Source organism: Diadema antillarum, unplaced genomic scaffold (genome assembly GCF_040938485.1).
Source record: "Diadema antillarum isolate AM-2024a unplaced genomic scaffold, OU_Dant_1.0 scf00000126, whole genome shotgun sequence".
NCBI lineage: Eukaryota > Metazoa > Echinodermata > Echinoidea > Diadematoida > Diadematidae > Diadema > Diadema antillarum.
Genome location: NW_027271015.1, coordinates 1,507,844 through 1,579,932, shown reverse-complemented (window position 1 = coordinate 1,579,932; position 72,089 = coordinate 1,507,844). Strand labels below are relative to the sequence as shown.

The following is a 72,089-nucleotide window of genomic DNA, read 5'->3' as shown; positions in this document are numbered from 1 at the left end:
GAGCAAGGATCGTATTGCATAACAAATTGTTGTGGAAATTTGCTCTTTTTCCATGATACGCAGTGAGATTAACGCGTTTACTTCGGCTACTAGTATTATAATTATGCTGTTTTGTACTCAACCGGATGCATCTCATCGTCAGATATTACTAGAACATTCCAATTACGTAATTTGAGAAGAATCTTTCCAGATGATAAATCTTCACATGTCGATTAGGAATGCAATTCGTGTTCCCTTAATAATGACTGTTGATTTCATCTACATGCTCATAAGACACAATGATCCCAAGGCATGACTATGATATAATAAACATCTTCTAAATTACTGCGTGATGAAATCTTTGCACCCGTGTCTGTCGGGTCTCGTGAGCTCCAGTCCTTCCTCTCACCTCCCTGTTCAATCTAATCGGCGAAGGGGAAAAGTTATAAGAATAAGTCCGCAGTGTAGACAGCCTTATCGAAGCGAATCCAGAGGAAGGCGTCGTCGGTCTGGAGATAAAGCCAACCTAAATATTACCCCTATTTCATCACTAGAGATAACTACTCGCCCCTCCCAGGTGGCCAGGTGGTCGCGGTCCTTGAGTGTCAATCCATCCATATACGACCATGGAGCTATGCGGAACAATCGTAATCAGTAAAGGTACTATGTACTCCTCGGTTGCAGCTCGCCTGTAGTACCTCCGTGGTACGACCAAGTTTCTCTCGTACCTCCTTGGTACGACCAAGGAGGTACTAAGTACTATCAAGGTACAAGAACAGTCGAAGAAAGCGAGCTAGCACCTCCTTAGCCTTTTTCCAAGGCCCTCTCGCTGTATGGTGGTAAGCAAATGGGGCTAACGAAGTGAGCCCAGCTGAGTTCATCGTGAGATGCCCTCTCGCGCTGCAGCTGGGCTCGCTTCGCTCGCCCGTTATAGCCATCATACAGCCAGAGGGCCTTGACAAAAGGCTTGCACCTCCTTGGAGGTACACGTACTGTAAGTACTAGTATACCGGTACAAAATGGCCTATAGCACATTACAGGGCGTCAGATAGAGTATTTGCACGATTACGATATTGTGTTTAAACTTGGAACAGTCTGAGGGCCAATAATAGTCTGAAAAGAAGGAGACATGTTTTTCGTAGCACAACAATGAAGATTTTGATCATAATCAGATGAAAAATAAGGAAGTTATGACATTTTGAGGATTCGCTATTTTTCAGAAAAGTTTTTTTGAGCATTCAGTCAATATGAATATTCATTCATTTGTTTATTTCCTTATAAATAATACAACATTATTGCAAAGTATAGCATTAACGATTTGTACAAGGTGAACACACGAAGCAAATTCAAATATACACACAATGGTATATAACAAAAATATAATTCACAGATGCAAGCACACATGAATACACGTACATGACGTAATTTACATAATCACACTTTTTTCTTTTTTCCCCTCTTTTTTGTGTGCGAGGGGGGGGGGGGGGGGTCTCCAAGCGAGATGACACGATTCCGAATGAAAGATTTCAAACCTCATTCGGAGCGAAATCATGCGGTCATCAGTTCGACAGCAATAGGATTGTCTTGGCAGTTACCCGTGGTTATGGAAAGAGAGAGAGGGCGATTTTTCCCTTTCCTATTGTTCTTTATCATCATTATTTTTATTTCTCTTTAATTTTTTTTTCTTAGTGGTCTGTCTGCACGAGACATGGGCGATAGACAATAACGTACATGGTTTTTAGCCTCGCCTCCATGGAAAGAACAATGCTATTGCTGAGAAGCAACGAGAACCATGCCATGCAGCAGCGCGAGCGTGTCAGCCTGAATGGCAGCTTTTCCCGCCAATTCGGATGTTGCGCTAGGCAGATACAGCCGCTGGTACGGTAGTCATTAATTGAAAGTAATTCCTGCGTGGAAATAGATCAAGCTTGTCTGGAAAGAGCTCCCAAATAGGCGCAAATCTTTCAACTTACTAAATTGAAATATTCCTTTTCGCGCGCTTGCGCCAACAAAGCTAATTATTACAAGAAATGCCTGAGGAAAAAAAAAAAAACTTTGTGAGCTAAAGATGAAATAGATTGGAGATAAGACAGGTCAGAACAAACAACTCACGGAATTATTATCATTATGCATTATAACCCATCACTGTGGCCGAACATCATTCAAAACGGGAGAAACGTATAGGCCTATAAATGCCGGCGCATGCTGAGCGCGTTGTTTCAAGATGACTGTATTGATGGAATAGAGGAAGAAAAAAGAATTATCATGATTACAGTATGAATCTCGTATTGAAAATACATGCATGCACATCACAGGTCTCGGCACCGATCAAAGAGGCACCTGTACTAGAATATTGATGTCTTGCACCTGGGTTCTGACGAGAGCCGAATATAGGGCCTGCCCTATTTTTCCTACTGCGTCAAGGGAGGCGAGATTCATCTCGCCTCCCTGCTCGAACCGACTCCGGAGAACGGCAGTGGTCAGAGGATACCGGATGATGTGACATTTTTGCAGGATGACCAAACCTGGGCGATTCCTCATAGGGGAAACAGATGCAGACGATTTCATAGAAGATGCGGAAAAACCACAGCCATATACCTCTCTTTAAAAAAGAATCGAGTGAAAATATTCACTCTTGAAGGAGTGAAAACAAAAAAGAGTGAATTTAGAGTGAAATTGGAGTGAATTTTGAGTGAAAATGTCCATTTTCACTCTTTTTCGAGTGACCTCAGGGATCACTCCAAAATCTTCTAGTGATCCCTGAGGTCACTCCAAAACGAGTGAAAATTAACATTTTCACTAACATTTTCACTCAAAATTCACTCTAAATTCACTCTTTTTTGTATTCACTCCTTCAAGAGTGAATATTTTCACTCGATTTTTTTTTAGAGAGTAAGATTCGTGGGCAATCTATAAAACTGATAACCCTCCCCCATTCGGCTGTTAAAACCAATAGCCAATCCAATCAGTTTCAGCAAACATTATGCATACCAATGGAACGATGGTTGTTCCAAAGTTTGCCCGACATTATAAGCAAACTGATAGAAAGTCCAAGAGTGTTTAATTGCGTTCATCTAGGAACAGGTCTGCTCTATGAAAACCTTGCCCTTGGCGTCACGTCAACGTAACAACGACGCTCGTTCTGTATGTAATGGTATTCTCATTGTTTATACTAAAATGAACGCCTACAATCTCAGTGATACCATCTCGAAATGAAGAGCTAATTTTAGAGTTTTGGAAAGCCATTGATATACATCAATTGGGCAGCACTCGATAAAAATTACATGGGCTGATTGTGTAATATGTCAAAATTATCATACCATCCATATTTCTGTTTATTGTAAATTACTGAGTTTGACAACGGTGTGGATTGTCAACTATTACAGTGTATTTCCCGTTCCCGCATTGCCCATAGAGCGAGAGAACAGAATCTCGGCACTAATTGTACAAATTTGATTATTCGATACTAAAAATATTGTGCACACGATATGATTATTTATATGCAAATTATTTTCAGAATGTAAAACCTTTTTTTGATCATCTCATTTCCTTCCTCCTAAAGATGGGAAGTTAGGCACTCATAAAGGATTTTACTATACATTAGAAAAAAAAAATGTTTTTCAGCTTTGATTGTTGACCATTTGGGTATATCACGTTGTCACATATCGTCACATTCTGTTTACGGCTTAGTATCAACAAAAACATTAATGCAAAGTTACGGCAAATCTATTTGGACCCTTCGGTTATAACTGAAAGACGACTTGCCCACAGACCTGATCGAATCTAGACTGAAGAGAGAACAGATCAGAAAATATCCGCTTCCCGTCCAGATGAATTCCTTACTATACCGTTTGAAGAAGTGCAATTTGAAAACTTCAATCAAATCGCAGTGATCGCGTTCATCGTTTTACAGATCACTCGAACAGATCGGTATACTGCCAAGTACTATCATGATCTGGCTGGAAAAAGGAATTTGCAGGCACTGTATGATATCAGGCAATTCTTCCACAAACCTTCATTGATATACGCTTTGAAACGCAATACATTCGGATAGTTGATTGTAACCTTTGCCAATGAAGACGATGTTTTGAAGTCACATGCGTAAGCTGGTCTGCTCGTTAGAATTCTTCAATCTCCTCTATATCCCCCCTTTCTCTTCTCTTATTTCGCTTGTATAAATCAAATGTTTATAATAAAACAGACAACGCCAGTTCTTCATTGATCAGTGGTATATGCAAATAAATTTGTATAAAGTGTGGGTCTCTGCGGTCAAGCTGGAAAGCAAGGAAACGGGATGTAGCCACTTGACAATTCTGGTTCCAAACAGCCGTCATCCGCATCGACAAACTGCATTTTGAAGAGAAAAGCACCTCGATTTGATTATAACGCTCCACATTATTGAGTCTGTTAAAGCGATTTCTATCATGATTGTCTCATATGAAATATGCACGTTATGTGCAGCACCTAATTCCGTTTTAGTTTTAAAGGTAAATATTACACAGAATCCATTTCTGAATCACGTGCATTTCTATAGTAATCACTATTTTGTGGTGATGTAATCACGTTATCGCATTATGGTCTGTCCGAGAAACATTCATGAGCTAATCCACTTATAAGCAATCTCCGACTGCCATTTCAGGCTCCATCGAATCAAAAAGTTTGTATCCATTTATTTATTTATAATTATTTCTTTACTACTCAAGTTTCCTGGAAGTGCGATAATAGGAGTAACTGAAATAGCTGTGTGAATTAGTAAAACGTAATATTTATAATCCTGCATAGTATTCAATGCTATCAAAACGTGATGCCAGAAAAATGTAAGAAATGTATATACTAATGACAATAGTATTGTTAAATGAGATGATATACGCTTCCAATTCAATTCAATAATAATTGTGTTTATTTCCATCCAACAACAGGTAATATCAACCGTACAAGTATATAGGCCTGCATCGTTAGCAATTTACAAAATATAGAGTTTAATAAAAAAAATATAAACGAGCAATTTTTGCAATGATGATTCAAAGTAAATGCATTCGATGGAAAAGAGTATAATGAAAAGCGAAATATAGTTGTAAAATGTGGATCACTTAATAATTATATCGTTACACGAAACGAAACTGATATGAGAAAAGTTAATGGCAATAATAATTGCAATATATAAACATTATAAAACATAACAGAGTCAGCATCATGCCACAAACTTACACAGTACTATTTTTACTGCATGGCAATTCCGTGAATGACGAGTAATGTTTCCATGCAGGTTACACGTATTATCCAAGTCCATATACCCCTTGGGTTCTGATACGAGTGCATATTATAAAAGAACAACTTTTAAAGCTGCGAAATTTATAGGATTATAACTGCGTTTATCCCACACAAAAAAAGAATTACGATCCTAAACGCATTTGAGTCATTTCCAAACGCAACCATATTACGTTTAGAAATGTCGATTTGAAACGCCATTCAAAGGGCGTTTTGAAACGCGTTTGAGACCTTGCATGATCGCATTTCTGGGAGTAGATTATACGCAATGCCGTTTTGAAACCCATTTGTATCTCAAGGTCAAATCCCAGCTGTTTCCGGTTGTGTTCTCTGCTCATTTTGTGTGCAAATGATGAGGCATGTTTGGTGGTACACAGATATGACCTTTACTTCCCGGGTCCACCAGCGCAAACCAGTTGCGCAGTGACAACACTCGAATCGCGATTTAACGCGGCAGGCAGGCAGGCAGGCCCGAGAATAATATTGCGTTTCAAACCACGTTCGCAAACACCGTTCCAAACGCGTTCTGAAACGCGATTCTCTCTCTCTCTCTCTCTCTCTCTCAGGTTAAAGATTAATGCAGCCCATGTGACCGTCACGTGCTCCCGAAATCGCGATAATTCTCGATTTACACATACACACACATACACACAAAGGGAGAAATAAAGTGTCGACCCTGTCCTCTTTGCAAATTGTGATATAATACAAAACGCCTTTTTATACAAAAGTTCACCTCAGTATGTGATAATGCGATGTGATCACTGTAATAGTCATTTATCGTTTCGTGCCATTTTGTAGTGATAACGTTTTCGCATGTTGAATCATTGCCGAGCTTAAGATCTGCGACGCGAACGGTAAGATGACGCTATTATTATATAATAAAAAACGGTGTTCTGCACGTGCGCGGTGAGACAGCTGTTTCCACATCGTATGCATGTCCAACACGGGAGGCTGCGTCGTCTCGGCGTTCGCGTCGCTGAGCGAGCTTAGTTATTGGTTACTTCAGTAGCTTTCGCGTTGCATTATAATATATCTAGAGCTCTAGTTCAGCGAGTAATGAGCAGGAGTTAATGAATGGTTGTGACTATATAGAGCCTGTGATCGTGATCAACGAATAAGTGATCCTATACAACATTAGTGTCATATTTTACCAAATATGCCTATAATGTGTCCCTCGATAACCACCCCAACTTGAGGGCTTTTTACACTTGTGTTTCTTAACCCCGGACTTTCTCTGACCCAGGACTATCGTTAGTCCCGTACCAATTTTTTCAGCTTTTTACACTCGCCAATTAGTCCCGTACTATCTCTTGTCCGGGGCTAAGGAGAAAACTGACCTTTTTACACTCGTATTTCTTAGCCCCGGACTTTCCAAACCACATGAATATTCATGATTACGCTGTGTACTGTACACGTACACGCACGCACCGGCAGCACTTGATTACCTCGTTTCTGATTGGTCAGTGAGGGTCGGACTTCGTCTCCGTCACTTAGCCCAGGATTATTTTTATACACTCACTTGCTTGGCACCGCAATTGCGGTGCTAACCCCTGCTATTTTGCAGGGCCAGATAGTACCGTACTATCGGTGGGGCTAGCCCACATTTTGCAAAAACGAGTGTAAACAGAAAGTGGGCTAAGGATAGTCCCGTACCAACGGTGGGGCTAAGCCCCCCCCCCCCCCCCCCTAGCCCCACCGTTGGTCCGGGGCTAAGCAAAAATTTACAAGTGCAAAAAGCCCTAAAACGTTTTATGTCAGTGTAAATGTTATCTTAACAAAGCAAAGGCACAACGCTACACCACATCTCATGGTCAACATACAAAACTCCAATATGCTATGTATTGGTCAATTCTATACCACAACATCATAAACATCTTTAGGCTTGGCACATGCCAAACGCCCATCTGAACAGCATCACTCTTTCACCCATTATACGATCATTGATATTCAGCATCACATCCTTTGTCTCAACATTTTGCTGAAAATATCCTCTCATCATTATTTTCAAGACGATGAGAAAAGAAACAAGAGTCTTCATGAGTGAAGGAGGTAAATGGAAAGAAGAATAATGAAGAAAGGCTCAATGCTATATTTCCAAGAAAATTGACATATAAAAGATAAGAATATTAAAGATTATTTTTCTTGTCCCTCAAAATGTATTTTTCTTGCTTGTGTTATTATATACAATATAAGTAGAAATGATTTAAGTTTGTATGCCAATTTTTGGAATCAATAAAACATATGAATAAAAAAAAAATGCTTGGTGCAAATCCAGTCAAATTGTTTGATATCAATGCGACATGCAAATCTATTATGTATAGATTTTGTTTATAGTTTTTGTTTACTTTGTTTATTTTCATTTCCATGGGGGTTATTATTAGACCTACAACGTGAATGATGCGAACGTCGATTAAAATCTATTGAAACAACAACAAACAAGCATAGTGATACAAGAAGGCACATGGTGGGCGTGAAGGTTATATCCTTTATATTACAAGCATAAGTTAAAGGGATGATGCAGTTTTGGTTGAGATGGGGCCTCAGGTTTCCGACATTTTTTATGATAATTCTTTGAGATAATGAGAAACCACTTGAGAAATATAATAATGAGAAATATGAAAGAGCTTTCAAAGTTTATTTGATGAAAATTGGTTTTGAAATGATGGCTGAGATGTCCAAACAAGAGCGATCCTAATAAAAGGTGTGACCCACCTTTTATTAAGATCGCTTTGTTTTAATTTATAGCTATTTCAACCATTTCAAAAACCGTTTTTCATCAAATAAACTTTGCATTCCTCTCAGAATTGTATGCTCTTTGACATTCTATTAAGTGGTTTCTAAATATCTCGCAAAAAGTTAAAAGCGAAATCTTCACCTCAACCAATACTATACCATCCCTTTAACCTATCACTTCGTTTCTTGACTGAATCAGCCAGTTATAAGGTTTCAAAGTAATTTGTTTTGCAGACTTTGATAATTATATATGTTGCGATCTATATATAGGTCGGGTTTTGTGGTTTCAACAAAGTACGTCACTCGTGACGTTGCAACGTGGCACTTCAATCAACTCGCATGACCACAGGGGGACAAAATATGAATAAGACAGAAAGAGAGTGCATGCATGACTTTAAAAGAGCAAATCTGGCACAGCAGCATGTTGTCATTCGTCCCGTCATTGTTTCTGGGGGAAAAAGTTCCGTCCTTTAATTTCCTTTATGGTAAAACGAGAGTGCTGTAAGTAGTTTTTAGAAAGACAGTTCTGATTGCATTGAATAATGTAACTCCTGATTATAAAAAAAAAAAATCATCTGAACGTCCATCTGGCGTCGACTGCGTGATGGCAGTAATAACATATCCGTTTGAAAGGACAAGAAAAAAAAAGGAAAAGTCAAATCATATATGAGGATTGATAAAGATATTTCATATATAACAGACAAAAAAAAATCTGAATATAGTGTCCCCATGGCTATGAGCGATTATAATACATGTATATACAAGATGCCATATGACGTCATCACAAGTAGAAAAACCAACAGAGGAAGAAATATACAAAATTATTCATCTCAAACCTAACTGAGAGAGTGATTTAACTCTTGTGCACGGCATTTCATAGTTTTTATTGAGGGCGAATCATTATAAGACATTTTCCCATCCATAAACCAAGTTCTCACCCGTCATTATTATATACCTGCATGCAACTGGAGCACGATACGCATTACGTCTACACAGGCCTATACAATATATTGTGTTGTTTATAGATTTACACTTTCTTTATAAGATGTAGCCTATACTCCGCTCCATGATTATGAAGTTGACTTTGATAATAGATGACGTATCTAATCCAGCAGCGTGCGCAAGTATATAATAGCTGCATTCAAAATAGACATAGTTTTTACACAAAGGTTGACGAACACTGCACTTTGGACAATCAATATATTGGAGCAACTATAACCCCTTCCCTTTCCAAATCGTTGCAGCATCATAACAGAACGGCTGTCACGTCACCCATAGTTTGTCTGATCTCGAGTGAGAAAAATCTAAATTCCATTCCCTCGCAACAAAACTTGCAGTTACGTGGTACGATTATAGGTGCAAACGCTTATTTGTTTTTTTCAATTTGATGTATTACTATCATACGAACAAAAAGTGTGATCTTACGGAGCCATAGCCGCACATGACAAAATCATGTGTATAATTATGTATACAATATTCGTCGGCGATAATTGTGATTGCATAGTCTCTCTCCGCGAAAGTAGTTGTGTATATAGGCCCTACATGTATAGTGTCTTCCTGGAAACTTGAACGACGAATTAGACCAGAAAGAACAGAGTAAAAAAAGAAAATATTAAAAAAGGAAAGAGAGGGGAATGGGGCTTTTTTGAATTCTTTGATTGATTTTCACCTCATTTATAGAAGTCAACGTAAGCATAGGCTGGAGTTTCCCCCTTCAAAACCGAGCTTATATAGCAACATTCAAAATTAAGTTCTTGGTAACAATGAAATGTCATGTCATTATAATAATAATAAAACGTGTGGGGTACTAAAGTCAGAGTGCACCACAGAAAACTGCTATCAAAGACAGCGATCAATCTCGGCGAGTTCCCCCCCCCCCCTTCATTTTTTTTCTTCTGTAGTCGATAGTCCGAAGATGGTTAAACTTAAATATCGATAACACATCGCTGAATAACAAAGTAGCATATAATGTTGGTCTTTCTATGTTCAGTTTTACAAACTCAAATTGAGTGTATAAAAAGGTGTTATCATTGCGATTTTCGTAAACAAGTACCGTGTGAATACGGCTAACGGCGTGATTGATATTGAGGCTACATCACACTTTTCTGCGCCTTTGTATTATAGAGCATCTCCGGAGATGGAGTTTGAGCATGCCTTATATATGAACAATCAGCATTAACTCGAGCATACGAGTAGTTCGCTCACTCTCATGATATTGCAGATGATATAGGCTAAGTGTGCGTGTCAAAAAGTATCCATGAACAGGCCTGCGCACATTTTCTTCTAAAACCACTTAAAAATAAAAAAAAATCAGTTACGTGTAACACTCGCAGGACCCCCCCCACACACACACACACACACACACACACACACACACACACACACACACACACACACACACACACACACACACACACACACACACACACATCCACAGTTATAACGCTATAGAGGGGATGACAACAACGACAACAGCAGAGCTTACGGCTCCGGACAACAGAAAGAACCCTCCCGTTCCCGCCTGCGTCGAGCCAGTGAACGAAGAGCAGGTTTATGCTCCCTCTGCCAGACGATCGGAGTGTACAGTGGGCGACCTTTTGGACTCTTCGTCGCATACCGTGCATTCCCACACGTAAGAGCTCTTTCTTTTTCCCCGTCGGTTGTTAAGGACGCCTCACCGTGACCAGAACATCCGCCATCTTTGTTGTCAACCTCTGTCGAGACGTAGTCTTTTCACCATTCGTTGGTAGACGATAATCGCACTAATTTGATGATGCTTTTTTTTTCACCTCGTAAATGAAACTACTCGTAATCAGCTGACTGCTGTTGCAAAGCCTGCAATAAAGCATCCACGCACCAAGTTACCAACAACTTCAAATGCTAAACTTTATTTGCAAACTAAAGGTTTGATGCGGGACATTAGCTGAGTTTTATTTGTGTTAATGGAAAGGAAATGCTTTGCAGAGGAAATTACTGTGCATCCAAGCAGAAGTAGGAATAAAATCACAAAGTTAAGTGTCAAGAAGTTGCAGTGCTTTCAGTAGGTTTTGTTTTTGTTTTTTCACCGCAGAGATGTAATACTTGCGGTTACTACGGCTGAAACAGGAAATTAACCATTAGAGAGCAAGTAAAGTTGACCCAACTTTTACAGATATTACCTAACAATTTGATGTAGTTTATATGCCATTTAGTATTGCAGTCCAGTACAATTTGTGAACAGCAGGATTCACAGTTCCAGTCTCTGTCTCAACCCACTACATCATCAGTACATGCCTAACTCAGGTAATAACAAACTATTAAAGAGAAGTTGATGGCCAATTATAAAGATAATGCAATAAACGTCTGACTGAGGTTTCCATGTTCCGTCTCAGAAACTCCTAAGATTGATTGATGTTCTGTGATATGCAATTGACAGTTTTAAAGGCGATATAGGCCTACTATTCCAGTGTTGTATGTGTCCATAGTTAACAGCTGTTGAAATGCCAAGCTAACCACATATTGCAGTACATTTTTTTTTTTTTTTGTACGGAATCCAACCATACTGCAATGATAACACCCCTTTATTAGCCTCGAGCCTTTATTCTCTGCTTTGCAAGAAGTGTAGAGTTTACACTACCCTTTAACCTTCAAAGAACGTCATACGAATGTGTGGTGTGATGGGCGTTTTCTCGCTGGGGGAAAAAAGTCTGGACAAACGAGAGCGTATAAACCTTTATAAATAGCAACTTCTGCTAGGTAACACCGCGCTAGCAGTGAGTGCATGCCACCAGCGCAGCTCAGCGCATAACGCCGTCCCGCCGTCCCAATCACAACCTGAAAGAGTGAAGGAAACCAATGCAGTTCCCACACCGATTCTCTCAATCATGAAATATGCATGCACCGCGCGGCGGGAACATAAGTCTTGTGTCGTATAGTTTTCATGCACAGACCTTTAACTCTTTATGCATTCAGGAATCATGTCGAAAATGAAACCAAGCTAGGATTAATCGAAAATTTGCCAAGACCGGAAATATCAACAACAGTCCACTAGCATACTACTGTGTGTATGTGTGTGTGTGTGTGTGTGTGTGTGTGCATATTATGTGTGTGTGCTCTCTGAACTCCCTGCATCTACCAAAGAGATCATAATGTGTACATACGCGAATTCACGTGTGTTTATACGTACACCAAGACCATCATTATGTGCATTCATAATACGTATTCCTGTTCTTTACAGCTGGTGTACGCTGTTGGATAGTCACAATCCAAGCTGAGTGTATGCCCTTTAATTTTGAAGCATCCGTCCCCACCACCTTACTTCACGAGCGAGGCAGAGGAGCCCTGCGCCTCTCTAAACCCAGAATTAGGGGGCGCTTGCATGCAGTTTCTAATGTAGGATCGACGATGGAACTCGACTCTCCTCGATCGTCAAAAGGACTCTTTAGTCTGAAAGCGCGCTAAAAGTTTACCCGCGTGATTTGCAGCCACTCTATTGGGTAGCAATGAACAGGAGAGGAGGAGCACATATCCAGGATCCTGATCGCCAGCCAAAAGTCGGGACGTCACTTCGCATACACAGTTTAGTAGTTCTATGCTAGTACGTGTAACGGCACCAGAGACTGTGACAATGGGAGTTAAATACATAAAATCATGTAGGCCTATTGTATTATCATTTCCAGTTCGTTGTACGTTTTCGGACATATTAATATTCCCTGTTTTTGTTCGCAGCATTTCAGTACTTCCCTGTTTTCGTTTTTGTTTTTTAGTCTGAAATGTATGTCTTTTTATGTATTGTCCTGCGAGAACCCCGTATGATGATGATATCGACTTCGTACGATCTTAAACTATAGGTGTCCATTCACTTATTGCGCCGATGGAAGTTGCGTGATTTTTACGAATTTCTGCTTCTTGGGAAATAGATATTATGTTCTCAGAAGTGACAAAAACTACATGCACGCCAAACACCAGGATCTGGTGGCGACGTCAAAACCGGTAGCCTAAGGGAAAGTTCTCCAAACACACACAAGAGAATTAGAAAGAATAGGGAAACATTCCACTTGAAAGATGAAGGAAAATTGCGCAATTCTTTTATTATACTATGATAATACTTTGTAACATCCCCTCTATATGGAAAGACTATAAAACTGTGATGTCACGGCACTGGAACGAAGAAAGACATTACAAAAAGAATTTCATAAATCTCCATTTTTCTTTTGATAATTCCCCCAATAAAACCTCTCCTTGACACATTAAGACAATATTGTCCATGCCTTCTGATGGGGTTATATGGAGGATCGAGCCATGTCAAGTCCTCTGTCGATGTCATTTTAAATAAATTTTTGCGAAGTCATTTTCAGATTTTATTTCAAAAAGTCAATAAATGATATATATGTGTGTATATATGGTTATTTATATATGAATTAAGTTTACTGACTTTTTGGAAGAAAAATATATATTATGGTAGAGCCTAATCGAAATGATAAAGACGCTTTTTTTCAATTCTGTCTTAAACACTGAGCTTGTAATGAATATCTACTTGAAACAATTGACTTTGACACGTTGTGAAGGACGTTATGAATGTACTTGGTGAATTAATTCGAAGTCCATCAGTAATCGATGCTCCCGTGGCTTGCATAAAATTATTTTATCGCTGCTAAATACTCTTGCAACATATTCATTTAGCACCGGGGTCATTTATTCCTGCTAAGAAATAACTGATTCTAAGAAATAACAGATAACATTGATAATATAACACGGGGAATTCAAATCCGTTAATTAGTGGATACGATCGAGATTCCCCTACCCCATAAACTGTGCGCCGTCACCGGCAATAATAGTACAGGTAGGCCTACGTACTTCCAAGGAGTAGTATAGTACTAGTCCTTGATACGTCGGACTATTGAAGGAGCATGGAGTTAATACAACGAAGGTAGCTCCATAATCATGGTACGAGGCACCGCTAGAAGGCAAGGTACTCGTACCATCAATGAGGTACCTCCTTGGTACCGTGCAGCGTGTTTGAATGCAACCAGAAGACAATGACTTGTGCGACATTGATAAGTACAAGATACAGTACTCTACACAGACCGAACGGCACGCCCAGGCTGAAAGGTTTCTGTGAACTTCAAGTCGGGAAGTACAATATACGTGTACATTGGAAGTAGGATCTAGGAACCAGCACCGACTTGGCGAGCTGTCCTGTATTTGTATCAGCGTTGTTCACTGGATTGTAGTACTTCTCGTCTCTCTTATTTACACATTTGTGATAATATTCGGAACATATTTATGTTCCAAAGAAATATGTTCACAATAGGCCCTGCCGGTACATTAATTTTTTTTCCATTATATCGCAGATGCATGGACTTTTGTTTCGCCATGACATTTTCATCAACAATGCATGTTCGAAGAGGTATATTATAAAAAAGAGAGATGTACCAAAGTCTAAATGATACCCCTTCAAGCTGGTAACTAGAACGCAATGGCTTCTCAAGCACTGAGAGATATGTCATGACGATGTTCTCCATTAAACCCAATGGAGTACTAGTAGTTATCTTCATCGTGGTCAGGTATATTGTCTGTATGATGCATGTAGGCCTGCGCCCTAATTATTTCAGATTTTCAAGGTCACTTTTTTTTTTTTTTGTAGAGGCCGTACATCAAACAAAGTTTGATATCTATACTTGGCGGATAATTCTACGATAAAATATGCAGCGATGTTAGGATTTTGTGGGGGTTTTATTATATCATTTGGTGTTTTTTTTTTTGGGGGGGGGGGTAGGTAAGTGAGAGAGGGGACATCTGATCAGAGTTTCTGTGATGCGCAGTCCTGCACAGTAAATATTTGGGCGCAGCAACAGATAGCAATGTTTATCAATTAAGTCGGTGTTTAATCTAAAAGTAACGAAATTCGGGCACATTTTCATAATGGCTGATGACAGAACCGTCCTTTTTCCACGCCACTTCCCACATTATCTACCTCATGCATTATATATAGTACATATTCACCACTCATGACAGTCTGCAATCTTGAAAATCAAGCACGATGCCCTACGTCAAATGCATTTGCATCAAAGACGGAGGGTGACAAAATAAAGAAAAGGCATATTAAAGTGGAGGTTTTTTAACGTCAATAGAAGGGCATGTGTATGTAGTTTTACTAGTACAAATATCGCAGTCATGTTTCCTAGATGATCATGAGAAAATCTCGATATCATTCTCCTGCACTGATCAAGGATTTTGTTGTTTAGTCCCTTAGCAAGATTAGTGTGTGTGTGTGTGTGTGTGTGTGTGCCTGCGTTTGTTCATTTCTTTTTCTTCTTTACGCGTACGTCTTTTAGTTTCCTGACATTCTGTCGATTATTTCTTCTTTTTCTAACAAGACCTCGTGTCGTACTCCCTACAGCGTGGAGGATCGCAGGAATGAATGAAAATAATGAAAGAGATAGGAGGGGGCGGAGCTTGCATTTCACTGGCAACTACTTACCAATCAGGCAGCGACGTACGTAATGTTTATTCATGAAGGTGCCCTGCCGACGTGTAATGCTCTCTGTACATTATCGCGATACGTACGTACTGCAATGTACTGGTGGTTGTGCGCCGTGTTTTGGAACCGCGAGGAAAGGTTGACCGAGTATCTACGGATCATTCGGCCAGGGTGAGAGGCGAGTAGCGCAGGCCAAGTGACGACCCCGCAGAGAAGGAACGAGGATCACATTTGGTGATAATAAATACATTTTCGCCTTTTGTTTTGTCGTCTTGTTTTGGGTTTGGCATTGGTCTGTTGCTTTTCTACCCTTGAGCCTGGTCAAATATCGTCTATTCCTTCTTCCCTTGGCTAAGACGTGGATAACGTTGAGGATTATTATACCAACCACCTTGACAACTTGTTGCGACCAGACAAGAGATTGTCGGTGTCAGTGGAAGGGTCTCTACTGTGCTCTTTTTGATCATGGCAGATCTTTTCTGCTTTGAACAAGATGATCAGTGCCTTGGGAGACCACCTAAGTCGTATGTGGACACTGTTTTACTGAAAGACAAAGTGCTAGATAACTTACTGGCTGTCGAAGATAGCTATGTTCTTTCCGCGGACTATTTTGGAAGACAAACCAACTACTTCCAGCAGGAACTGCGACCGTCTATGAGAAAGCTGGTGGTAGACTGGATGTTTGAGGTGAGTGAAAACAATTTGAATTACGCTTTTTTCATCCGCTTTTACAAAAATCTATCCATATCATTCCCGAGATCAACTCTTTATCTTTCTGTTCATGTGCAAATTGTGACTTTATACCTTCTGAATTATTTATGCCGAATTTAACATGAAACCCGTCCCTTCAGACATGAACTCACTTTGAGCGAAGTTGCTACATGCATTTTCCCGTTGAACTGTGCTCTTGCTGTAACTCGTGTTGGGATGGGCTTGTTAAAGTGCTCATTAATATCACTTCTTGGAAGAAATAACAAATTGTGTTCATATGAAAACTTAGATTATAAATCATTCTTGGGCGTCATACTTTAAAAAGTGATGATTTCTCTTTATGGACAATTTTTTCGAATTTCCCCAAATGACTTGTTGAAATGCGACTTTTTTCGCGGAAGGCCAAACTCGCCCGCCCGCACTGTTGTACGTGTATCTCAATGGTGATCATCCCCACTTCTTCGAGTGTGTGAGCTTATGTCGTGTGACTTCTGGGTGGTAGAAAGATAGACTGCATGCATGCATGGGCTGTGTATATTTTACTTAGCCTAGATTTTCCTTTTTTATTGATATTAATCTCATTTGTGTGGGGGGAAATTCAGGGTCTATACATAAGGACATGATTAAGGTGGTCTTTATCGATTTAAATGTAGATGATCTAGTATTATTTTTAGATTAAGAATGAATTGATCGGCAATTAATCTAGGTCTACTAAACGTTTAGGTGTTATATTCTTTAAAAAAAAAGAAAGAAAATGTTAGGATGATGAATATTATTCTCTTCTCTGTCAACTTCTATAGCTAGCTCGCATACTTGCATTCAACTTGGCAAACTATTTTTGATATTCCCATGTTTCAATCAGTCACTATTTTTATTTTCATAAAAGCTCTTGAATTTACATAATCATTATTATAGGCCTAGGCCGGGCCTAACTTGTTAGAATGCTTCTAAGTACAGTCTAGAAGTAGAACCGAACCTATCTATCTAGTTTTCTAATTCTAGATGATGATTATCTTCTATTTATAGTGTCAATCACAATAACTTTTCCTGCCTTTACCCAAGGCAAGCTGAAAGCTTCAACACTAACGGAGGTCTTTCAAACCCGTAGTCTCGTAGAATTCTATAAATTCCAGATTAAATTATAAATAGACCTTGTTAATGTTATTAATATGAAGTTCCACATCGGCTTTGGCGTGGTTTCATCAAAAGAAATAGAGTCTAACGTTAGATAATGTGTACTGGCAAGAGTCAAAATGTGAGGAAGAAGTTCTTTGAACCATTCCTAATTTTGGGGGGTAAGATCTGTTAATAATAGTTATATTATAAGCCTAGCGCAGTTTCAGTCAGTAGTAGGGCTTATACCACTGACTTCCGGTCTCATTAGTAGTCGAAGAGCCCTTTCTGAATACTGTGGTAGAAAGATGTCGCTTTTTTATTTTGCAGAATTAGTCCGTAGGTACCCATTCGTGGTATTAGAATTTTCTATTTCTTGTTAAGATCAGCGTATACAACCAAATATCCAATTTTTAACTGTTGGTGATGGCCGCACTTTTGAGTCATTCTAGACCCCAACAGCAGATCTATGAGATGACCTGAGACAACGAATGCAAAGGAGAGGAGATCATGAAGACTACCTTAATCAATAGCACCATAGAAAATAATAATAAAAAATGAAGAAATAAAAATAACTGCTGAAGATTGTGCATGTAGTGCTAGTGGGCGTGGGGAAGTGTCCGTTTCCTAAATTTGATGATTTTTTTTTAGGCACTGCTAAACGACCTTAAAATATTTCCGAGGATGTAATATTTCCAAGGATGTCCCCTCAAATACGGCGGTCGGTGTATACCCTATAATTTGGTAAAACTTAAATGAACAGCGGCGCCTTGGGCTTGGCCGTGTTGGCGCGCTTGATGGCTTATGTGAAGTGGTTAACCCATTAGTTTACGTGTATGATGTGGCATGCTTTACCTCCATTCCACATACCGAATCAGCTTGGTTTGTTAGGAGTGTGAGACCACAACGTCATCAGCGTACGCGTAGACTGCTATTTCTACTTCAGACTGTTACCTGGTTACCAAACCTTAAATGCAAAACCGCATGCTTATGTACTGTTAACTTGGGCTTCAAGCAAATTCCCACGACATTCAAGTGATTTTTGCTTTTTTTTTCTCTCTTCCCATGTCCATCCAGGTATGTGAAGAACAGCAACGCGAAGAGGACGTGTTCTGGTGCGCAGTGAATTACATGGACAGGTTCCTTTCTATGATACGGATACGCAGATGTCAATTCCAACTCCTTGGTGCCACTTGCATGTTCCTGGCCTCAAAACTCTTGGAAACCGTGCCCCTCACCTCCGAAAAACTGATCATCTACACAGATCATAGCATTACACTGGAACAATTATTAGTAAGTAGAATACCCAAGACCAAAGAAAAATAAAGAATAGTTTGGATTGTTCCGGTGTGAGGGCATAGTTGGTCTATTAAAAAAAAAAAAAAATGTGTAGATCTAGTTGTATGCTTTGGTCGATTTTGAGGCGTGAAATGCATTTTTTCCCTTTCTCCGCGCATTTCAGTGCAGAGGGATTGTCCGGCAGAAGCGGGAAGTATTCAGAAAGGGTGGATCTGCAAGAAGAGCGGGAAGCTTGTGTGTGAAGCATTCATGCCATTGATTGGTTCAGTTTTTTTACAAGATTTCCCTCTCATTTGAGTTGAACGACGAGAGGAATTAGGTTTTTTCTTTGTTTTTTTTTTTTCTTATTATTTATTTCTTTAATTCGCTACTGGATTTTCGAGTCTCTTCATCAAGCGCGTGAGTACCTATTGTTATCGATCTCTTTCTTTCTCTCTTTATTTATATTTGTAGTACAAGTTGTACTTTTATTTTACTTTTTTTCGCTTGTGGTTATTATGTTCATATTTAAATGTCTATGGATTGCTTTATCTTTGTACTGCAGAATTAATGTCGGGTTCACTTGTAGAACAATGCCTGTGTTGGTAAACTTATTATGTTTAATGGAGGCGAGTTTCCGGCTCCGACTCTATTTGAACACGTTGTCGTCGAAAATTTATAGGAACACTTCAGAGTCGAGTTCGTGTGCAAACGTGCGCCAATGTGAGTTCGTATTTCGTTGAGCGAGAACAGTGAATACAAAACTTTGCGTGTGTCTGTCTGTGAGCTCTTGAGCTGTCCGTGGTGTGTGGTTGGATGGTGACAGCGCGCGATTTGTGTGAGTAGCGTGTTGCCGTGTTCCCAGGTGAGAGTACCCGAGTACACACACTGATGACTGTATCGTGTGATTACAGCGGCAGTGCCCACGGCCAGCTAGAGCACGGCAAGTGGGTAGGTGAACTGCAGCCTGCCGGAGCGGCATGCAGCAGTTCGCCTAATCTCCCGCGTGTAGGTACGACACGGAAAAGAACCGGTGAAGCGTCTGATTGCGGAGGCGTGCGTTAATGGGTTCTGCATGCAGCAAAGCAATGCAGGCGGCGGGTGTGTGTTGGAGTAGTAGTGTGTACAGTGTGGTGTGTCACCCTTGCTCGGTACATGGTGGGCATGCATGCAGTGGTATTCATACGGGCATGATTGTGTGTGTAGTCGGGCGCTTTGTTGTGACGGATGTGAAGGCATGCGCAATTACGAGCTCTTCTATTGGCTGCGCCGTTCAGTTTGCCCAGGGGCCGCCAAATGCAAATTCGTTGTTGACGGTAGCTGTTGCGTTATTTCCGAAATGTATTACTTTTTAGGTTCACTCATTAGAAAGTTCAACTGCTCCCGTTCATACACAATCAAAACAAGGTCACGCACGGATAGAGGTACCTAGCAAGATTAGAAATGTATCATTTGGTGCGCGACTTCCGTTTTTTTTTTCCTTGAGTAATGTTTGATGACTAGGGATTTGCTTTGGTATAAACTCCATCCTACGTACATGTTAATACGGGAGGCATGTTAGATTGTCAGATCTTAGTGCTCCGACTACAGGGATGATTGTACACACTGTATTGTTGAATTCTTAAGATTTTTTTTATAAAATCATTTTTGGGTCGGGTTTCTGTAGCAGTACATTGCAGTTATTCAGGGTGATAAATGTGAACTTTACTTTCTTGAATCACTGCCACTGGTAAGATATACAGCAACTAGCAAAGAAATGATTTACAGATGTAGGTTTAATTTGGCAGTGGCTAAGTTTTGGTTTAGATACTAAAAGTTCCTGATTGAGCAATTTGGGTTACAATGGTCACTAGATTATGTTACATATAGTTGAATGTAATTCATTTTTCCTATGCTAGTTGTCTTTTTCCTAAGTTGCTGTCCTTTTCAATATTCAGATCATTGTTTTTATCCCCATACAAATAAAACATTAAGCAGGGGTTCTTTTTGTTAACTAGTAAGAATAATTCAGGATAACTCGCAAATTCATTAAGAAGCTACTCGGGTCTAGAATTAATTCTACACAATTGCTCAAGAGAGCTGTGATTTGTACCTGGATTATTCATCTTATACAAAAGTGCTGCTCTCCGGAATTTCCATACTAATCATTTTCAAGTGTGGACTGATACATCAAGGAGAAAGGAGTTCCTCCTTACAGGTTGGTTTGAATAGCAGAACTAAAGCTCTTTCTAAAGTTTGCCTGGCTGACGAAAGAAAGGAAATGGCTTTTGAAAAGAGCATATGACTGCATCTTACTCATGAGAATTGTTTATCTTTGTGTCTTGGATAAATGCTGATCATTGGTGTCCAGTGACTAGAATGCAGGAATGGTAGATCAATGATTACTCTGTGTGCTTGTGGTTGCTTTAAATTGCTGCAACTTGTAGGTGTCAATGATACTGTTATTTCTTTGAGATTGTTTTGTTTCCGGTTCGTATGTGTGTGTGAAGTGTGAGTGATATGAACCCTACCTGTGTTTCCCATTTCATCATAGATTTAGAGAACATTCCCCCCCCCCCCAAAAAAAAAAAAATAGAATAAAATAAATAAAAATAAAATAAAATAGAATAGAATAAATAAATAAATAAATGAAATGAATAAATTAATTAATTGATTAATGAAAATAATGAATAAAAATAAATGAATAAATAAAAATAGTTATAATAATAAAAATAATTATAATAATAAACATAAATGAATAAATAAGAATAATTATAATGATAAAAATAAATGAATAAAAATAGAAATCTTGTATTGTGGTAACAATTACTGCAAAAACTTGTATTGTGGTAAAAGTTTCTGCATAAAGCCCCAAACAAGTTAAAAGTTTTTGAAGACTTGTTTCACCAGTTTTCATACCTGCTCTGTGAATATTTTGCCAACATTGTGCAAAGCTCTTAAATTATTCATAACAGGAGGTTTGGGTTTGTTTGTGTGTTGTTGTTTTTTTCAGTCTCAGCAAAGAGTGTTGCATATCACTGGAGATACTTAACCAATATATTCTTTTTATTAGGATAAATATTTTGATTTTATTTTGATTTTGATAAATATTTACTGGTATGTAAGCTTATCAATGGCCAGCAAAGCAATGCCCAGTTTTGTATTGATTTACTAAAGGATTTGCTGGTAAATGTAATATTTGACAACTTAATAGCCAGAAAATGATGTGTTGTGGGTTTTCCAAGAACCCTAGCTGACATGTTTGATCGATGTGTGGTTTTCTACTTCAATGTAGCCTGTATTTTACCTCTGGAGTCTCCCCGAAAAGCACTTAACGTAGCGTCCTCTTCCTCATTGTATCTCTACCCATAGAGAGACCCATTGATGCACCAAACAAGAGATTATGATGGCTTAGCAATCCTTAATTACTACTGGAGAAATAAACTTCAAGGCCTCAACATTCATTCACCTAGAGTTAAACTGTCTGGTGACCACAACACCTGGCATTGCTTACTGGTCAAATGTGCTGTCCCCACTCCCCTCCCCCCTCCCCCCCCCCCCCCCCCATGGCAAAGTTGAAAGGCAAGGTACAAAGACAGTTGACTCATGCAAGGAGGGCTATTGTCAGCTGCCTTTCATGCTACTTATATAACTTGCTTCTATTGAATAGACAAGGCTTAGCAAGGAAACTGTCCAGTCTCTTCTTATTAGGCTCATATTAAAGGAGAGCAGGCAAAAGAACAGCATGAGAATAACCCGACATGGAAAGAAAGGTTGCAAACATCAAGTGCACCAAATTTTTGTTGCAAAACTTCGTTGTACTGGTGTTTCTTGATGATGAGAGGTTGGCCTACACAGCATTGATTATAATGAAAATAAAAATGCCTAGATTTCTTTTTAGTAAAGTGGACAATCATTTATCTAATTTATTGGACACTTTGGTCTATAAGAATACAAACTAAATCAGCAAGAGCAGAATGCTGTATGTGAAGAGATAACTAAATCTACCAACTTGTAGCATACACACGTGCACATACAACCAAAGCAAGGATTTACAGTCTTGTATACAACTTGCTCTTGAAGCCAATATTGACTTGTGAAATAACCTGAAGGGGAAAATATACAATGTATCCTAAACTTCCCAGTGATCCCACACCACCTGATTTTCTTAAGATAAAAATAACTTCACAAAACTGTATCCTGGTTAATCTTATTTTCGTAGTGTCACATAATTATCCTGGTCTGTTCTCAAATGTATTTTGTTCTCTTTTTGCCTCATGAGCCAACAGCTAAAGTCAGGCACTTCGCTGAAATTGGCAAGCACTGCCACGAAATACAAAGATTGCGATGATGCCACGTTGTATCACAAGCGTGATTGATGGCATTAGAAACAGGATGCCGGATGTGGCGGTGCACTTCTTATTCAGGTTGCTGTTTCAATTGCCGGAGATTTCCTACTTTTGTGTGCTGCCTCGTGCCAACATTATTCCTCTTGGCAAAGTCAGCATTAGAAGAAAATGGAAATATTAAATAGCATCTACAGTGTAACGCTCCGCTATATGACACAGACATCTCTTGAAGGATTGTGAAACAAAATGTGTCTCGAGTCGGGGAAGTCATTAACACGTGGCTGCAGCATGGAGGATCTTTGTCTTAGTTCACCGTAGGACATTTAACTCCAACCCTCAACCATTCTATCTCAGTCATCGGTCTCCAATTCCACGCCAAGATTTTTTTTTTTTTGAGCAGAGACGAGAGAGCCGGCTTCCCAGAAATGCTCAGACACATTTAAAGAGTATGATGGAAGGATGTGTAGTAAGAATTTTGCTCCATTGCCCTATTTAAAGGAATGGTACAGTTATGGTTGAGGTGGGGCTTTAGGTTTCCAATTTTTCATGACATAATAAGAAATCTTTTATGAAATATGAAAAAGCGTACAATTCTAAGAAGAATTCAATATTGACGAAAATCGGTTTTGAAATGGCTGAGATATCCAAAAAATGTAGAGCTAATAAAAGGTGGGACTTGCCTTTTATTAGGACCACTATGTTTTACTTTTTTTACATGTCAGCCATTTCAAAACCAATTTTCATTAAACAAACCTTGGATTCCTCTTAGAATTGTATGCTCTTTGATGTTTCATATGTGGTTTCTAATTGGTGAGCGTGTCTCACAAAAAGTTAGATTCTAAATGCCCGTCTGAACAAAAACTGTACCATCCCTTTAATGACCAAAGTATGTCAAGATCAATTTCATTCTTCGTCATGAAACTATCCATGAATCATATGGTCAAAATATCTTTCCATGTGTGGACTTTTGTGCCGTAAGGAATCAATGGAGGAAATACTAAATATACACTTTGTGTAAGTTTCCTGCGAGACACAAATAGCAGAGAACTGGTGGAGATTTTCCTAGGTCCTCGGGGAAAGCTTACCTTATTCAAAAGCATGTCCAATTTTAAACTAGAAATTTGTCACAAGAATTCCCTCAATTCAAAGAAATAGAGGTGTCATGGTTTATAAAGTGGGCATTTTTAATCTCATTGTTTCTTTATCCTTTGTCATCATACACTTTCAAGTGTGTACATGTATAAGATGTATCAGTGGTATTGCAATTTTGTTTCTTTATTTTTACATAATCATATTAATTATTTCTGTGGGGTGCTGGAGTAATGATGTGAACTGTGATAAAGAAGGCTCTTTGTTTGTACAGTGTGATCAGTCTGAACGCTGATCCTACATGATTAGACGCCACAGTGTGTGTGCGTTGTTGGTAGGCTCGTGAACTTTGCTGTCCTTTAAACACACTGCCGTGTTCCCTTTGTAGAGAACACATCTTGATACCCATTGCCTGTGGTTGGCAATCCCTCTTCGCCTTGTCATTGTATCTGAAGCACTGGACACCAAAGTACCAGTATCTGTTTGTACTCTTCTTTCCCCCAGCATGTCCATTGAAAAAAAAAAGTATTTACATATATATATATTATATATTGCATACACATATATACCGTGTTATATTTACAAGTTTTGAGAACAATACATGCGAGTAGTTTTATGCAGGGCTGTTGTGCCTGCGTGGCAGTGAATTTCACATTTCGCTCAAAGTCGCCATGAGGTAGACATGCAAACCTTGAGCAATGAGTGCAGCCTTCAATTCAGAAAGATGTGAGTGGTAGCAGGCTTTTCATATGTATTAGGAGGTCGATCAGTGGTACATATCATGTCAAATGTCCACAAAAAGTATACATTTATTCCTTGAACACTTGCGCAAGAGAGTTACACCCCAAAGGGTTATGGTTAACTCATGGTCATTCATATTTTTTTTTTTCAATGTCATGCTTTTGTATCATTGTTCTATACCTTTTTATTTCTGTTCTCTTTTCTCTACATTTGTTTAAATTCTTCTTTGTTTTTTGTTCAGAGAAAACTATGAATTATTATTATTATCATTATTATTATCATTATTATTATTAGTATTATTATTATCACATTTTTGTCAGTGCTTACCTGGATTGGCATGATTTGAAGGAAACTGTTTTCCTCATTAGCTGTTTCCCTTCAGCTTATCTCATACCATGATTGTTTTTTTTTTTTTTTAATGATAGGCATTAGTACTGTATCCTTTGTTATGATTGTATTTATTGTCATTGTTGGATGTCTTCTTTGTAATGCTGAACAAATCAATTCAGTTCAATGGTCGATATTATGGCCCGAGAAATATGAATAAGTTGATGGAAAATCAGTTGCCATCGGCCTCCGTCCTGAAACAGCGTATTAATCTGTTTTCTTTTCTGTCTCTCTCTTTCTGCCACTTCTTCTCTTCCTCTGCAGAGTTTTGAGCAGCTAGTACTAACAAAGTTAAAATGGGATCTGATGGCAATCACACCAAATGCATTTCTTGAGCACATTCTCCACCGACTTCCAGTCGACAAGGAGCAGGCCCAGCTGCTCAGGAAACATGCACAAACATTTATCGTGCTGTGCGCGACAGGTGAGACCTTCTTCTCTTTTATTTGGCAAGTAAATGTACAGTGCACTCCAGTTATAACGAACAGGGTTGTAACGGCTAGAATTTTGATATTTAACGAAATAAAACTGCTGGTCCCAATAGCTTTGTTATAACAGGAGTTGCCTGTATTTGAACCCCTGCCTGAACATATGTCCAGTTTGAATCACATTTTGATGTTGTGGACAAGTGTATTCATATTTTAAAACAGTGCTGAATATTTTTTCATGTACAGTTATTATTTCAAACGGGTCTTTTAAGAATGGGAAGGCTAGATGACTAGAATTACTCAGGGTCCTCTGCTATTACATACTAGTCCTTGTTTCACGCAGAAATCATAGAGACTTATGTTAAAATGATTGCTAAGATATCACTAAAACTCTTCGCTATGACTCTAGTGAGTTGTCTCTAGCTTAACAAAGGTGTACTTTCATCTCTCTCCAAATACCTGCTCTTGAAAGACCTTGTAGGCAAGACTGCTCAAATACCATGTGGCAGCAGCTTCAGTAGCAAGCTTATGACAGAGTGAACAGCTCCCTCTACTGGCAAGCCATGTCCTAGTGTGTTGAGGCAGAGCCACGGTCAGTCCATTCTTTCAGGGAGACAAGCGCTGTGGGGTCACCGCTGGCCGACCTCCCTCTCCCTTTGCTAAGCAAATCTGACAATTTGATTGAAATATCATCCCCTCAACTTCCTGTGAACTTGGAGATTTTCAGGGGCGACCACTCGCTATGTTGAAAGCTTCCTTGTTGAGCTCCTAAATTGGTGTCTGCTTATGGTGGGAACCATGTCTGCTTATAGGGAAGCCACTTGTTCATCTCTTTACAGAATAATTCCTCACTTCTTATGTATGTGTCTCCCTCACCCCCTCCTCAACTTTCCCAAGGCAAGAAAAGTTTTTTTTTAATTATTATTATTATTATTATTATTGTGTGTGTGTGTGCACACTTGTATGTCAGAATACTCAAGACAGTTATAAAATTTATTTGACAGCATCTAGTTTTGAAGCCCAATTATGCGGAGAGGAAAAAGTGGGAGGAGTATCATAGAACAAGAGAACAGCTTGACAACCTTTAATCGTCGGCGCAGAGAACTCCAGAGCATGCTGGGAAAGTAATTGCCCAGGCGTCGATCTAGGGACAATGCCCGCCTCTGGAATTTTTGCCTTGGAAGTTTTTATACTACAGTATGGACAACTGAGGGTAGTTATAGGTGAGAAGAGAGCAAGTGGGTGAAATACCAAGGGGGAATGTGCCACTTGCGTTATTATACCTCCATCCCTGTAGAGTGCCTGAGGCATTATTAAACTGTTACAGTGAGAGTACTTCAAGTCATATTTGGTAGGAGGGCAGTAGACATTAAGTGAAAGTACACTTGGATTATGATTACAAGTTGGATAGCTGCTTCAGCCAAGCATGTCCCACCAATAAAAATAAATACATGACATATAAAACATATGTTTATTCATGTATATATGTTCAATTCTTGAAGTGATATAAAGGTATCATCAAATTTGTAAGCAAATTGAACATCATGTGTGTCCAGTAGGTTTTCGGGGAAATGAGACCCAGGTTAGGCCTTCAGCTGATACCGTCATTCTGACGCGAGCCCACTGAGCGTGAGGTCCAGCCTGGGATCTCATGACATGGGCCGGGTAACTGATAGGGGCGGGTGGTCCTTTAGAAGTGTGTGCGGAAGTCCTGAACCTGGCTTCCCTCCTGCAGTCAAACTGTGCTGCGAGGCAGGAGTTTCCGGCTGCTCGTCCTCTGCTCTCCCCTCTCTCCTCCACGAGAGCTCTCCATTGGAGTGCCGCCAAACTCTAGCTGGATCCACTAGGCTCTTGGCTAAGAATTGATGACATTGTCTGTTTTTGTTTTGTTTTGTTTTTGTTTTTGTTTTTTTTTGTGTGTGTGAGCTTTTTTTTTTGGGGGGGGGGAAGGGGAGGGAGTCCATTTATAAAGCAGGGCTTAACTTTTCAACAAAAACAAAATGATAAAAGCCTGTGGAAAATGTTGCAAATTTGGTAATAGAACAAAGACAAAGAAATGTTCATTATGAACCATCCATGTTCACTCCAAACTACCATGGAATGACACAAACTTTTTTTTAAAGGACACCATGACTTGTCTTGTATCATATTGTCTCTTGAACATATCAGTGTTGCTCTTTTTTTTTCATTTTTTTTTTTGACTTTTAAGAGTACCAGCATAAATATGATTCATGCGAGCCCACCCACGCACGCACACCGACACGCACACGGAAAGAAGAAGTTATCAATGCGTAAAGTAAAAATCCCAGGAAGAGGAAGCCAAGGTAGAATTCCAGTCTGTGTAGCGAAGCAGTTATGCTCCTCAGAGTCAACGACAGAATTGATTTTAATTATCTTACGGTTGAGATATGAGCATCTTCTTACTGTACAAGGGAATGTGAGAGACATTTTTTTTTTAAATGTTGGAAGGTTATATATGATATGGTCATTAACCAAGTTTGTGTTACAGAAATGGACATCTAGAAATCTTATCATAATGCATCTCTTAACAAATTCTATTTCCTTTTAAGCTGCTTTTCTGAAAGGCTATCAATGAAAAAACAGTTGCCATGTTTGTATGTGGAGTGAGTCAGCATGGATTTTTTTTTCTTTTTTTCCTTTCTTTTTTTTTAGATATGAACAGTTGTCTCATTTGTTGTCAGCCTTTTTCCTGTGGATGATTTGCCTACAGAACTAGATAATGTTTACATCTAGAATATCACATCCAATCAGACTGCACTTTGCTTGATCCCGATGGTAGCAGTACTCAAAATATTACAGCAGGAGTGGCAAATAATGATGCCCAACTGCTCCCCTCCCCTCCCCCACCCCCCCCCCCCTAAATATAAGATAAAAATAGAAAAAGAACTTTTGTCTTCTTCATTTTGTATGCAATCTGTACTGTCTTCCCTCTGGCCATCTCTCTGATGCTTTGTTCTGTTTTATTACCTTTTGGCCCATCCATCCTGCCCTTCATATCCAATTTGTTTTGGTACTCTAATGAAAGGGCGATCCCAATGAAGAGGAGATAATAGAGCAAGTAGACAGGCCCTCTCACCTTTTCTTGTTACTGGCTATGGGCTCTCTAGCCCTTTCTCCTTAGGGCCTCTTGTGCCCCAAAGAAGTGGTCAATGGGTTTATTCCCCCCCCCCCCCCTTCGCTCTTTCTGGAGATGCCATGTCACATTCCTCGCCTATTCAAGTTGGCTTGTCAGCCATTCTTACAGGAAGAAAAGAGGGATCAGTGTAAGTGTGCTGTGTGCTCGATGTTGCTGGATGTTTTAGTGTTCCAATGTTGACCAGAATCAACCTTGATATCAAATACTCATTTCAGGGTTTTTTGTATTTTTAGATGCCAATAATCATGAAATGTACTACAATTCTAGAATGCGAGAAAATATTCAACTGTGGAAAAAACTCCAAAACAGAATGATTTTTTTCCCTTTTTCTTTTTCAAAACTGCAGCCTTTTTGCTTGAATGATTTGATTGAGGAAAGAAGAAAACGAGCAAGTGGTGCATTTCCAGCACATGCATAGTCTTTGTATGTAGCTATTTTCTTTCTTTTGTCTATCTGTACATCAATTGCATTTTTTTTTCGTTGAAAAGACACTGAAAAAAAGAAAGAAAAAAAAAGCTTTCGTTTTGATTTTCCCACGCTGGATGGTGGTACACCTAATGTTGAAGTCAAATATTTCTTTCTTTGTGTATGTGTGTGTGTTTGAGTGAGCCTTTTTCTCTTCTCTGCCTCTTATATTGGTTTTCGGGGCTCAGCATAGGAATGTGGACTTTCATTTTGAATTGTGATCTTTCACACACAATTTTCACAGACTGCCTGGTAAAGGCATGAAAATGCCCTGTCATCAGTAATTTCCTCTTCCATTGCCATACACAAGGCAAAAGGGCTTTTTACACTTGTGTTTCTTAACCCCGGACTTTCTCTGACCCAGGACTATCGTTAGTCCCGTACCAATTTTTTCAGCTTTTTACACTCACCAATTAGTCCCGTACTATCTCTTGTCCGGGGCTAAGGAGAAAATTGACGTTTTTACACTCGTATTTCTTAGCCCCGGACTTTCCAAACCACATGAATATTCATAATTACGCTGTGTACTGTACACGTACACGCACGCACCGGCAGCACTTGATTACCTCGTTTCTGATTGGTCAGTGAGGGTCGGACTTCGTCTCCATCGCTTAGCCCAGGATTATTTTTTCGTTCTGTTTACACTCACTTGCTTGGCACCGCAATTGCGGTGCTAACCCCTGCTATTTTGCAGGGCCAGATAGTACCGTACTATCGGTGGGGCTAGCCCACTTTGGCAAAAACGAGTGTAAACAGAAAGTGGGCTAAGGATAGTCCCGTACCAACGGTGGGGCTAAGGCCCCCCCTTAGCCCCACCGTTGGTCCGGGGCTAAGCAAAAATTTACAAGTGTAAAAAGCCCTTTACTTTCCCACCTCCCTGCTGAATTAAATACTGCAGATATCTGCAGATGTTCAGGCAACATTTATGCTTGTCAATGAAAGAGCACAGTTTATGTCAGAAAAATACTGGGACTGTAAGCATGTGATGTACAATATATGTCTCAGAAAATGCTCAAGCATCCACTTTGTGAAATACTCCATACTGGTCAGTACGTGTGTTAAGACTCACCTTAAAGGATGTTAGAGGCATCATTTAATTATATTCATAGCAAAAGATAAGCTTCTTTAATCTGATAAAGTCAGTGGTCTCAAGACAATGTTGTATTTTTTTTTTTCATCTTACGAGTCTACAGCCCATGTTTATGCACTTGATACCATTTTAGGTGAATGCGTGAGATACATTTTTCTTTTTTTTTTCTTCTGATGACATCCATCTAAACTGAGGAATTCACCTTTACATTATTTGTGGAGGAAATTGTTCACATGAGACATTCTTCCTATTCATGTTCCCCAAAAAAAACATACATCTTCCTTGATGATGTTAGCATGTTAGAATTAACTCTAATGACAAGAGCAAAGCCTATGCCAAGGAATGCCAGTTGTTGGATTTATTTATATCCCATGTACTGGTTAAGAGAGAGGAAATGAATTCATATATGCCTCATTAGGCTTCCATAAGCACATCTTAGCTAGGTTGGGTGGATGGTTTTGAGTTGGGTTGGGTTTTTTTTTTTTTTTTTTTGGGGGGGGGATTACTTTTTTGTTTGACAGAAAGAAATGAGCATTGTATCACTTCCTTCTGATTCACTATCCAGTTCCAAGTTTTAACAATTCTTAGCTGATGTTTGAAACTAAGTGGACAATGATGTGGATGATATTTGCTGTGTAATCATATATCATACTGTAAAAGTGGAAATTTGTACAGTGTTGACATTTTCACACAATTCGCGCAACCAGAAACTACCTTAAAAATAAAAGCACACAAATATTTTTGCCATATGTTCCATTAGTTAATGTCTTGATTCCGTTGTACCTGCAGTTTCTGAAAATGTGTCTTTTGCGTGTCTCTCCTGTACAGACTATAGCTTTGCAATGCAACCCCCATCACTGATTGCGGCTAGCAGTGTGGCAGCCGCTGCCAATGGTTTACGGATGCTCATCCCAAAAGTCATGGACAGACTGCATAGGATAACAAAGACTGAAACTGTAAGTACCAATCTGTTGGTTATCTTATATCTTCAGTGGAATGTGTCCCAAGAGGAAAAAAAAAAATGAAGAAAAAAGTTATTTCTGAATGTTGTGGTTCAAGATCAGTAGATGTGTAGGCCTGTATGACAAGGAGCAAAGTTATGAGCATTAAAAAATGTATTATGACCATTCCATTGTCAGTGCCAGCATTCATTATATATTTTGAATGAAATGTCTGTGTTCACCCCCGATGAAAGAAAGAAATTATCTGTAGGAAATTGATGGAATGATAAGCAAACAGCTTAAAGGGTCAAGAGATGATTTCATTATTCGACAATATTCCAGAAGTCTTATCTTCTGCCATGTAATTCTTTTCCAAGCAGGTTCAGGTAAACACTCTTATAAACAATGGGTTGTTACTGAAGGTATTTGTCCCCCTTTATTCATATATTTATCTCCATTTGACGTGATGTAACAGGGGAAGGCAGAGTGATAGAATTTGCGACATCTTGGAGTCCGAGTGAAAAAGGAAGTGTGTGTCCAGAACAAACTGACATTGTGTTCAGTCAAACATGCTCTGTCTAGGGGGACGTAAACCCCTAGCAACGAGCCTTTATCAAATGAGGCCTGAATGATGCCAAGTTAGTAAACAAAGGCAAAGGGAACCTAGTTCTTTTTTTTTTTCTTTCTTTCTTTCTTTTTTGGTTCTTTTTTCTTGGGGGGTGTGGAGGAGGAGGATGGCACAGGGCAAATTAGAGAGAAGACCATTTAAATAGGACTTTTATCAACTCTTATAAAGTCTCTAGAAATCTTGAACATGTGAGATATAAAACATGACGAAGGACAATTAAAAAAGGAATACCCAGCTAAGAGTCCCTTTGAAAATTAGAAACTGATATTCAATGATTCTGACTCTTGCGTGCAGCGTTTGGAAATTTATGCGACAGAAGATTAAACTAGTTGAGATACTTCGCAAACATGGCCCCACTAGCCAGACCTATTGGGATGTCACATGCCATGTGTTGGTTGCTAGCGAATGATTCTTGATTTCTCATCACAAGTGAACATGCAGCAGGGAAAGAACAAATCAAAGTGGAAACAACAAAAAAATGACTACTGAAGACCTCTTGTGGTAATCTGTAAACCTTAGTGCAAATAAGACCCCAATTTACAGAGCATGCCTTTCTTTCTTTCTTTTTTTCTTTGTAGATTATGGTAGGTCAGCTTGTACCCTGATAACAATAAAAAAGAGGTGGATCACTTAAAAAGGATTTTATCTCCAAATAAAACCAGCTACCTGGCAGTGAAGACCGCATGGTCTTCACGCCACCTACCCAGTCATTTTTAATTGAGTCGCAAACCAGAGAATTAAAGAAACTGGATATGGACCCGCCCGGTACTGTGGGTGCAAGCACTTGCTCTTGTTATTAGCTCTTGTTCTACACTTCCTTTCCGTGTTTGTCTTCTAAACAGGAGCCTTTAAATGCCCGTGTTTGCAATAGTTCTTCACAGTTGGTTGCTCTTTGTGTAGCATGAATTGGGCTGCGTGTGAAATGTAAAGGGAGACATACTTTGTCTGGGATATATGCTACAGGACTAAAAAGTGATGTGATAGGCACACATGTGTTTGTGTATTTGTATATTTGTTTATCTGTTTATTTGTTAATTTATTTATTTATTTGTTTGTTTATTTATTCATTTAATTATTGTTGGTTTAGGATTATTTTGTAATCTTACTAATATTTATTTAGTTAGTAGTTAGTTATATCCATATAATGTGCTTATTTCCATCAGTGCTACATTGTACCTGTGTGCATGTGAGCTGTTAAGTTGCAACAACGGTGAACCTCTGCCATCAGAGCAGTATTAGCGAATTGACATTGTTAATTGTAATGGGGTATTGACATAGGTAGCCCAAACGTATATCCAGCTGATACAAACAATTCAAATACCAATGAGTTGATATAGTGTGAATGTTTAGCTATCACGCGACATGTACAGTGTAGTGATACTGATAATAGGTATTTTTTTTTCCCCACATTTTTCACCGAAGAATCGAAGCACTTCCAGTTGATATACAAACCTTTATGAAAATAGAATATGTGTTTAGGATGCATCAATTCCCAGGTCCGGTTTCCGATTCACATGTGTCAGAAAGAGAATTATTGTCCGCACCAGTGGAGAAGTCTTCACAAGTATAACTGAAACAATGGCTCTCCAGAGAGAATCAAACCACTCCTCAGCTTTCAGAACCGGACCGGCGGTACCGAGAGTCACTGGTCATGGAGTAGAAAGGAGTTCTTCAAGTAGGGGGAAATCCCGAATTCAGGGAGAGTTCATTAATGATGGTGTGAAACTCAAAGCATGCCCACTTCCCTGAAGAAGCTGCTTTTTTTTTTTTCTTCTTCTTCTTTTTTCTTTCTTTCACATTTCTCACCCAGTGCTCTTTAACCGCTGCCTAACCTCTCCCTTCCTCTCTCTCTCTTTCCCCCCTCACAGAAATGAAAAGTTTAGATCCAATAAAGCTGTAAGGATGTGGCTGGCCACTTCATGTCACATCCGATTTCTCGTCTGTGTTTGTCAGTGTTTACAGAGGATGGTGGCCTTCTTGTCCTCAAATGCTGCAAGAAATGAGAAAAGATTACTAGAATCAAACGAGCAGCACAAACAAAGCATCATTTGTGGCTCTCTACGGAGCCGAAGCAAGAGGTCAGAATTGTAGACCCCTGATGGTGTGGAATCCCATCTTTGTTTATTTAGAAATCCATATTGACTGAGTACCACTTCCTACAGAAAGTATGCTTTAACTTCCCCTGCATTAAAAATGGATGTAACTTAAGTCCCAAGAATTAGCGTTGGTAGCTAAACTGCTTGTGTCTTCGGCAAAATTCACAGATATTTTTAGTGTTCAGTAACATCATTGTCACATAGGTGGAGAAGGTGACGAATCCTGGAAACGGACCCATCACTGGGTATAACCCTAAGAGAGGTAACATCTGTCTCCTAATGGGAGCTAGTAGTGCGACTCAGGGGAAAGTTCCAGGGTGTCAACTCTTGAAGCTCTGAAATTCTGCAGATTGTGTTGCTGTTATGGTTTTTTTTTTTTCCAATTTTAGCATTCCATTGTACTATAGAGAAAGAATATTCTGCTCCACCACTTCCCATCCTTACCCGCGGGCACACTCGTAGAGATTGAGGAGAGACCAGAAGGAATGAATGACCACACAGAAAGTCTTCCCTAGCAGTACCCAAAGCATTTTTATCTGGTGCAATAGGCTCTCGAAGAAACCCCCGTAGGCAACGTGCATACAAATTGGTGTGAGACTGTGAAGAACATCTTTTAGGTGACAACCTCGAGAAGATTCCAAGAGGGTTATCTCTTATATGCCCCGGCCAGGATGTGCAATGTAGGCCTAAATGGCAGCTTTTATAGCAGGACATCCTTTTCGTAGGTCTGTCTCACATCCACCATCAGTTCTTGGGCCCAAGTTGTGTATGGTGTCTTACATAGTTAAGTCAATATATGTGGCATAATTGCTACGTATACTCTTGATATGTGACAAAACTTGTATTCAGTCTAAGGAAGGCTTTTCACATGCACTCTGAAAGATATAAAGGTTGTGTGGCTTTTTTCAGGTGAGGAAAAAGGGGAAAGATAAATGAGTTTATGAGAAGAATTTAAATACCCTCTTGCAGTCTGGGTCTGCGCTTGTGCGAACAGAATCTAAACCAGGAAAAAGGGGAACGGCTCTTTTGTGTGAAACTCTTGTTGCGTGAGCCGGATGGAAAATCCTTTCTGAAGCATGGGAGGGTTACCGGTCAGTGACACAAAGACGAGAGGGCAAACTAAGTGCAAGGGGTGACAGCAAGGGAGGTGCAGGTATTCCAGTTGGTTTTTGTTATTGTTGTTTTAAGTCAATACTATGGTGGTGTTAAAGTAGCTTCTCTTTCTTTCCTGCGCGAGGCATAAGGACAGAAGAACAGAGTAACAGAGGATGGAGTAACGGATGACCTGAACAAGTTTTATTAGAGGCTTTGCAGTGTCTTGTACCTGGCGATGTTGAGGGAAATGTGCTGGCAGTGCCCACTGTTCACATGATAGGAGTGCTACAAGGACTTTTCCTGTGGAGCAAGGAAAAAAGCAGAACAGAACAAAACTTCATACTGGGTGAACTCTGCCAGTAGAGACAGATCTCTGACTCCATGCTGTGTAGACCAAACAAAAAACATTTGGGGAAATATTATGTCCACCTGAGTGGCCCCCTAGAAAAATATAATAGAGGGAGCGTTCTGAGGGAGGGCATGTGATTTTTGTGGCTATTCACTGTTTTCATACTGTTCAATTTTTAGCTGTCCTTGTCTGTTCTTTTCCTCGCCCCCCCCCCCCCCCTCTCTTTCACTGTTCTGATTTTGTGATTGTTGTCACATTTTAATCTGTAAGAATCTCTCACATGTTTCTCAATAGACCGCTACCCAAAGCAGTGATACATTAGAAAGTGCTTTAAGTGGGAAATATGTATCAATATTTTTGCTCAGCTCGGGCAGTGGTCTGGTCATGGAATTGGTATTGGCAGAAAAGACGGTGCACCAGCTTCATATGGGATGAAAAATATGCCACAAGACCCAGACTTTATATTGGGTCAAAGTCCCCTGTATTCATGATTACAAAGATATATCCTCAGAAGTTTTTTCTTTTGAAAAGGGGATAGGGTGGGGGGGGGGGGGGAGGTCTGGTCTGTTCATGGGTTCACCAAAGGTTTTGGCCCACGTGAATTGGAGGACTTAGTTTAAAGGCAAAGACGACATATTTCTGCCCAAAGCATTCATAGTGGAGAGGCAGGCTTTGTCAAGTTTCCAATAATTAGAAGAAAGGAGTGCTCAGCATACTCAAGCAATCAATGGGTGTGCTTTCTATGCAGGCAGGAAATTAAGTGACAAAGCCAGGGAAGCCACACAAAGGTGACAAGTTCTTCATTCGTTTGTTGAGCTTAGAGCAGACAAAACCCCACAGCATGGACCCCAGGCCAGAGAGCCATCATGGGGTAATGGACAATGACCGTCAGCTGGCCATGTTCTCAATCCCTGTAGGCCTCCTTGGACTTTCTTGCAGGAATAAGTGTCCCCTGTAGAGGCTGTATCGGAGATCACAGCAATTTCTTTGCACCCTACCATTACATGGCAAACTTCTCCGTGTACTCTGTGATTTATCATTATCATTATGGTTTTTTTTTAACAATTATTCAGTAGTCGACTTCAAGCAAGTCACGATGGTGCTCTGTCTCTGTTGTGGCAGAGAATAGTTAAGGCTACAACTGTATTTAAACTTTTCTTTCTTGCACACAGATCAAACCCAGTCCTACATATTACAGATTTAAGATGGCCTTTTGTGAGCATTAAGGATTTTGTGCAGTACCTGAGGAAAAAAAAAAAAAACTTCTTTTCATATGGATAACAGGGACATGCCATGCCATGTTTTAATGCAATCTCATCTTTCATGTGTAAGAGAGAGTATGCCTTTCAAGAGCCTATCCTAGACTGTGCAAAAGCATGTACTCGGGCTTGCATTTATCACGGAACAATGTAAATTTCTAGATCAATGCATACATTGGGTTTCAAATGCCTAAAGTACTGAGGATAGAATTGATTGCCCGTTTCGTTGCATTCATTCAGTCCCATGATACAATCAAGTCTGGTGGAAAGATTTGCTAGCTTATGCATGAACATTTGTAGACATAACAGTGAGTGCGCACAGGTAGAGCTTGACTTAAGCCCTTTTGATGTTTGGTTTTCTCATGGGGGGAAATAATTGTGTAGGTCCAAAATCCAAAGAATCCTGCATATTTTCAATGGCCCAAAGGTTGAATTTATTCCCAGTTTATGATTGTGAAACAGATGATGAATACAGGGGTGGAGTATAGAATGGTTATCTCCTGAGCGATACTCTATGTCCACAAGGTGGTGTGTAGTCTGACTCCCAGGCCGTTGCCTTGGTTATTTCATTCATCCACTTTTTAGTCTTGCATAAAGGCTTGTCTCCTTTGTTGTATACAGCATTGTGGCACTCCATTCATGACATTGAATGGAGTAGTATAGCCTTCGCTCAAGAATTTTTGACCTAATTGTAGAAAAGACAACACACAAGGCTAGCAGTCAGTGTACAATTGGTATTGCTCGAGTTGCTTTGATTTATCCTGGTATTTTTGTGTTTTCAGCATGACATGAAAGCTTCCACATTCTTTGTGCAAAGAATGCAATTTTTTGGTTATACGTTATATCCATTAAAATTGAGTTGAAAAGGTGCGCCTGAATTGTGGGTTGTGTTGTAGGGTGTATTCCACGAGCCAAACTGGGGAATTCATTGTGTATTTCATCTCTGTACAGCTCACCTCCTCCCATCCCCTTAAGTTCCTTCCAGCCCCTCACTCCCCCCCCCCCCCATTTAAATCAAGAACAAAAGAAAAAGTGCAATTGGGAGGTTGTTGAGAAAATTAAATCCACAAGTGATTGATGTGCTATGTATATTTTTCACATTTTGCACGTCCTCCTGCCTGACAAACTGTCCTTTTCATGTGGGTACCATGTACCGTCTGTCCAAGCTTCGAAATTCTGTAACTGAGAAATGAAACATATCCCCTTCTCCCTGGGCTTAGCTCCCATGCACATTCCTTTCTCACTGGGGTCTTATTTCTGTAATCTATCTGAGAGGAATTAAGGCAAAAGAGGGTAGAACAAATAAGCCTGTGATTTTGTGCCCCTGAGTCGCGAATATTGTAAGTTTTTTTTTTCTCTTGCCTTTCAATGATCTCTTCACCCCACCCTAATCACACTTTTCTTTTGCTTGTGCCCGAGAGATTTTTTTTCTGTATGTAGGTTTGTTCTTCATCCTAGACCATTAGAAGATGATATTGCCTACTACAATGCATTGATTACATGTAGTTAGTGGTTTGTTGTTGTTGTTTTTTTAACTTCTCTTTAGGAGAGTCTTGTCCATAAGAATCTCGACAGTGAGCTTTTGAAAGACTGACCCGTAGAATGTAATGTTCATAGGCTCACCAAATGTTGCCTGCACAAATGATGCCTTGAATGATTCATGCTAGAGAAAAGCTGCTGTGTTGACAGGAGACTATTTGATAAAGAGTTCATGCCTGGGGTTTCCACACAAGGTATTGTGGGAAGGAAGGTATGCAGACAAGATTTGACCTCAGTTGCTGATTTCATTGACCTGTTGTATAGAGAAACTATGTGGAAGCATTTTGTGCTAGGGTTGTGTGGTCTACAGGCAAGGAACTACCCTCCCCCCCCCCCCCCCCCTCAATCATTTCAATATGTTGCTGCTTTAGATGCTGTGTTCTTGATAGGTTGTTTTTGTTGTGTATTTTCTTGTGCTTTTGCATTTGAGGGCCAACTGAGAATGATGCAACTGCTTCAGAAAGTAGCATGATACTGTGTCTTCATATTCTGAGCAGTCTTGTATGTATTTACTTCCAAAGCAGATTAGAAATAACCATGTTACAGTGAATGCTACAGGTGCTCCTACCATTAGACTCTTATTCTATGCATGTATAAATTTCAAGCAAACATTCACGCATGTTGTGCTAGTGCATCATGATCGTGATGAGTCTACATAACATTAAGTTTGGTAACAATCAAAGTCAAACAATACAGCTAGGTATTGTCAAATGTTTGTGGACAGTGAAGAAAAAACCCTGCCCCAAGCCCTTTCAGAGCAGTCACCCCTTCTGAAATAGACAATTTCTTCATGCTTTCTCATTTTATACTCAAGCAGAAAAATAAAACCATAAGGTGATATGATGGTAACCCATTATGCATTGTTTTCCTGTTCTGTACTACTGTGTAAATGAAGCAAAATAGAAATGAGAAGGAAATTTCATGACTCTCAATACTTATGCCATAGCATTGAGGAGTCAATGTTTTAGGGCCTTCCACTCTCCAACTTAGTTAAGCCATGTGTATAATATATGCATATTTATGTATACATAGAAGATATATGTAGACCTACAGTGTATTCTTTAAATAGGGCAAAACAATCACACAACAGGAAAAAAACAAACGAACAACTTACCCCTTCAATGTCACTTTCAAGTCTGGCAAAAGTTTGTGAGTGAAAAGCTATACATCTGCATATTATGGCTCTTGTTATTCCTCACCACATCCGGGGTGCCTAGCCGGATCTCATTTCCAAAATATTTTGAATCAACTTGGTTGTAGGTGTGTTTTAAGAGCAGGATGTTTTTCCCCACAGTTAAATTCATGAAAGGGGAGAAGAATTCACAGCGTGGTGATTTGGAATTGATGGGAACTGTTTTGTGTTTTCTCATTTTCTGCAAAAACAATGAAACTCCCAAAGTTATGCTGATTTTAGACAAGAAGAGGTACTTAAATCTCCCTTTACAAAGCACTTTTAGTATTCTGTTACTCTTCCTTGTGTGGCCGAATTAATCTGACACCTGGGTCAGAATGGAAACCAGAACAGACTTGTTCAAATACAACTGATGCCTATTCGCCCTTGTTTTGGAGAGACTTTTTGGAAGTCTTTTAAGTGTTGCATTGTTTTGTTTCCACTTGTTTCACATAAGATGAAGATAGTTCAGAGAAAATGAAGTAGTTGGCAAAGGTGAATTAAGATGTGCTAAGTGTCCATTTGTCTTTGCTGTTGGGATGAATATGGGAGACATTTATGAATGGGGGTGAGGACTTGAGACCAATACCACAAGCAGGTGGTAGAACAGGAGGTGACCAAGGTGAAATGAATGGTCTTCTATGACAGCTCAGCTGTGTGTGGGAGCCAGGAGTTTGAAGGAGCCAGCAGTAGGCATGGCATACGTGTGTATCCAACAGCCATCGCTCGCTCCTTTTCCCACCCCCACCCTTCCAAAGTGTCACAAAATGTGTACTTTATTGAAGAGTAGAGCCCAGCGGTGGCACTCTGGGTCATTTCTAGGTTCCTATCGGGTGAGGAGAGAAAAGGAAAACAGAGATAATCTCATAATTTTGATAAAATTCTCACAACTGCGGTGCACTTCATGGAGATACTAGAGAAATATGACTCAGTGTGGGTCTCCGCCGAGTTTGTTGTCATCCGTTGCCATGGTGATGGCAAAGTATTGGGTTATCTTTCCCCCTGTCTGCCTCGAGGGGAAATCATTGCATCTGATTGGACGATGCATACATACTTGACCCAATGCTGACCTCAATTCAGTTCCTAGGCATACCTGCACGCACGTCAGTGGTCTGCTTTAAAGGCTTGCAGTGTGTGCAGTATTTCAACCTGACCTAAGTTGTGTCAATGATTTTGATATTCTCTACATGCTTCTCTCATATGGGAGAAACATGGTGCTTAAAGCAGCAGGAGATGCCTATAATGCAGTATTGTCACATTTGTGAAAGAAAGCTTTTCAAAATCTGCACCATTTTATTTTCAACGTATTCTTGTCTCCTTGTCTTTTCCTCACAGGACTACCTCATATTGTGGCGTGACCGTATGGAGGCACTACTAAATAAGAACCTGGGCCCAGCAGCTCCGAAGGATGTGGACCATTCTGCTGTTACGAAGACGCACACTGTGGAGGGGGAGGCAGAGAAACCAAGCACCCCAACAGGAGTGGACGAGGTGGAGATTGTGACCAGCTCCATGGCACAGCACCACAGCCCCCTCTGTTGACAGCCGGAGTGATAGCGTGTGCCAAGAAGGCAGTTTGTCCCAAACAAACTGAGATCACAGAACATGGCAGAAGCCTCCGCATCCAAGCAACATCTGTGGCAAGCACCCAGGAAGATGCCCGGCGGTGGGATGTTTTCACCGCCGCATTTCACTTCTCATCATCCAGACAACTTCGGAGAAGACGGGGAAAGAAGTTTCCAAGATCAGTCGTGGCAGGCCCTGGGGGAAAGCACTGCGGCATGGGAACAGTGTCTTTGGCGAGATAGCTCATGACGATCCCTACGCTATCAGAAACATGATCTTGTCATAGGAAACGGGTACCATTGCTCCAGAAAAGTGAGCAAAAGAGGGAGGGGCCAATGTCATGTCACCTGCATGTAGCCACACCCAAATTATCTGCAAGATGGCTGGGTTCTGTTAGTCCTTTCACACCCTCTCTCCCACTGAGAGTGAGGTGGATGCAGTCTGTGACTACATTCAGCACAGTACTAATCACAAGTCTTTTTATCTCTCAAACCTTTCTGATATCGCAAGATTCCACCCAGCAATCACCTAGAGGCCGTCATGTAGCCGACAAACCATCTGGCCCCTTCCTCACAGAGGAGAGTAATTATAATAGTGGCAGCTGAGACATATATTTCTTATAACTACTCTCAAGAATATTTGTACACAGGTGGATGCAATATACCTACCAGAAGTCTGTGCTCCATTGTCAACATATCTTTTGAGTGAATTTGATAATTTACGCTACTTTCAATGCAATTAGAAGATGTATGTAGAAAGAGTTGGAAGGATAGCTGTGCAGGCATCTACCTGCAGACATTGGCTCACCAATGTGCCTTGACTGTTCCATGGTTTCAGAAGTGGTTAACTATAAAGGAATTGTAATGTGATGAAGATGATAATGATGATGAGAATGCTGATTGATGTGTAATTGTGGTAATTGTGGCAGTAGAATAGCATATCGTACATGTTACTGTTGTTGAATTTTCTTTCTTATCCATTGAAATTCGTAACAACGGTAATCAGATGCTGTTTGAATGGAGGAATATGGAGATGTCTGGATGAAACTGTTTGTGTAAAATGGATTGGATAGTTGATGATGGAGCATAGACTCTCAAAATGTCTGTGATCACTACACCTGTTCAACTTGGCAACGCAAGTACTCCTGACAGACTGTCGGTGAGGTGCTCTCTATCTCTCTTATTAAAAAGAAAAGAAAAAATGTGGTTGAATGTTGTACGCAGCCGCTGAAGTCTGAAAATTGGTGTATTCCCTTTGGAAACTAATTGACGTAGCTTTTAGTGGAAACCTCATTTGCCTCATTTTTTTTTTTTTTTTTCTAGACAACGTATTTTATTTTTTGCAAGTCAGATCTAGGATTTTTAAATTTACTATTAAGAAAGGAAGCTGAAGTTAATATTTGTATGCATGCTTGTATGAGTGAAAGGAAATTTGTTTCATGAGTAATGGTGATATCGAGTAATAATGCACTTGTCAGAAATCTTGCTATTTTTTCTATTTTTTTTTCTACTACATCTCTTTAGATGTGGATGGTATGTCCCTTCATATTGATATGAAAAGTAAAATTGCAATAACAACTTTTTCTTCCACGAAGCATTTCTGTTCACTGTAAACAATGTGAAAAGAGCATGCCAATGTTAAAGTTTTGACTGCATTGAATTTTTAAGATGTACCAATGTGCCATACTGTCATGACACTTGTTGGGTTTGTTGTTCTTTTTTTTTTACCTTGTGTAAAATCTTGATTATGAAGATCTTTCTGAAGGGTATAAGAATGTCACCTCACAGATTTTTATTCCATTATTATTATCATTATTATTTTTTGATATGTGTGTGTGCCAGCACTTCAATCATTCCACACCATAAAGGGGAGCGGTCCATTCGCCTTCCAGTCCAGTACGCCAACACAATATCATTCCAAATATGGTCGCTTTCAAATCCCATTGACATATGAATTAGAGCTGACACAACTAGAATATGTTTTGTCTTGTGTCTGTTCCAAGAGGAATGAGCAAAATCCATGTTCTGTTGTGGTACACCCACCCCCTTCTTTGTCAACAGGGATAGGAGTACTACAGATGAGTATTTTGTAGTAGGTATGTTATTATTGTAGAATAACAAAGTGTAATCTTTTTACCACTGTGCCTTAAAAGTTAAACAGCAATAATGGATGTTATATTCCTTGTTATCTGTAAGGAAGTTGCTCCATGCTCTTGTATGCAAATAAGTGCCCAAAGATATATTCATGCAACTGTATTAGGTCATGTGTTCTCCATTTGTTCTCTTTTTTTTTTTCTTTGTGAGATTTTATGATCTGTAGCTGGATTGAGGTGTAATTAACTCAGAACCTGAACCATGCAGTACTTGTAACGTAAGAATTATCTTGAGCATCAATTGCATTTAACTTCCATTTGAAATTGACATATCATGAGTACTAGATAATGGATTTTGTGGTGTTTTTGCAAAGTATTATGCTATTTGGTGTGTTTATAAATTCTTGCAGGCTTTTATAACTCAGTTTTGAACATTTCCATTTGTATGTGAGAACAACACGTCATTCAAACTTAGTTGTTACTCTCTTTGTAAATCAAATTTCTCAAAATTAAGAAAAAAGTACAAAAATAATAGTTTAGTGACACTGAGGACAGTGATAGTCAAGGCATAGTTGAGTATAAGAGTTTTATTTTTAAACTAAAATCCTGCGTGCGAGATTGAGTGTGAGTGACAGAAACATATACCCTATTCAAGTTTTGCAGTGGCCTATGTTAGATTCTGTTAAAGTATTTGTTCTTTTTTTTTCCCTTTATCAAAAAAATCAAAATAGGAACTACCACTTATGAAAAACGACCTTGGCTGTGTTGTGAGTTTTGTTTTGTCCTCTAGAAATCATTGTTCATGAGGGATTTTGTGTGTCTTACGTGTATCAAAATTTATTCTATCTTGTCTGCTATGGCTCTGAATATAGTTCCTCAGGCAGTTTTGTGAGGGGTTGTCGAAAGAAACAGTAAAGAGAAAGGAGATATATTGTAACGGATTGAGTAGTACTTAAAATATATATTGCACACACACAAAATACAAGGTAGCCATAAGATGTAATGGTGTGTTGTGAAACTTGGAATGTTAATTTGTTATGATGTCCCGATTTTATCCTGTACGTCTTGTAATTGTTTAATTATGCATTCCATCTTTAATGAATGTTTATAAATTTTCTAACGTGATTATAACACTCAAAATGCTAAGAGCAGAAATGGATCCCATTTTAAATTCCTTTAAGTTATTTTCATATGTGTTATTTTTTCACCAGAATTTTGTTAAGTACCAGTGGTTCAGTTGTAATTGTACTACATGTATGAATAGTAGGACCAATTGAATGGATGCTTCCGAAACAATTTAATCACAAAATTGACTGTGTTCTATATGCATGGGTACTATCAGCTATCTACTTTCTCTTACATGTGAGTCTTATATCTTATTTCGCTTTTCTTTTGTCTCATCACCTCGCTCTCCATTTATCTTTTCTCTCACACCTAAAAATTAGGTGGAATTCACCAGAACTTTTCTTTCCTGCCAAAATAATTTTGGTTGGAAAATTTCTTTGATCAAATTTTTGCATTAAGTTTTTGTTCTTTTCCCATCTCTTTTATTCTATTTTTCTCTTCAATTTTTTTCTTACTCTTTTTTTTTCTTCGCTGAATTTAACATCCTATCATTTTTTGTTTGTTTGATGATACTGGAGTGCAGTTTTTCTTTTTGTGAAATGTCTTCAGCGAGACTACGACGGAGTCGGAATGAGTTTACATCCAAGAGAAAACAATTCTGTATGTATGGTTGCCATGATACTTTATGTGCAGATTCTTAAATCTGCAAGAAAGTTTTTATGTTTTGTTTGTCCTGTGTCTTTTATTATCATGGCAACCATAACATCTAAATTGGATTGAAAATTTCAGGATGTAATGGTATTGGAAACAAATGTGTGCAGAGTTTTTATATTAATATGTGGTTATTACTTGTGAGGCCTTTTGAGTGAGAATTAAAATAAAAGAAAAAAAAACAAATATGCAGATTGGCTTATGATTTCTTATTATACATTGTGACACTGAAAGGAATGATGGGATGAATATGTAAAAATTGTTTGCTTCGTTCGTTAAGGTAATTATGATGATGATGTTTGGTAGTGTTGGTGGGTGTGTGTTTATGATGATGATAGCCTTAAAGGCATTTTTACACAATATGTATTTTCAGTTTATTTTATTTTGTTTTATTTTTTAGATCTGAGCTAAAGAAATTTTAGACAGCTTCGTCTGTGAGATTGTCCTCATTCTAAATTGCAAGTAGATTACTTAATTAACCACAAAGAAAAGTGCCCCTTAGATTATTATGTACATTTTATTTAAAATAAAGATAAACATGAAAAAGTAAGTGCTCAGTGTACTAATAGTTTGAAAACAGAACAAAGCTGTACAGACAGCATCATACATTGTGAGAACACACATATAATGTATGTGTATGTTTTACTGTGTGTATATATATATATATGTGTGTGTGTGTGTGTGTGTGTGTGTGTGTGTGTTCACAACAGTAGTAATTAAGAAAACTCTAAAAGACATTGTTTTAACGAATTTTCGCCCATAGGGCTTTGTCAAGTCAATGGCACGCTTTATCTTGAAGATGGTGTGAATCAAAATAAAAGATGCTGTTATTCATATATACATATATATGATTCAATATACAGACAACAATTTGGTAACAATCGGTGAATGCAAAGAAATAACAGACTTGACTCAATAAGCATTGTGATTTACTTTTTGCCAGCCTCTAGTTGATTCCATATACACATGTTGAGACTCGTTTACACGAATAACAATTTGAATTGTGACGTCAAATCTATTTCTGCAATGTCTGAACAATACGAAACAGTAGGCTTACACACAAAATGATAAATAGTGAAAAACACGCACGTACACACACATTAGAGTACTTCTTGATTACTCGTAGGCCTAATCTATTTGTATACATGTATTTGTTTATTCATCTTTCTATACAGTATATCTTCACTTAGATTAACAATTCATTCATAGTTTTCACACTGCTCGGGTAGGGTGACTTTATCGTCTATAGGGTGGAAGAACCCTTGAGAACCCCATGACCGATTTTCACCAAACTTGGCAGGTAGCGTCCCTAGGGGGATAGAATCTCAATTTGTTAAAATGGGCGCCATGCCCCCCCCCCCCCCCCCAGGCTCCCAGAGGGGTCCAACCCCCCCCCCCAAAAAAAAAAATAAAAAATAAATAAATAAATAAATAAAATAAAATAAAATAAAAATAAAATAAATAAATAAATGAATAAATAAATAAATAAAAAAAATAAAAAAATTAAGGAATCTTAAAAATATCTTCTTCTCTAGAACTAGAAGTGATAGAGCTATGAGTTGGTACATTGATGACTGTAGTTTCAAGTTTGTTCATGGCGGAATCAGGGGTGCCCCCCTCGGGACCAAGGGGAAGGGGGTGGGGAGGGGTCCTAATGGGGCCCACATTGTACATTTTTATCTCTTCCTTGAACATGCCGCAATGAATTTTCACCAAACTTGGCAGGTAGCATCCCCAGGGGGATAGAATCTCATTCCATCATTATGGGCACCATGCCTTACCTGGGGGCCCCAGGGGCCTAAATTGGGGCCTAAATTGTAAATTTCCGTCTTTTTCTTGAAAACCCCATGACGAATTTTCACCAAACTTGGCAGGTAGCATCCCTAGGGGGATAGAATCTCATATCCATCAAATGGGCACCATGCCCACCTGAGGGCCCCCAGGGGGGCCCAAAACTGCATAGTCCAACATTCTATGAAGTACAGTGTACCTTGCAGGTATTTTTACCAGTGTGATGGAATATGATGCAAATAGACACCATACCCCCAGCTCTCAAACTGCCCCACCACAAGTTTCCAATGTTCTCAGGTAAGAGTCTGCCAGAATACATGGAAGGTGAACTTGTGATACTCAGGTGAGCGCGAGACCCCCGGGTCTCTTGTTAACATGTCATCACTACCTTCCACTTCAACCATCTCACGTGTAGTGGGATGTGTGCCAAAACTTATCACTGTTAGTTTATCGTCTTCTTACTGGCGTGACTAGATGGAGACAGCCATACCAGGTTTTGTGTTGTCCGCTTGTCTTCAAACAGAAGGAGATAGATTGACTTGTGACTGTTCTCTGTCCTCTTGTACTGTGAATATTGCAGTATACATGTAATAATCATGTGCATTTCCATTAAAAAAGTCAGCAGTCATTTCAAACCCAGGAACATGAGGAATGGTTCTATTTCTATGAGGTCACGAGACTTCTCTCTCTCTCTTTCTCATTGCCTGCGGCGTTTCTCACCGACAAACTATAGTTGCGGCATGCCTGAAGTACAGAGCGAGAGGAATTCCGTAGTGGGAGGTGCGTTCGCGAGGAAGTGCGGAGTACGCGAAGCGCATCGATGCGCAGCGTGTCAGAACGCCGCTGCGCATCGACATCCAGCGATTCACACAGGCGACAATAGCGACTGTTATCGTTTTCCTTTTCTCTTTCTTTACGGCAAACAGGAGCATGGTGGTTGCCCCTTTGATATATCGGCGACGGAATGTTTGATCACGATTAAAGGTAAATTGGGCATATAAAAGTATAGTCTACATGATTTCATGTAAACTCTTGCCGGGAGACATAAATGAAACAATAGCTGGCGATAACCCATAGGTCCCACACAGGTACAAAGTAGGGGTTAGGATCGGTCACTTCCGTATTTAAATCGAGTATAGACCTACATCCCTGCCTTTCCCGCAAATCAGCAAGCATAATCACCTCTTACAATAGCACAAAAAAAAAGAAAAAAGGAATAGCCCCTATTTCGTAAATAAGGTCGTTTTCTTTGCCCACGTTTTGAGACTTTACTTAAGTTTGAACTTGATATCATTTTTCATTAATTCGCTTGCACAGAAGCCGTTGTGTCACGATGATGTGAACGTAAATGACATTCTCATCCACTCTTTGAAGACTAGGAAGCAGTTTTATTATACAATATCCATTTTCTTCGTTTAAATGAAGTCATAAACAGGCTTGCAAACTGTTCCCACCGTCTCTGATGGCCTGATAAAGACTTGTTTGTACACGCATGGATCCCCTTACAACACCCACCCTCCACCCGACCCCATCCCCTCACGCACACAACCTGCATACATGCAAACACTTTGGGCAATTAATGTGTTCTGCATGCTTGTTACACATTATCGCACCATAATGTGAGGAAATAATTTCCACTCGGATGCAGGCTGAGTTCAACAAAATACAGCAAACTGTAACAAAGAGATTGGTAGAAGTTTCTGTATATAAGATTTGACAACATGAAATCAAAGTTATGAAAAGATGACGTCATAATCTCGTCTAATTTGCTCTGTAAGTGACTACTGCCAGTTTCATTAACATTGAGCTATGAAATTGTGAAATTCAATTACTGCCTTATTCTATGTCTGGTGTTAATGAAACTGCCATTGATCTTTGTTTTTTTTTCTTCTCATAATTCAACTTTTACGTCAACTTGGACGTGAAGTAAGCCACTGGAACTGTCTTGTCAATGTATAATATAGTTTAACGTCATACTGAAATCTGAATCAGAATTGAACGTATATTTATGTAAAGGATACCAGAAGATTGGTCAAAGAAGGAAATCACAATCGTTCCGCATGTATGCATAAAAGTACACCATAAACATTGCTTTATTTTGCTTTTCGGACAAGGACTCGGTCATCTTGAGCACTTGATATCAACATAGAGGCATGATAGCTGCGTTTATTTATTCTTATTGGTAAATAATGTGACTGAATCAAATCGTGTGTCTCAGTGCAACCGATTCAGATTGAGAGCTCCAATAATAAACCCTGTCTATGACATACTTTCAGTCCCAGTTGGGTTGACTTTCAAAATGAAATATACTTTTAATGCAATTTTGAGTTACTGGGTTTCTTTTCTATCGCATGCCATTATTACATGCAGCCAGTTCGATATTATTATTATCATTATTATTATTATTATTATTATTATCATTATTATTATTATTACAATTATTATTATGATTGGCCATTCTACATCATTATCGTTCTTTATCGCGTTTCTGAGACAACACAAAAACATTTTGAAATCTTAACGAGCAGGTTGCACGACGCGTATTATTTTGATAGAGAGTGGGACCTGACTTTTCAGGTGATCGTCCATCCCTTATTCTCTGACGTCATACTACCATGGCATGGTGTATGGGAGGAGAAGATAGATCATAACGGATAACATTTTTAAAAGCAAATAATGGAAATATCTCACAGTGACTATAATGAGTCCTAATGATATTGTGCTATATAGATGTGAAAACCAGATAGTAACTCAAATGCAATCTCCTCATGGTGTTATTTTGAGATTTTATCGATTAGTGCATGTGGGATTATCCATATCGAGATCTGCAAAAGAGTTTCCTTCGCTCCAGATATCTTGTGTGAAGTTGTTGACAATGGGATCCAAACCATACCCATTAAGGGCGGAGTCATACTTCTCATGATATAAAGACAGTATGAGGAAAGGGGCAGGGTTAAGTGTAATCTGCCGATGATCAGACAATAACTGCGCTTTTTATTGGACGAACTTATATACAGACACAGTGAATTGCAAATCGTTGACGACTCGTTGTCTGGCTGATAATGGCAACACAGGTATACAGTATTTGAAGTGGCATTCATGTGACGTGTATGGCTTCTTTGTCTATCCTATAGCATATTGTGTACGTTAGACAAAAGTTAGATACAACTTTGCGAAGGACCACAGTCGTGTGCTATAAATTTGACTTTTTGCTGATGCCATGAGATAAAACACAGAGAAATGCGGCTGAATACATTAAATTCCATTTATATACACGACAACATTACTATTTTACCAAAGTAATTATTTCATTATGATAATTGCTTCCATAAGAGATCTAACGATGATTTTCATTTCATATCGGCCTATATTTTATTTGTGATGATAGGGACCTGGTCAACAGATCTCAAACGTTATAATAAAGAGCTTCTGTTTTGGCAATAGTTATTGTAGTCTTTATACAGATTTTGCATGACTGTTTTTCACGTTATTTAATTTAACGCTGCGTATGCCCCCGTGCGGATGATCTTTGTTGTGTGTATATAACGATGATTGTTTATTTGCACTGATCCCGTACAATGCACAGAATTTTATGAGCAATGCATTGGGTAATGGCATAAGAAATTGCTATCGAAAGTCAAAATTATTCAACAATGCTTTTCCCCACAGGTAACTGTTCTTTGGTACTTATCAGCCATTGTTCGAACTTAAAAGGATGATTATCTTTGATTATTTGTGTGTATAAGCACCGGAAGGAAAAGAGAGCTTTGAGCGTAAACAATAAATTCTTTCTGAAAAGCGGCATGAATAAAATCATGTATTGCTACATTCAAACGCTGCGTTTCATGCGAGTAGTCATGAGGATAGTATCCAGACATTCAACAAGCACATGATCTACGTCTGGTGGTAAAAACAAACAAACACCATCCGATGTTTTCCAAATTCATAATAAAAAGAGGAGAAACGCATTAAAGGGATCGTATAGTTTTGGTTGAGACCTAACTTCATTTTCCTAACATTCCGCGTTTGTTGGTGAGGTAATAAGAAACCTTTTATGAAAGAGCATGTAATTCCATGAGAAATTCAACGTTTGTTAATTTTGATGAAAATTGGTTTTTAAAATGACTGAGATATCCAAAACAGAGCGATCCTAATAAAATGTGGGACCCAACTTTTATTACAATCGCTTTGTTTTACTTTGTTCTTGGATGTTTCAGCCATTCCAAACCAGATTTTCATCAAATAAACTTTGAATTCCTCTTAAAATGGTATGCTCTGTGCTATTTCATAAGTGTTTTCATGGTATCTCGCAAAAAAAAAAAAAAAAAGTTAAAAGACCAAGTCTCATCTCCACCAATACTGTACCAATTCCTTTGATAAGGAATGACGAGAGCGTGTGTAGGAACACAAACACTGCTCCGGCTCCTTTATTGTTCGTTGTTTCAGTTTTCAGTTTCAATTTCAATTTCATACTTATCAGTATAGGCCTATATTGATATTACATCAAAAATATCAATACAATTTCTTGTACCTTGTCAATAATCAAACAAAAGGATATACACACTTAATATACATGTACAGTAATTATAATGATAACTGGTCGAAATCGAAATCGGGTTGTACAAAGAGAAGTATGTTAGATGTCCACGAAATTTTGCACCAGAAATTAATGGTCCCGGTGAAGAATAAGACGCTCGAGTTGGACGCTGTGCCGAACCATAGCCTGTTTCCAAATTTCCTCTCAGTAGGTATACCAAACCCTTTCTGGACTTCACTCTCCATATTATAAATGCTTTATTTACATAGTGAATTTCTAAAAGAAACATGCTGTCAGTCGTTAGGTCAGGGTGGAACACTGAAAATCGTAGCCCCACATGCTGCACAAAGTATAAAATCCGTCGCAGATCCCGATGAAGGGATATTATGGTCACGCTTCATTCCACAGACAAGGTGCAGCAGTCTCGTGATCTGCAGAAGAATGAAAGGGGGGATCTGATTAATGGGGAGTAGAATTATTGGTGTCGGAGACCCTGAAACACGTATAATTTCAATATCATTCAACTGCGGCTGTGCTACAACGAGAGTGATAGACTTTGCTCATAAAACACAAGAAAATATAGGAGACAAAGGATATATAAACTGCTGAGAAAGATGAGAAAAGTATCATTGAAGTTATCCTGACTTATTTACCTATAAGGGATAGTACAATATTTTGTATATTAAAGTTTGATCGATCATTAAACAGCATCTCGGCTGTTTCGTTGGAATAATTGTCGTTTGGGTAATACTTTATAATCGATATCATCAATAATCTAATGTTACGGATATTCTTGTCAGGTAATAACCGATAAACTTGGAGGGTTGGAAAGACAGTTTTCGTCACAATGTCTCTGCGAAGATGATTATTTTCCATATTTTGGACGGCTGTTACATGAATTATTATAAGAAGGAGTATAGGAGTAGACATGATTATAATTATTCCTGTATGTTTCCAACAGGCACCAGTTTCGAAATTAACTGATGTTTATTTGCAAAGTTTTATGATCAAATAAAAAAGAACCAACAAAATATTTGCTCTATTATAATAATAATAATAATAATAAATATCATTTATAAAGCGCTTATTACAATGTTTCTGAGCGCTGAAGAAGAAATTGGAAAGATAGATTCGATTATGGAATACGTGTATATACAAATTGAGATACGATGAAACGCAATACAAGATACAAAATACATAAAATAAACATTGTAAGTTATAACTTATAGAACGAACTATATTATACAAATATTATACAAATACAAAGTATTATACAAATACACATCGACGAAATATACCTTGTTCCACAAATACATATCACCAGAACAGCCTCACTTAATCTAAAAAATATCGTCCAATTCGTGGAAGAAAACTGAGGACAAAATATATATCTGCGGATTTCTACGTAAAGACGTTCTTCATCGGAGTCTAGCGAGCTGACGAATAAATCGCCCTACCATGTACAACCTTCGCAGTTGTTTAGACAGTGACACTTGAGTAAAGACTAGACAAAATTGTTTGATATGACGCCACAGAATCTATTGATTAAGGGGGAGAGAGACAAGAGGGTGTCGGAGTAAAGGAACAAATAGTCGCTGAATGGGCTCACGGTCCAGGGGATGAGCGCGTTTGATGATCTGTGAAAAAGGTTTTTTTAAAAAGGTGCTTTATTGAATATCTAGCATTTTTACCATTTCTGTGGAGAGATCAATGAGTTTAAAAGGATCACAAACTCGGCATGAGACCGTCTCCCAAGGTGTAAAGTTATTGGTATATGCCAATGGCGTCCCTTCAGGGAATATCGACCCCCAATAGAGGTATACTGGTCTTTACAATGAAATCGTCAAGGAAAGATGTCATTGAGAGAAATAAGTGAACAACCTGTATTTGTTAAGGTATAATCATCAGAGTTTGCATGATCCTCAACTTTTTTCATCCTTAGTAAATCCCTGGCTTTGACGTCACGTATTTTTACCCCCATCTCTGCCATAAATCGCTTTATCTGCACGGAGACCAACAGAAAGAAAGGCGGATATAGATATGGAGAGAAATATTTGACTCTGAGTGATAGCTAGCTATAACAATGATCATACTAATAGATAGATAGAGATATAGATAGATAGATAGATAGATAGATAGATAGATAGACAGGCAGCTGTTATAGAAAGTAATTCTCTTTAGTGAAATAATTTTGATTGCTAATTACGACAAATTTATAATAAGAAAGAAAGGAAGTTAGCGTTTGAAGTGTAGACATAATGTTGGATTGATGGATTAACAATTTGAGATCTATAGATCAATGAAAAGAGAGTGCAAATAAGGTTTTCAGAAAGCAGAAGCCCACACCACAATCCACACACACACACACACACACACACACACACACGCACGCACACAATAGTATATACATGTATATATATTCAATATCATTATAATATAATTATATTCAATTATTGTAATAAGTGCAGTTCCCATGCAAGCAGCTAAAATGTCCACACTCGATTTTGCTGTAACTTTTGTAACTACATTGTTACGGCACAATTTTGTACTGTGGTTTCTAAAACGAATCTATCAATATTAATGTGTTCATCAGTGCCTTGTGCTCGATATATTATCCAAACACAATTATGATGTAAATGGAGTAGTTTGAATGGGTGAGTTTTTCATTTAAAACAAACAACGCAATTTGTTGCTTTTGATATTGTGTTTACCGTTTGACATTATTCTGAAAACTATCATTCTTTAAACGCCCTCGTATCCGTAAACATTTCGAAAATTTTACTTTCCTTTTGCACATAGTTACAGTGTTTACACTCAAATCTACACAAAGCTCAAGAGCTTCTCCCTCACAGGTCAACCCGAGCCACTCGTGTATCACAGGACAATGAAACAGAAAAATATGACTTATAATTACTTATCATTTGTCACGTTTTGTTTAATTTTGACTCTCCCTGCTCATTCACCGACAGTTCTGCTCCAATGGCTAGAATCGCTTTCCTAGCACATAGGGCTCACACACGGGTAAATATTTCCCCATAAGACTGTATACGAGAGGCGTGTGTTAAAATAAAAAAAAAAAAAATCTGTAAAACAGCTGGGAGAAATGAGGTGTTTCATCTTCACTATAAACCTGAAAAGGTGAGATATACCCTTTCATCCATCAGATTTCCAAGGGGGTTCTTCAGCTCAAACTCTTTCCAAGGGTTTGCAAAGCCAGACGAGGAGTTATTTTTACTCAAAAACTCACATATTTTCTGTACATGCACCCAATCACATAAAGTCCCTTCAAATTCCATGAGAAAAACGTTCATCTTCCAACCAAAATGCAGTTTGTACAGGAAGTCATACTCAATATCTGCAGTTATTCAGTTTTTTGCCAAACTGCAGTTCTGATTTTGTATAAACAATTTTTTTCTTCATTTATTTTAGTATCTTTGGTACGATTTTGTGATGCGGTCAGGGATATTCCATTATATTTACAGGTGTGAGCCCTATAGTATACCTATACCGTTTTGCATATTTCTTGAGCCCGGATCCACCTTTGCAATGTGACGTTAATAGTTGAAGGTATATAAAGTGAATGGGTTTTTTTTAACATGTGCGATAACCGCATGAAGAGATGTATGTGGTGGTCCCACGTCATTGCTCTTCCCCGAATTATGACTGCAACGTAAGCAAGTTCCACTCGTGAAACCAATACCCATTAAAACAGTAGACCCACAATGAAATATCATCTTACAATAACGTTATCAAATTAATGTTTTAAGATATTATGCAGTATGTGCTTGTACAAGGCAAGTAAGAAGGTCGAATAAATCGTTTGCAACCGGCTCGGCTATAACAATACCGTTCATTGGCCACAAAAACATGGTATATGATTGTGTAGATACCAGAATTTTCTTTATGGATTTTATGAGATGATATGAGCATTTTAGGATGCAAAGTACTTCTTTAAATTTATGTAAATTAGACACTGATCCACCACTCAAATTTCAGGAACGTTTAATAATACTAATAACAATAATAATATTATTAATATATATATGAGTTATATAAATGAATGTATAATAATATATAAAGACTGTGCCGGGTTGAATGCAACATTGTTATCCTTTCTGTTGCAATTTGTTTTGGGTTGACCTGTACTCTTTTTCAATAATCATATTGATTGCCTATATGATTCCAAGGGGGCAAAATGTGTCCCCTATCATAAATTTGTTCGCCATTAATTACAGAGCTCTTGTCTGATTACCTCCAGATCATTATGGACAAGGCGATTAATATGCTCATTTTCTTTTAACCTATTCTGGTAAGCGTGGTATCCAATCAATAAGAAGCAAGTTGTTTTTTTTTTAGAATTTTTAACCCATTTGTGTGTGTGGGGGGGGGGGGTTGAGGGGGTTTTGGGGGGTTTTGGGGGGGTTTGTGTTGTTGTTGTTGTTGTTGTTTTTTGCTATGCAAATTATGACATGGAAAAGTCATCAAACTGGCTCATTTTCATTTCTATCAACATGCATTTAGGTATACAGAACCAGTGCTCAGATAAAAATACTGTTGTTTGTTTTTCGTTGTCTTCATTTCCAACATCTATTCAAGTTGATATTTTGATAAGAAAGAACACATTTTGATTTTCACATCGTTTATGAAAGAAATATTTCACATTTTTGAGACCATAGTGAACAGGAATGTGAATCACATAAAAACCACACGAGTATTTAAGATCTAACTCTCTGTTGTTCCGCATTTCCATTCTCTTTCTCGATGGATTTCACTCGTGAGCGAACTCTCCATAGGAGAGTAACGTCCACATCATGGAATGCGTTGACCAGAGTATGGAATAACAAAGTGGGCAGTATTTACGTTGACCTTTACCAGTCCGGAATTATAAGTGGTGATAGATTTGAATATCTTCCCGTTTGCCTATCAATGATATTCATTGAATCTACATGGCACACCATGTTCCTTTCTCTGTACTTTGTTGTTGCTGTATTTTTTTTTCAATCATAAACCTCACTTCCTATACATGATTTCGATTGAGTTTGCATGTTACAAGCACAGTTCTTTCTATCCAATCTGTCTGACATGTCTTGCACGTCACGGCCTTGAAATTATACAGGTATAAGTGCTGCCGATGGAAAAATACTTGTTCTGCATTCACTTAAATCGTTTATTTAACGGGATGTGTCCCATTTTTTGACAAAGTTCGTTCGTCAACTTACTCAAATGAAATCTCTATTGTCACAAAAGTTAACCTTCGCGACAGCACATGTATGTAGCATGAAAATTTAACGCATGAAAATCATTCATTTTGAGGACCTGCATATTGTATGTTGATAGTACGGGAGTGTGGCACGGCCTATTACTGTGAAGGAAGTACGTGGTGAACATGATATTGTTTAAATTCTGTTCCAACATCGTCTCAATTAATGTAGCAACAGTGTAAGCAACTCCTTTCCTTTGTATATTATAGCATCATAAAGCCATGCGTGCACAGACGAGCAAAGACTTATCATTTTGTGATACGTATAGATAGGGCCCTGTGGTTGATTAATCAGGAGAAATATTAAAACTGCACACAATATTGATATGACACCATGACGACAAAGGAATTAACCCCATGCAGAGAATGATAATTATGTAGATAAAATGTATGCGTTTTATATACATTAGACAGATGGCGCCTGCGTTAGACACGAAAGGGCCAAGGTACACACCCAAGGGAACCACTGCAGCAGGTGGGTGGGGTGGGGTGGTTGCTTTAAACACTCCAGCATGTATAGGTTAAACATAAAACTTGCAAACCCTGTATACTTCGCATGCTAGGAGTAGGAATGGTTAGAAAACATACAAACTGAGTAGATCGTATAATGTATATTCTTACTCTACTGTGACTTCATAGTATTCAATAGGCATTTTATTGTTCTTCTTGTTTTGAATCTATTCGCAGCTAAGTAGGCATATTCGTGGTCAAGCAATGTAACTTCTATTACGAATTTCAAAGCGCTGTAAAATGAAACTACACTGTTTTCAGTATTTAATGCTAACAACAGTATGATTATCATTTTCCTCCATGCAATAGAGGATGACTATAACAAACTGACCCAAATCCCATTCCATTAGATAGATATACTGCAGATAGACAGACAGACAGACAGATAGATAGATAGATAGATAAATAGACAGATAGATAGATAGATTGATTGATTGATAATGATTGATTGATCGATTGATCGATCGATCGATTGATTGATTGATTGATTGCTTGATTGATTGATTGATTGATAGATAGATATAGATACAGACTCTGTGAGCAAGTTATTTTAAAAATGGATTCTAAAATGAAAAATCACATTATGTTCATTTTCAAACAAGGAAACTGTAGGATTGCAGTTTCATCCACACGCTTCTAGTGAAACAGTGATGTTTATCATTACCACGCATGCGCAATGGAAGACTTGTGTAGCATTAGACACCATCATCGCATGTCATGTGAATATGACCAATCACTGTTTTAGAAAATTATTTAAAACTTTGAATTTCCATAACTTTTTCATTCTATACGTCCTAATTTACTAAAAGCTTATGTGGCTCTACTGGTTTGTTTAACTGTATACATTCATTTTAATAGATTGGGATTTGAATTCGATTTGACTTGAATAAGACATGTGACTTGGTCACGTGCCTTGTTCTTCACTCGTATTTATATCTCCTGATCCTCTTTGGTTAGCATTTCCATTTTCAGTTGTTTTTAAATCTGTGAATATAGGCCTAGATTGTTTCTAGTTGTATTTTCCTCCACATACCGACAGGCAGTATATAGTGTGAAACAAAGCGCCACAATGGTTATTGTTCCGGAACGTTATATACGCTCCATAGTAGTTGGTTTTTATAGTTTGAAGTGGTTAAGTAAAGTCAAGAAATCTCTTTTGGTGTACTCTATAGAATACTATTACCTCCTAATAAATGCCTCCTGTTCAGCAGTATGTGATAATCTGCAATAAATGACCAAGTAGTCCTGCCCACGAACAAAATTGGATAGGGCCTGAACTGTACCAAACAACGAAGCAAAAATAGAGCTCTCGGAGAGAGAGGGGGAAGGAGAAGGAGAGAGAGAGAAAAAGAAATAAAGAAAGCTGAAAAGGAAAGGGAGAGTGAAAAAAAGATGCAAGGAATGGGGAAAGAGGGAGAGACAGCGAAAGGAAACGAAATTGCTGGTTATATTATAAGATCGTATAGGGCGATGAGGTGTATGTGAGCTCACATTTTATTATTTATAGGCAATTAATGTTCTCTGAATGCGAATGCGAATTTTAGGCTGTTTTGTGAAGACGAGTCATGTGGCGACTAAAGATATCGTGAGAACCGAGGACATTGTATTGTCGATCTTCCTTCGATGATTGAAAAGGGGTCTCGTGAACGGAAACGGAAGGGAAACATTTTTTTTTTTATTTGAAACCGAATGAAATTACGAACAACAGCGATATCCCTTTCATTTGTTGGTTTCTTAAAGACTGACCATCAGAAAGAACATTTCCCATTGTTGGGTAATTTTTCCAATCGTCTTGGATGTTCTGTGGTCAGTCGATATTGATGGAGTAGAAGCACGACTAAAATATTGCCTTCTTTGCGGTAAGTCGCTGTTTTGTCCGCTAAAGAGATTATAAAATGATGACCCCGGGTGGCGAGGTTATTTTGCAGGAATTGAAAAAGGGTAAATGAGAGCGCGAGGGAAAATAAAAGGTACAAAGAAAAATCACCATAAAACGCAACGATATCTGTTTAGTATTAAAGGGATCGCATAGTTATGGTTGAGACCTAACGTCAGGTTTCTAACATTTTTGGAGAGATAATGAGAAACATGATGAAATCTTTAAACATTATGAAATATGAAAGAGCATGTAATTCCAAGAGGAATTCAACGTTTATTTGATGAAAAATTGGTTTTAAAAATAAATGCCTGAGATATCCAAAACAGAGCGATCCGAATAAAAGGTGGGACCCACCTTTTATTATACGATGGCTTTGTTTTACTTTGTTTTTGGATGTTTCAGCAATTCCAAAACCGATTTTCATCAAATAAACTTTGAATTCCTCTTAGAATGGTATGCTCTGTACCATTTCAAAAGTGTTTTCTTGGTATCTCGCAAAAAGTTAAAAGCTCAATCCTCATCTCCACCAATACAATGTACCATCCCTTGAAGCGCCCTCTACGTGCCTGTATCAGCACATCGTTATATCGCTCTGAAAAAAAAAAAATATATATATATATAATATACTAGTAAACAGAAAATCGACCAATGTTTTCATTGCAAGCAAATTATGATTTCTTCCTTAGTGTCCAACCTGTTGGGAGAAGCTTAATGTGACGTCACACAGGGGGTGTCAACACTTAGTGATCTGCGTTCACAGTTTTTATATTCATATGTTATGATTAATATATTGTTGGAAATGAAATCAACGAAATGAAATAAAATGAAGTGATCCATGAAATATCGTTGAAAAAATGGATATGACTATCTTTACAAAGATGGGCCCTATATCAATATTGTTTGTATGCATGTTTTGTGCGTTTTCTTTTTATTTGCAAGATAAGAAACTTCCGACATACTTCCCATTCTACACCTCTCTATTATACTAGTCATTAGATAGTGATAATTATACAAAATGATGTGCATATTAATATGTGCATAATTATATTCTCTCCCTTGCAGAATATTTATAACTGTGCTGATATGGTTGAAAAATGTATAGTTACACTGTCTACCTCCAAATGCATCATGAACATTACTGGTGACGACAATTACAGTCTTGTGATCTAGAATACAAGTTCATTAATTCACGTTTCATCTCTGTTATCACGTGTTCATTGTCGGCACAGTAAATGCAAAGGGCATACGCCGTGTCTGTGCAACCCTGCATTCCATCAGTCGAGACCCAGAAGTTGAGAAAGAAAACGCAATCACAACACGCCCGACTAAGTACAGCATTCCACACGAGTGGAATTAAGCAAAAGAAAGAAAGAGAGAGGGAGAGAATCCCAAACTAGTTCATGCGCTATTTCGTATGTGTCTTTTGTCAAGAACAGCGTACAAAATGTGTCTTGATTTTTCTGAATAATGATAATCATAATTACATAGGGAATAGTTCATGAACAAAATCAATGCAGGTTCATAGGCCTATACACTACCCATGTCTTTGAGAATACGTTTCATATTATATCAGCTAACAAGTTCTTGCCTCTACAGGGAAAGTATTACCATAGCGACAAAGATATAGATATACCCCCAGTAACTTGCATATGATTATGACTTGGCATGGTCACGTATAGATCACCACAAGTCTGACTTTTATCTCGTGGTAATTGGTATGCACGACTTGATGGTACAAAATAAAATGTGATCATCACACATCTACTCACGTGGCATATCATTTGTTTTTGTTCTCAACTGGATGTGATATTGTTCCGAAGCCACTAAACAAAAACAAATAAACAAAGAAAAACCCTCATCTCTTTCCTTCTCGTCTTACGGAATACCGCAGTGGACGTCCGTGGCGACTAAAGTTAATCTACGGCTCCGCCTTATGAGGGCGCTAGTGCTCGTTCGTGAATAACGTGAAACGGGTTTTCGGCTGACAAGCGACACACAACTTCAGCTTCCGACTTTGGTTTCTCCCAGGGAGGTGGGGGGGGGGGGGGGGGGAGAGAGACTCTTCCCACCTCCCCGTTTCTACCGATACCCGCGCACATCGATGTTACTCGGTGTTGGTCGGTATATGTCAGACAGTAAGTTGTTGCTGTTGGTATTGATGTTGTGATTGCTGTTTTGTCGTTTGATGACAGAATGAACAGCGTAGCAATAAAGTAGCAACGTAAACGATGGATACGATGTCACCCACATGCACTCTTACATCTGGCTGGACTGATTTTCTCTCCTTTCTCCCGGCTCTTACATAATACTTGCGCGTGTCATTTTAACGCCCGTTTCATGTCACTCAAATCATAGAGTAGAGGAAAACGAACAAGTAGTATGTATATTATCATAATTGAGATAAAAAGGTGATGAGTCAAAAATATATTATTACACTGCTGGAAAATGGAAGCAAACATCCATTAAAATCTATTCGCTACCTTGGTCCAATCATCTCGAATTCATTGTGCCCAGCATTCGACAGTCACAAACAAAAGAACGTTTAAAACAATAAATTGAAAATATTACTCCTCGTAAAATATTAGTTTCAGTTAATTTCACACTTTTAGTCCAACACCTGTGATTAACCGTCCCATCAGCATTGCAATTTGTTCCATTCATTTTTTCTTCCGATCAGGACTATGATCCCATCATTGCAAGCCCCTGAGGCTTTTACGGAACACCTTTTTCGTTCAGTTTATTACCATACACTTCTCATTTCTTTCCTTTTTTTTTTTCCTTCAACTGACTCGTTTATCATTTTGGTATGATGGCTTAGGTCATCCCTATGTTTTATGTGTGATATACGCTTCATTTCATTTTAATTGTACAATATTAAAAAATGATACAAAAGAATGATACAAAGGAGAGGTCTGTGTTCTCAGTCACACATAATAATGTAGTGAATGATAAGTGGATTGATAGATAGATCGATAGATCGATAGATAGACAGAGATGATTTTTCTTTTAATGGAAAATATGCATCTTCTTTCAGATGAGAAATTAAATTGCTCAATATGAGCTGAAGGCGGTTCACTATAATTTCCAGTGAGTTGTCTTAGTTGACTTTACGCACTTATTGCATATGAAATGTACCCCAACTTATGTGTAGATTCAACGACTGCGGCAATTTTAGCAGAACACATCAATGAAGTTTTTAGGAAACTCGGACATTGTGTTCAAACGTTACGATTTTTTTAAAAGCTAAGGTGCCGACACCGCTGGATAAGAATTCTACAGCAGTGACACTGACTGATGTCAAACCAGTAGTGGAATGATTACAGAGAAAACAACGGTCATCTTACTATGTTTAAAATTCCACATATTTTCATTTGTCTAGCATAGTACCGAAAGAGCACTTACCTCTTTCAGAAGGCAGGGGGAACAATATTATAGTACCGTTAATATGTGTCATTGTAAAAAGGCAATTTTTGTGTAATTTTCTTCATATTATTTTATTTATACCGTTCCACTTATGTGACATCACGGATTGTTTAAGTGTTTTTAAAAACCTTTTATCAAGCGATGGCGGCATATGGATGTGATCGAAACTTTGAAAATGAATGACTTTTGAAGGGATTGTTCGATTTTCGTGTGATGTGTTCTTTTACTTTCTGCATTCACTCAATCCATTATTTGGGGTAAAAAATTCTCCTATAATGCGACACTATACCATCACCGATAAGATGGCGCTATTGCATTTCTGCTCAATCCACACTGCATTTTCACTGCTGGTAGTAAGTACCCGTAGTAAGTAGATAATATACGAAATTGTAGTGGCCAATGGAAACAGATGGGGACCGATTGTGCCCAAACTTGGCGCGCCGGTGTCCCATTATGTATTTTACAAGAATGCAGAGTCAATTTCTTGCCATCTATTGGTATTTCAATCATGTAAAGTTTCTCGAAATTCTGAATTATCGCATTTTGGTCACCATGTCAGGGTGGGAACTTTTCTTTTCTACAGGTAAATTAAAGACAGGTGATGTTTAATGTATATGTTTGGCATGAATAGGCCTTTATTACTGAACAGTTGGAAATGCTTAATAATACTGACTACTAAGTATTCATTTCAACTGATTGACAAATTGCCCTTCATCGACGTAAATAAGCACTGAATTTATCAGTGTTTTGGTATAGTAGCCATGATAAAAAAATCATGGGCGTACATACTCGAATATGTACGCCCATGATTTTTTATCATGGCTACTACCAAATGAATTTATTTCTTTGTTTTTAAATCTTTCGTTTGTTATTGCTTTGTTATCTGGAATAGTTCATGATAATAGGCAAAAGCAATGTTTTCTCAGTGAGGAAAAGCAGAAAAAACACGACAATTCAAGATCTTAAAACCCGTACACTCCACTGTACAGACAAAAATCACGGGAAGCCGCCATTTTTGGTGACATTGGTCTCGGAAATGTGATGTCTCTGCAAGCGTATACCCCGATTTTCGCAATACTGTAGGGTCTTAAAATGTGTTAGCTATGTGAAAGAAAAAAAGGCATGAAATTTCAGCATGAGATCTTTATGCGTTCAAGATTCTCGCGAAAATGTCGGGGTGGGGTGGGGGCGATTTAAGCCACCTCCCCGGGATAGTGAGGGCTAAAGGAGAAGATTTTTATGAAACGAACATAAACAGAATAATGCTAGCAAAATTATTTAGTCTATAACTACTAAATGCCCATCACATTGACCAGATTTAGTGTTAAACATGATTATACAATACGACCAGCCCTTTGCTATAGCTTCATTTACAGACGAACGTCTCAAGCAGCGTGTGAACACAACATCTTCAAAAGCGACAACATTGGCTACTTGCATGTCTCTTAAAATGAATTGTTGTGTTTTTTTCTTCGCAAACATAATGACGTCATATTAATTTAACCAAAGTTTAAAAGGGGGGAAAAGGGGGGGGGGGGGTCTTTTAGAGAAGGTTTTATGTTTTTATGAGGGACACCATATCACACCTTTAGAAGCCCAAATTGTGACATGTATGTCATGGCTCCTGCCAATAACACCGACGAGAATTCTGTGGAGTTAAGCATGCACGGTATACAAAACTACTGAGCGCCACCTAGCGTTGAGGGTGCCATCCATCCATCCGTTACCTCCATATTCTCCAAGTCACGCGGGAGTTGCAAACGGGTTGTCTGCGGAAACTTTTCATTCCCCCTGAAAAGACGAGAATCCCGTTGTTTTCTCGACCTTCTCAGGTCTCAAAACGAGAAGGGGCGAGATCCGAGATCTCGTCTTCTGGGCTTCGCGCGAGAAGGCGAGTTGTGAGATCTCGTCTTCTGGGCTTCTCGGCTTCGAGAAGGCGAGTTGTGAAATCTCGGCTTCTCAGCTTCTCAGCTTCGTGAAGGCGAGTTGTGAGATCTCGTATCTGTTTAGTCGTATCTCAGACATGAATAACGGAAGAAACATCACAGAGACTTGAATAATGGGAACGGGGAAGGGAAGGCTTCCGAAACTACAATAAACCATTTACGACTGACAGAATGACATTGAATATGACTGACAGACAGAAAGGCAACAACTTATTTTCATTTTCATTTCATTTATCAAGTTTCCACACAAATCATACAGTGTTGTGTTTACATCATCCATCCATGACAATGTAAAGTAGCACAGGTTATAAGTTCAGTATAAATAGCATTTACATAACACAAAATCAATTGAAATCATTCTCAAGTACATTACATTCATGACGGATAAACAAAATTGTGTGTGGTGGGCATGAACCTATATACAATAGAAGCAGATGCTTGTGGGAGTAGGTTCCCCGAAAGAAAGTCAAACACAGGCTGTTACACTCACACACACACTCTGCACGCACGCAAGTGCACCTGGACAAGCGTGCGTGCACACACACACACACACACACACACAACAAGGAGAAGAGAATAAGAATGAGAAAGCCAGCGAGGAAGAACTGCGAAAGTAAAGACACAATATAGGGAAAATGCATCCGATTATGGACGTGAAATAATGCAAAAAGAAGTGTTTTAAAAATGAAATTGTGCACAAGTTTTTGTATTTTCTTGTTAGATTGGTCAGTCCAGTGCGATAGTGAAATGATAGTAATGGTTATATCATCTCAGTCACAAGGCTCATAATGAAGGGTGAGGGCAGATAGGATGGGTCAAAGGGTTCTTAGATAGAAGAGGGTTTCATTAGGGAGGTGAGATTCTCACCTCCCTGGTTTCATCAGTGATCCCTTACCAACCTTATTTTGCACGCATTTTTCGTAAACGGCTCAACTTTCTTAGGTATTCGCCAACTGCACCTCTAAAAAATATCAAGTCTCACACGCAATTCTATCTACAGGCTTTATTTAACAAACACACGCATAACATTAACTCCTATACCATTAAGAACAAACTTGAAAGAGATAATCACAATGATTCATAGTTAATTCTTTGAATTAAATGTTTAGTTTAGGTATCAGGATTGAGTAAAAATACGTTGTGCGGTGTATCAAAGTTGCTTTGCACCTATAGTTCTGGATGGCGGCTGTTTACAGTCTCTGCAAGAAGAGAGAGAGAGAGAAAAAAAAGAAGCTCATGGGCAACTTTGTAGGCAGCTTATTTTGATTGACATTCGTGGGGAGTAAAAGAGCCCCAGTAATGACAATAATTAACACGACCTTCACATGCATGCATTTCTGAATCAGATTGACACGTTTGTATCAATATGTCTCACAATGTCACCCACGCCTCGTCTTTCAATGTGAGATTTTATTGTTTCTATAAAGCCTTGCAATGGTTCTTTTCGATTCTTTGTTCTTTCTTTTATTTCCCCTCTTTCACGGAACGATGAGCGGTATGAATGGAAGCAACTTACTTTATTTTGATACCCACAGTCTGTAAAATCAGAGAGAGAGAGAGAGAAAACAATACGTGTCTGGAGAAACAAGGAATAACAAAAAGATAGTACAATAGGGTTTTTCTTCTTCACAGTTGACGATCGTTGCTTGGTACACATTGGCCCAGCATTCATTGAAATCAGTGTCATTATGGTTCCAAACTGTTGGTGACATTATGCATTTCAGCCATGACTGACGCTTGTAAATTGAACACACTAAAAACAAAAAGCAAAAACAACAACAACAAGAGCAACAACAAACAAATCAGAGGCAAAAACAATGGTAAAGAGGTTTCTATGACCCGTGTTTTGTATAGTAAAGGAAACAATAGAATGTTTTGCGTATTTCTGTATTTGCATAATAATAATAATAATAATAGCTGCTTATATAGCGCATAATATTTTTGGAATGTCTATGCGCTTTACATAATTGGGTAAAGTACCATAAACTACAACTTACATAATTTTAGCAAAACAATATAATTAAACATGCAAAATATAACTTATCATAATCATCTAATAACAAAACAAATATGTTTTTAAGGACTATTTTTGAGGAAAGTGTGAGTACAGGCCCTATGTTGACTTGGTAATTTGTTCCAGAATATATTATGCAGGTGCTGCTGACTGAAAAGCCCGATCCCCATATGAACATGTTTTGGTTGTTGGTATAATTAATAAATTCTGGCTAGAAGATCGTAGCTTTCTTTGGGGAATATATTTAATGATCATGTCAGACAAATATGTTGGGGACTTATTTATCAATGTTTTATGACATAATGCAAGGATCTTAAACATGATTCTCTTATCTACAGGCAACCAATGCAGATATGACAACAAGGGTGTTATGGGATCTCTTCCTTTTGCTCGCATTACAAGTCGGGCGGCGCAATTTTGAACAATTTGGAGTTTTCTTATGTCTTTTTCGGGCAAACCAAATAGAAGGGAATTACAGAAATCAATTCTAGAAGAAACGAATGCATGGATTAACTTTTCAGTAGTTTTTCGCACAAATAATTTCGTATTTTCCCTATTCTCTTTAATGCACACATTGCAGATTGAGTCATAATTTTAACATGTTCTTTCAATTGAAGATGCTGATCCATGTGTACACCGAAGTTGCGTGCTTTGGTTGTTTCATGTACATCCAGTCTATCCACTACAATACATGCTGGTGAAGACGCAGGATTAAATCTCGACGAAAAGTGAATTAGTTCAGTCTTCTGTGGATTGATTTTCAAACAGTTTTTATGAGTCCATGACAGAACATCAGCAAGACAGTCATTGATCCTTCTTATGGCACTCTGTAGATTTTGTGGTCTGAAAGTTAGATACATTTGGGTATCGTCAGCGTCTCCGGAAGCTTCCGGACCATCCACCGATTTGATAATTGCTGTTATTCGAGAGCTGTATAGAGCTGTATAGAGCAACGGTCCGATAATCGAGCCCTGAGGCACCCCACACTTATCACCTATTGGTTGGGACAGAGAATTTAACCTTCACAACATGTGAACGTCGGGAAAGGTACGATGATATCCAATTCAGTACAGTCCCATCAATGCTTCAATGTTTTAAACGGTTTAGCAAGATCTTATGATCAATTAAGTTTTAATGCTGCACTGAAATCTAACAGGACCAGCAATACTTCATTTTTTTCATCCAAGGAAACCCCGTCTGCAGAAACATCATTTTTCTTGCGAAGTGGTGTCACAACTGCCTTCCTCAGTGACAAGGGGGAAAATCCAGAATTAAGACTAGTGTTAATAGTCTTTGTCAAGAATGGTAGTAACATTGGAGCACACTCCTTAATCACCGTGGTTGGCATAGGATCTAAAGAGGAGGATGATGCAGATGATGATGACTTGTTCAACTTCATAACACCATCCTCGTCTAAACGTTCAAATTCAGTCAGGGACGAATGACATGCTTCGTTGAGTTGTACCAATCATGATCACATCCTTGTGTTTTCTTCACTTCAAGCGTAAGTTTGGAAATCTTGTGGTGGAAAAAATTGGCAAAAGTTCATTGGCTAATGATTCTGCACATGACAATTTGGCAGGACGTTTGATTTCACTGTATAGTTAACGTTTCCACAGTCTGAAATAACTTTCGCGTCTGAAATAACGTATTCGCTTGGGGATGAGCATGTAAATATATATTTGAATTTATATACATGATTATATATATATATATATATATATATATATATATATATAATCATATATATATATATATATATAGATATATATATATATATGGTTGTATCAAACTACATCATTGATAAATTTGACGGTCGCTCCCACTCCTAGACCCATGCCAATGTAGGACAGTGTCAAACATAGTAGACATAGATCTAGCCATGACGTTTTTGGGAAGTTCACTTGGCAAAATGATTTAATTCACCATTACGACATCAAATTAGCTTGGGAATATAATTTTTCTCACCATAATGACATTAATTTTCGGTGCGTCGTCTTGACAAGATAAGCTATATGTCACAATAACTTTTTTTTTGTGTGTGTGAAATCAACTTTGCAAGATTTAATTGTGTATTTCGGTATGTCGACTAAAGAAAGTTGATAAGTTGAAATATCAAGTTGAACATCTTTATACAATCACGTCAACATGGCTATTATAAGTCGACTTGACCAGAATAATATGGGAGAGCGTGTGTCTGTGTCACAGCATGGAGTTTTAGCTCCATGGTCACAGCTTAGTACATTATTCAACAGGGCCTAAATATTTGATAGTTTATCCATTTCCATATTATAAAAAAGAAATACGTGATACAAAGCCCCACATGACATGTGTCAATTTGACTTTCATCAAGCTGAGAAGGACAGTTCATTGAACACAGAATATATGCACGAATGGTATTGTATAACAAAAAAAAAGGAACAATGCACACTTGTCATGGTGACAAAGAAGAAGTAATCATAAGGATAGAAAAGAGTGTTCCGCTAAAAGCTAAGCTTGTAGGACGTTGAACACTGAAAAGTAAACAACAAAAACATCAATATACTAATAAGATGTATTATTTTATGTTACATTCATCTATAGATTCGGTCATTTATACATTATGATGCTGATAATACCATCTACTATCAATAATACTTGTTTTAGAATGCAAATAAAATATAATTTTAACATACCAATATTATGGCACAGACACTGTTTGATCGTGTATATATCAGTAAAATATAACCAAAAGAAAACATATACATGCGGCCACACAAAACAACAACAACGCATATAACAGAAATGAAGAAAAATGCGCATACGCAGTTACTGGACAACGAAGAACGAGGAAAGAGGAGCAGGGAAGAATGGAGAAAAAAGGAAGAGAAAAGGAATGAAAGAGGTCAGTGAACAGGCTGCACAATCTCAAGGACAGGTGAAAATATGCAGGGTTTTTCGTAAACAATACAAGTCACTAGTATGTGTGGGTGGAAAGCAAATATTTATGTCATTTTATATTTGAATGAAATTAACTTAAACAAATTCTTTTGAATTATAGCACGAACGAAAATAAATTAGTCATAATTTTGGGGTCATCCCACAAGACCGACACCCATGAGTAATACAGCCCACGAGTTCGACACCAGGCAAATAAAGCCCAATGAGTTCGACACTAGGTAAAAACAGCCCATGCACGAGTTCGACAGATACGAGACAGGGCTTAATTGTGTCGGTCTCCTGGGCCTTGTTAGCTTAGTGTCGAACTAATGGACTGTTATGACTCGTGAGCTGTAAAACTCATGGGCTGTATGACTTGTGAGCTGTATACGACTCGTGGGCTGTATGACTCGTGGGTGTCGGTCTCGTTACGTGCACCCATAATTTTGTAGGGCTGTTTATGGAAACGATGTACATTCAAACCAAAGAACTGGAAATTAACTCACATGAAGCGATGTTCTATACCGAATGTCAATTGGCTTCCTCGGGCGAACGAAGATCCCATGCAGAAGAAGCAGCCCCATGCAGTTACTGGGATAATGATAACGTTGATAAACGCGTGCAGCACTACAAGATGAAAAGCAAAACAAAAACAAAACTGTAATACCTATCACCATCTTGCTATCTTTGTCAGACTATTTTGTACTTGACTCACAGCCAAAATCTTACGATGTCGATAAGATGTCGACTCCAGATAAAGACCGTTACACCGCCCCTACCTATTTACAGAGGAATGATTGAAACCCGAATATGCACTTTGAGTGATTACTGCAAAACTAGTAAGAAATCATTATGTAAGAACACATCAGAGATATTTGAGGAAAATCGGACAGTGAAAAGTTATGAATTTTTCGATTTTCAGTGCAGCCATCGCTGGATGACAAGATTGTTATACTGCTCGTGACGTCACGCATGTACAACTATTATTAAGAAAATCCTGCGATCTATTTTCCCTCCTTCCATGGGGCCCCTGAACGAGCACCGCTACAAAAGGGAGGCGGGCACATTTTCTACAATTCTAATTTAAAATGTAATGACCACTACATCATTACCAAGCTGTTGACATCCTGAAAGTAGGTTACTCATAATAACAGAAACAGACGACACGAACGTCAAAATAAACAGACATTTAAATATGCTCGATTCGTTACCTTTTCAACCATGACTCCTAGTGCGAAACGTTTATAGACTCGTTGTTAGACGGCACAGTGCTATAAATATAAGCCAAAACTCAAGTTCTCACCTTATTCAGCAAATCGTGGTGCGTATAGCCAGCTGTTTATGGTGTGTTCAAGGAGATCGTACCGCCTTGGTCTGTTCTAAAGCTAGCTGTCGGCAACCGCCCGCTCAAACCTTCTTCAGCTGTCCCTCTGGCTGAGTTGTAAGGCCCATGTATGAGTCCTACTGGTCCAAGTACCCGGTCCAAGTCGAGCTAGAGAAATGTCATATTCCCCTCCTACTGACAGAGACTAGTACATTTTGTGAGTCTTTCGACGGTCCATAAACAGGGAGCTGATCGATTTCAATCGAGAGGGGTCTCGCTGATGGAAAGGCTCTCTCACCGTAAGTTCTCAGTGAGACCGCCACTGCGCAGTCCTGTCGGAGATCGAGGCGCCGCGCTCTTGGGTCTACTTCTCGTCAAAGCACTGTCTGCAGCAGCAAGGATATCTTGTGTAACAACTCGAGGATATCATAACTGAAGGTAAGGTAAGCTTAGCTAGTTAGAACACTTCTTTCACATTGAATTCAGTGGTATTTTACTCACTACACTGTATATACAGTATATCCATGAGCAAATCATCGGTGATAACAAGATATTTTGCTCAGGGATGCGCTGTTGTAAATAAAAATGTATAGATTCCATCCAGTTATGGTTGTAAGATTAAGGCAAGCGGGAAACAGGAAGCAGGTTTTCGGAAAGAGCAAGAAATATTTGATATCACTGGTTCAATTTTCCATATAAACCGTCTTTGCCGCCAATGATATTTCTAAATAGGCCCTACATGCTAATTTTCTGGCGAGATTTATACGTAGGACAGATGAATTATAACGATCACTGAATCCTTTCGTCACAACTTGTCTCTGTGTGTGAAGGATATATTTTAGGTCAACTTTGAAGACATTTCTGTATATGGAGCTCGATATCAAAACAACATCGCATCATATTTCACAGAGACAGGAGACATGCTATATTATTTAATCGTTTGTCACATATCTTGCGAATAGAGCTACTTTCGTTTCATCTAATAGCGAATATCGCGTCATTCTCTTGTGTCTGATAATCTATCCATGCCTCTCTCTGTCTTCTTCTTTCTATGGTACAATCCTTTTTTTTTATTCACGACTTTATGAATTTTTATAATAGTTACACAACGGAAATGAATACGATCAGAAATCACAGAATTTCATAATAGCACAGTTAAAAGGGGAGGGGGGAGAAAAAAAAAGAAAAGAAGGGGGTACACTATTAAAAAATAAAAAAGGGCAGGGCACAAAGAACATTATGGTTCTTCAGGACAATAGTAATTATAAGCAATATAACCAACATGGCCATATTAAAAACATCATACGTGTAGAGCATAACGTATGATAGTTGGGGGTAATACAGAGTAGAACTAGGAAACCAAAAGACTTACAGGTCAAATTTTGCTTGTTTCTATTTTTAGCAACAAAATATTCAGTTTTTTTTAAATAAATTACTGTTTTAAAAAGGTTTAAAGGCTATGATCTTTGGAGAAATATTTCTAAGTTTACATGTATAAATACAATATTTCAACACCAAAAATAAAAAGGTTGAAAGTTTGTCACCCGGAATCCCAAACAATTTTTTTAAAGTTGGATAAATCAAAGCCCTTATCATCTTTTTCAAGGATTATAAATCATGTAACTATTGTACAACCCTTTCACATAAAAAGGATTATTTTCATTTCTGATTTCTGTATGTTGCAACCAGCTTCTACACAAATAAAGAGTGAACCTTGTGGTTATACCGTCATCATTACTTCATTT

General features: G+C 38.6%; 1 protein-coding gene across 1 annotated transcript; it reads left to right on the top strand.

The window, feature by feature from the left end:
* The first annotated feature begins 15,619 nt into the window (after nt 1-15,619).
* Nucleotides 15,620-43,430, top strand: LOC139720302 (G1/S-specific cyclin-D2-like). The gene is made up of 5 exons (XM_071631665.1): nt 15,620-16,129; nt 18,344-18,559; nt 25,354-25,513; nt 31,058-31,185; nt 40,643-43,430. The coding sequence occupies exons 1-5, from the start codon at nt 15,908-15,910 to the stop codon at nt 40,847-40,849; spliced, it is 933 nt and encodes a 310-aa protein (XP_071487766.1). The 5' UTR covers nt 15,620-15,907; the 3' UTR covers nt 40,850-43,430.
* The last annotated feature ends 28,659 nt before the right edge of the window (nt 43,431-72,089 follow it).

Bases quoted from the DNA above. Each gene is read 5' to 3' on its own strand.
- LOC139720302 (XM_071631665.1), top strand. From the start codon at position 15,908: ATGGCAGATCTTTTCTGCTTTGAACAAGATGATCAGTGCCTTGGGAGA. The intron at 18,560-25,353 runs GTAAGTAGAATA...CTTCCTCTGCAG, and splicing joins TTACACTGGAACAATTATTA to AGTTTTGAGCAGCTAGTACT. The intron at 25,514-31,057 runs GTGAGACCTTCT...TCTCCTGTACAG, and splicing joins TATCGTGCTGTGCGCGACAG to ACTATAGCTTTGCAATGCAA.